Source organism: Chroicocephalus ridibundus, chromosome 17, assembly GCF_963924245.1.
Source record: "Chroicocephalus ridibundus chromosome 17, bChrRid1.1, whole genome shotgun sequence".
In the NCBI taxonomy this organism is placed as follows: domain Eukaryota; kingdom Metazoa; phylum Chordata; class Aves; order Charadriiformes; family Laridae; genus Chroicocephalus; species Chroicocephalus ridibundus.
Genome location: NC_086300.1, coordinates 1,509,843 through 1,564,721, shown reverse-complemented (window position 1 = coordinate 1,564,721; position 54,879 = coordinate 1,509,843). Strand labels below are relative to the sequence as shown.

The 54,879-nt window shown below is 49.9% G+C and overlaps 2 protein-coding genes across 4 annotated transcripts; both read right to left on the bottom strand.

Annotated features, from left to right (window-relative positions):
• Positions 1-3,076: 3,076 nt before the first annotated feature.
• ZNF652 (zinc finger protein 652) lies at positions 3,077-34,122 on the bottom strand. 3 transcript variants are annotated; one of them, XM_063354781.1, is made up of 7 exons: positions 26,900-27,218; positions 16,849-17,011; positions 9,821-10,966; positions 6,299-6,446; positions 5,890-6,005; positions 4,457-4,601; positions 3,077-3,995 (listed from the first exon to the last, which is right to left on the bottom strand). In XM_063354781.1, exons 3-7 carry the CDS (start codon positions 10,727-10,729, stop codon positions 3,481-3,483), a joined length of 1,833 nt encoding a protein of 610 aa, XP_063210851.1. In that variant the 5' UTR covers positions 10,730-10,966; positions 16,849-17,011; positions 26,900-27,218; the 3' UTR covers positions 3,077-3,480. The 3 variants fall into 3 exon arrangements, with proteins under 3 accessions (XP_063210851.1, XP_063210852.1, XP_063210849.1); XM_063354782.1 differs by lacking the exons at positions 16,849-17,011; positions 26,900-27,218 and adding an exon at positions 34,102-34,122; XM_063354779.1 differs by lacking the exon at positions 16,849-17,011.
• Positions 34,123-39,230: 5,108 nt separating this feature from the next.
• PHB1 (prohibitin 1) lies at positions 39,231-44,388 on the bottom strand. The gene is made up of 7 exons (XM_063354784.1): positions 44,327-44,388; positions 43,688-43,813; positions 43,102-43,263; positions 42,515-42,657; positions 41,835-41,951; positions 40,561-40,656; positions 39,231-39,604 (listed from the first exon to the last, which is right to left on the bottom strand). Exons 2-7 carry the CDS (start codon positions 43,773-43,775, stop codon positions 39,392-39,394), a joined length of 819 nt encoding a protein of 272 aa, XP_063210854.1. The 5' UTR covers positions 43,776-43,813; positions 44,327-44,388; the 3' UTR covers positions 39,231-39,391.
• Positions 44,389-54,879: the final 10,491 nt, after the last annotated feature.

Genomic DNA, 54,879 nt, shown 5'->3' with positions numbered 1-54,879 from the left:
ACTGTTGGATAAGAACTAATTTCCCAGTGATAAAAGCCTAAATTCAGCTTAAAGACTCTTTCCGACATCCGTAGTTTAAGATTTGGTTGGGAATACAAGGTGGGCGACGGTAACGTTTGATGCACGCAGCAACCTAAATTAGGCCATCTAAGAAGCATCCGGGCTGTGTAAACAGGAGAGTCAATAATTCAGCCAGGTGTGACAATACAAAACTAATAATCACCACACCTTTATCCTGAAAGATAAGTTAGTCTGAGATAATACACTGAGCAAACAAGCTCACGCAGCTAATGCCTTTAGTAAGGATAAGGCACCGTCCGGTGGACCAGCAGTTTAAAGTTCTCTGGAAAAGATGCTGCCCTTTAGACTGCTCATCTTCGAATGCCAACGTCCCGATTGTGTGTTAATTCTGTTGAATTTCTCTCCTTAAAAATGCAATGTTAAAAATTCAGTAAAACTTTGCCATAGGCTACAGTATGTTTGGGGGAAAAAAAAAAGATACCAAAACCAAAAAAAGAATTTAGTCCCTTTCCAGAAACATTCAAACCAAACCCAAAGTTGGTATAATTGATCTTTGCTCTTCTTGAAGGAAACATTTGAGCAACACAAACCAACCCTTTAACTTACTAACTACAGGAACGCTGATACAAAACATCATGCTCAGTTTGTCGACATAAGCAGTAAACACGCTTGATAACATTCCTTAGTGTTGCGCAAATTCCGTAGAAGGTGTGCACGCCAATGCAAATTCGTTAAGCAGAAGTGAGAAGCCACAGCAAATCTCAACTTTGGATTTCCTGCCTTTTGTAACAGCCAGTTTCCTTTTCTTGCTGAAATACGTACTCTGTAAGGTACCACGTTGCCACGCTTTTAGACCAGTATGTCAGCTTTTGACAGGTTTGTCCCAGATCATGAGGAGAATCTGCTGACATCATGTCACACTATGACACTGTTAAGCGGGTCAGATCGTTTAAATCTTCTCCCACAGAAAGGAAGGTCATAAGTCTCGGAAGGAAAAAATACAAGGTGCATCATTGCTGTGAACTAAATAATAGAAAAAAACTGTCCCAGATTTTAGAATTCTGAATAGCAGCCTAATACTGTAAATTTATTGAGAAGAAAATCATTTTGCAAAACTGGAATACAACTGATTTACCAAGAACTTTTTTAGCATTTAAAAATCATTTAATAACAGGCCTGACCATAAAATAGTGGCACAACAGAAACGTAGGTTGCAAATGTGACGTGGAATGCATAGAACCTCCGGGGCGGACCAGCCACAGTAAATACAACAGTCATAATCATGAGCGTAAATTCACTTTCATAACTGGCTTTCTCTTCTAGAAGGTAAGAGGGTGCATATAAATATTATGGAGAAGACATTTAAAAAACATTGTTTTATTTTTCAGAAATGCTGGAAGGGGTTTCAGCTCAGCCAAAAATGAGAAGGTTTTTTGGGCCGAAATTGCCCTTTCTGGTTCCTAAAGTTTCCTATGCTTGTTATGAAAAAACCAACATTAATGATTAGGTGTTAGAAAACGGTGAAAACCATCAACTAAGGAGCTAATTCTCAACAGACAGAGGACATGGCGTTTCAAAACACAGTGCTTAACAGCATTAACCTCGAGGAAGTAATGCTAAGAAGAATTTCCACCATTTCTGCTATCTTGAAAAAAAAAATTTAATCCCATTAGCCACAAACCCCCAGTTCATTACTGAGCAGAATGGTAAGTCCCACGTCTGCCTACGAGGATCTCTGGATATATAGTCTGGTGGGATTTAATTTCAAAAGCAGCACAGAAAAGCAGGAATTTTAAGGAAAAGAGGACTTACAGTACATTGCCTTGGGCCTCTGTCTTCACTGAAGGTGGCAACAAGATCCTAGATTGCATAATGCTGCTATGTTTAGTTTTAGTTGAAGAGAAATACAAACCTGAAAAAAACAGCTATTCACTGGTTAAAACAGATACATTTGGCATTCCAGCCCGCCATCCCTGCACTAACTTGTCATTTCCCCCTCACTGCCTCCCAGGATTATGGAACAGTGACGTGCCTACAATTCAAAGTCTCCTATCCTACAGCTGTAGAACTCAGATTTGCCAAAAGTATGACTACGACCCCTAGAAATCATCCCATAATTTTATGCACATTACATTTATGGGATAGAGCTTCACACGGTACATACAGTGCTATCAGCATTTTCTTAACAACGCAACTGAAACACCGCCGTCTCATTCAAACTTCTCACTCTTGCGATCGACCAGTCAGAAACACCACACTTACGAGCTCGCTTGATTCCCCTCTCCTAACAACTCCAGGAATTCCAAAAAGCAATCTGAAGAGCAGCATTTGAGATGATCCCCAACTTAAATCATACCACGAGAAGCCATTAAAACCGGCTCTCCTACAGAAAAAGATGCCTGGCTGACGCGAGATGCCCCTCCTCCTCGCGTGACTCTCTGCTCCCCAACTAGCAGGTCCCTACGCGCAAGGGGTTCCCTTTCTCACCCATCTCATACCTCACTCCAACTATTAAGAAAACCCGTGGAGCAGGAATACAGTATCCCAACGGCCTTGTCCAAAATGCTTAAGAGAAACATAAGGTTAAAAAAAAAAAAAAAGCCCTAGTAAAATAAATTACGTAAAATTCTGAAATCAACATCACTTTTGAGGCAACCTTTCCAGAGACCTCTTGGGTTCCTTTCTTCTCTGAAGCACCTTTTAAGTTGTATGGTTGTAAGAATAACTTTAACTATAGAAGCTATATGCATCTTTTAAGAATCACATTTTGATGATTATAAAAATTTATCTATTATACAACATAGGTCCAGCTACACTGAAAAAATTACACCGCTTATTGAAATACATTTCATTTTAGAAACAGACTACTAAATAGGTCTATACAAAAAACTCTAAAATAATTTCTGTAGTAAAATAAAGAGTGTGTTAGGAGAGCTACACAAACAAGAAATTTTTTTGTCTTTCTTTATAATGCTCAAATATACTGTGATAAGTGGCTGGCTCACTCCATAGCCGGCACCAAAAGCTGAAAAGAATTCATTACGATACACAGTGATACAATTAATGCTCTGTATTAATCTCACAGCCTTTCCGATTAGTACAAAGAAAACCAGGCCTATCTCCTCTTTGAGGAGAAGTCCAGGATATAAAAGCAAGCATACCTCATCAGCTGATATGAAATTATAAAATTCCACAAGTCTCAGTATCTGAAATTTATAAAAGTCACCAGTAAAACGCAAGCAAAGTGGGTTCAAGTCCTGTTGGTTCCCAGGTTCAAACGAGCGCTGCTGATCCAAAACAGGGTTTCCTTGTTTGTTAACTGCATCAAGGGAAAAATTAGGACCGTCTGCTGGGGCTAAGAGAAAGACCAAGATCCTCACCAACTAACCCTCTGTACTTCCACGAGGGCACGTTTCCATGTGCATAAAATGGGAAAAGAGCTGGCAGGAAGCAAAGATGTTAGTGGTGCTGTGCTGAACTGTTTTTTTCTGCCAGGTGTCGCAGAAAGTTGTCCTCACTCTGGCCTCTGTGATTTAAAGGCTCACTCTTAAAAAGAGCCGGAGGAGGGGGTAAATGAGGAACCGGGGGGATGGGGAGATGGTGCGGATGGTGAGGATGAGGGTGTAGGTGAAGGTGGGAATACGGGTGGGGAATGGGGCGTGGAGGAAGCGTGCTCACGGGGTTCAGGTTGATAGGTGGAGTTGGGGTGGTGGGTGTGTTCACTACGGCAGGGACTGTGGTGGCAGGAGAAGTCGTGGACAGTGGGATCTGGACAGCAGTTGACACGTTGGCGGGGCTGGTAACACGGAAGCACTTCTCCTTGTGTGCCTTGAGCATGTTGGAGAAGCGAAATCGCTGGCCGCACACATCACATGGGTAGGGCTTCTCCCCTGTGTGAGTTCTGCGATGCCTCTTCATGTTTGGGCGGCTGGTGAAGCTCTTCCCACAGATTTCACAGATAAAGGGCTTCTCTCCTGCCGAACACAGATAGGGCAATCGGTTAGGCACAGAACATCTGCTAATACTTACTTCAGCATACTTATGCAAACAAACTGCATCCTACCGAAGCTGCTGTGACTGCTACCTTCAGCAAACAGAGAGACACCTGTTCCACACAAGTCCTCCGTCTTTATGAAATCCTCTCTCACCTTTGGATTTTGACGCACGAGACAATCTTTTATAAGGCTTTGGCAAGGGGTTCCTTCAGACCAAAGTAACAAGGAAGCAAGCCTAACCTCTTCTTTTCCCCCCACAGTGAATCACAGGGCTACAGACAATTAGATTTAACAGCAAGGTAACGTATTAACCTTTCCTGTCTCATTTTATAGGTTGGATAACAGTTTTGATCCCAAATTCCAAGGAAGGGAACACAGCTAGAAGTCCATGAAAGGTTTTGTCCTGGAGGTACTCGTGCTTTTCTTTCAAAAGTTCTTACCAGTGTGTGTTTTCATGTGCTCATCAAAGTACTGTTTCATGTTGAAGTCTTTGCCACACCACTGGCACATGAACTGCTTGTGCCCAATGTGGATGCTCATGTGGGAACGCAGCTGGTACTTGTACTGAAACCTCTCATCGCAGTTCTGCAACAGAAAAACAGCAACCCACGATATTCAGGCATCGCACAGCAGGAAGCAAGTCCCGGGACAGCACTCACACGTACGATGGGAATACCATCGTATTAAATGGTATAAAATTTTTATTCGTATAAAGAATAGCCGAGTTAATACACACGCAGACCCCCACAGAAACGCAGAATTTACATTATTTAGCAAGCGCAGAGCTTGGTCTGTACTAAAAGGCCTGCTGGCACAGGAGCCTTGGCAAGGAGCGTGGAATAGTCACAACCTTCAGTTGACACAGCTGTTGGCAGAAGCCCGGCAGAGACAGGGTTATGCCAACAGAAAAGTGCTTCTGTTGGCTTAAGGTACCATTTGGAGGGTTTGCAGCTTTGCCAGCGATCTCTGCTGGACTACGGCATGTCTCCACTAGAGGACTCTGCTCACACAGCAAAACCAACGGCAGCTCTCTGCAGCAGGCCTGTTTTTCAGCAAGCCAGTCTATTTTACAGCTATTACTTATTGGCATGAAGCAATTTCCTTCTCTAGGAGTTTTATCCCCAAGACTACCCTGGCTGCACTACCACCATTACTACTACATGTCCAGCTGAGCTGTGCCCCACTTCGTGGATGGAGTGAGCTCTGCACCCCCTCTGCCTCCATCATGTGATACCCACAAGCATCCCCATCAGATGACCGAGACATTATCTGCCCCAGACGTATGACTGGGTAAGTCAGTCTCATGGGGTCTCCTTGCCGGGTGCAGGCATGAAATGACAACCACAAACACACGTGAACGCACAGCGAGATGCTCAACGCGATCCCAACACACACACACACACACACGGTTCAAGAAATAGAAAGAGAGAGCACTCTCTTAGATCTCAAGGAGGTTTGCAGTGAGGACGATAGTTTTTCCCACAAGTGAAAAATCAAGCAGTAATTTGTTTATTTTCACTGTTGCCACTTCTATCTGTTTCAAGTTACTAGGCAGGACAGGGAGGATTAAAGCCATTTGCATCAGGCTTTGCTATGAACACCGAGGGAAAGCTAGGATTCAAATCCTGCCGTAGTGTGTACTCAGAGAAAAAAACTGACAGCCAGCAGTAAAAGCAAACCAAATACATCCCCGTTTGAACTGCTTCTAGGTGCACTCCTGCTGTGCTCTTACATGTAGAAGAATTTCCCCCAGATTTTTATGAAACTACATCTCATTTACAAGTCAGTCAATTCAGCTTCCACCTACTGACAGCGTGACTGGTTTCATACTTTATGCTCCCATATCTGAACGCATTAACAGTTGCTGCCTCACCTCACATCTGAAAGGCTTCTCTCCAGAATGCTGTAGGGAATGTACTTTGAGAGACATACTGCGTTTGAATGATTTTCCACAGGTTTCACATGTAAATGGCATGTCCTTCGTGTGTGCTGCAACACAACAGTACATTAGAGAGGGTCATTCAAATGCAAACAGTTCTTTAACCAATTTTTTCCTCCAACTCTAAGCACAAAAATTATTACTGAACAGCTTATGCACCTATGCACAAACACACGTATTTTGCTTGCTGCCCAGGACTACAGACTTGAACTTTTTGCTGAGGATAAAGCTCAGCCAACTGAACTTGCCTTATTATTTTTCTCTTGAAAACAGCAATTAGAGTTAAGCATCACAAAGACACATTATGAGGCAGAACCAACAGAAGCGTCGATCAATAACTCACCAACCATATGTTTCCGCACGTGGGCCATGGTGTAGAACTTTTTTTCGCAAATCTCACAAGAGAATTTCTTTTCTGCATATCCGTGGACAATCTTGATATGTTCATGGAGGGACCAGAGCTTCTTGAATGATTTATTACAGGAAACGCACTGAATGAATGGGATAAATAGAAGGAAGTTTAAATTAGAAAGATACAGCGTTTCAAGTTTGTGAGTTAAGCTGCGTATCTTCCTTTTGCACGACAAAAAGAAGCCCAAAACAAGTCAAAATGCTATATACTGTCTCAGACTGCACTTCAGCTTACATTTACTGTTTCACAGATGAAACAATTACACTAAGAGAAGCCAGATCAAGCAGGATTAGAGAGGATGTTAACACACTGCATTCTGGTGCCACCTGAAGAGCACCGCAGCCACTGCACTAACATAATTCCGGACCACAGCAGCATTTATAGGTGGATGCAGCCCTCAAGGAGCTAAGGCAGAGAAGACAACTGCACAGGCACTGATGCTGCCGGCGTGGGAAGAATCCAAACCCGAGAGAGGTGGAGACAGCCAACACCACCACGTCCAGCCCTGGCTTTCACAGGAGCACTGTGACCCCTCAACACTGCAGGTCTGACAGCCCATGAACTGGTCAAAGTGGTCTCATCCTTCTCGATGGACACAGGAGACACCTTCCATCTTGCAGCTCTTGACCCTGTGGAGAGTCTGGTACACGGCTCATACAGCAAAGCAGGTTGTCACCTCCCTCTTTCGTGTTCTGACTCTTCGATTATTCATTGCAGTAGGTCTGAAATGACCGTATCCAAACAGTATTTTACTCTCTTCCCACAACTACTGTGGATCCTCCAGAAAGTCAGCGGTGAGCTGGATCCACAGGCTTTCACGCATCTCTTTTTTCCTCCCCCAATAGTCGGTTCTTGCTAAAGACTTGATAAAAAAAAAAATCCTTGCACAATTTTGAAAATTCCAGAATAATCTTAGTTGTGAAGCTTGACAGCAGACACAGATGTGAGGATACCAAGTCATTTTCAGCTTTGAAGTGACAAGGAAGGAATCGTGTCTTGTTATTTTTTGTTAGCTGTTGGGGTGTTTGGTGTATCTTTGGTTTTATGCCTATCAATTCTGCCAATCCTTCCCTCGACGTAAGAAGGGCTGTATGCTCTTCACTGCAGAACTAGCAAATACTTAAATTGTTTCTTTTCTGTCCAGGCAAGTTATGCTGCTTCCACAGTGCTTGCATCTCTGCAGGCTTGGGAACTCTGGTACATGCTCGCCACGTGGACTCCAAGGAGAGCCTCTGCCTCTGAAAGTACCTACTTGGAGGCATGTCAGGAACAAACTGTGGTCTTTGGGGTGAAAAAAACCAAACCTAGAGAATAAAGCAATGCTAAGAAACCAACAAAAATCCTTTGATTGAGGGTTAAGCAAGCCCTTGAAGCAGTCAGTCTACAGTTTAATTGATGAGCAGCAGCAAGTAATTAAGTCACTAATACTGAGAGCTACTACACAGACAGTCTAAGAGGACAACAGACATTCTGTGAAAGCGCTAATTTTGAAAGGATGAAAACCAGAAGTTACCTGGAAAAACAGATATATTCCATCACTTAGATGAAAAATACAGAGAGGAGCCAGCCACGTTTATCAGTTCAATTACCACTTACATAATGAAACCATTTTTTTTCCTAGACAAAGCTCCATATCCCTCTTGACATATTAAACCCTACATTAATGTAAAACTTTCATATCCCCTTACTCCTTTTGCCAAGTGTAATAAAAACAAATTAGCAGGCAGCTGTGAAACACATTCCAAATGTTGGGACAGACAAAAATTATTGTTGAATATATGCTTATACTGAGAACTTGAAGAGGACTAGCAGCGCTCCTGGCACTAGAAATATTTGGGAAAGTTTCTGGACCTGATTCTTCTGGTACTGGATATAAGACACCATTTCTACAACTTATTCTTTTCCTATAACTTTTCGACATAGGAATGTAAACCCTCAGAAGTATAGGGGTGCATGGATTACAGGATGCAATACCACACACGAATTATTCATGAATCCCTATTTAAAGTCAAAAGATTTTATGCTGTGAATGAGCCACCTGGATGATAGGGCATTCCTTAAATTTACATTTAAACGTTCTCTGCCAAGCTAAATCTTTGAAGGTTTTATTTCAAAAACTGCAAGGAGATACTGAAATGTTTATGCATTTTACTAACTACGCTCAAGGCTCATTATCTTATATTTTACTCCTTCCTTCAGTCTTCCTCCTATGAGCTGAAACATAAGGAAAAATAGCATAGCGTTATATAGAGCTGCAGTTGAGTCTTACAGCACAGAGAAATTGCAATAAATAATTCAACTGTCTCCCACACAGTGGGAACCGAATACCAATTCAGTTGAGCATTTAAGCAAACAAACAAACAAAAAAATCTTAAATCTTTCTGGTAAAACTCATCGGACAAGGCAAAAAACTCGTTGCCCTACAAACTCTCAACATTTCGGCTCTGCAGAGACTGAACTCCAGCTGCTTCACGCTGGCAGTGGGATTATTTCAGAAGTAGGTGGCAACGCTGTGCCTAGTTTAACAAGGCAAAAAAGCACGTTCAAATCGCCAGATAAACCAACAGTGCCCCCAGTTCCATGAGAACATAAATGCCTATGAGCAAAGTACAAACCACAGATGAATCAGAAACTCTGAAACTCTTTCCACAACTTAAAACTTCAAAATGGTTTTATTACAACACAGGCTTCCATTGTTGTATAAAATTAAAAGCTGCAAATCTTCTGGTGAGAAAGGCCAGAGATCGTTATATTATCAGTGAGATTTACGGAGCTCCGTTTTGCACTGGGAAAAGGGCAGGCTCGGGAACAGATTTACGTGAATTCATACACTTCCATATGCATACATGAACACTACTGGAAATTACTTGTATAAAATTATCGCGGTAGGATTTTAAAAAAGTTACATTTTAACACAAGTTCAGATCCTGACTTCACTAGTTTCTTTCTCACCTGCTTGCCTCTCCGGTATTTTACAAATTTCTGATTCCAGGATCAGCAACGTGCCGTAATTCCGTTCTCCCTTGAAACCTTACCTGGACATACTCTGTGACTGAGTTTCAGGACACTGAAACACTTTGGACTTTAAAGCTAGCAATAGCTGCAGGTGCTCAGCACCTGAAGGAGAAGGGTTTATCCTGTCAAGTACTTCACTGCAAATGTGCTTGTTTTCAGGCCAGTTACTCTTGCGTCTGACATTTGTTAAAGTAGCTTTGCGTTTTCCCCAGCTCGTAGTTAAACACCAGAGTAACTCTGCTAAAGCAGATGTCAGTTGTACACTCTGTTCCCTGCAATTTACTTCTTTTGGAAGACACCAAAGTGTTGATACGTAGAGACAAGGTCTGGGTCAGGACCTGGTCTGCGCAAAAGATTTCCCCCTCTGAAGTGTCCACTAGCTGTATCCAGGGCACGACAGAAGGTATGGAAATCTGGCAAGCAGGTGAGCAAACCTACCTGGATATTTTTTTCACAGTCTGTTTGCTGGTGAAGGGACAGCTCACTTTCTAGAACAAATTTCTTCCCACATTTGTCGCAGATCTGCATGCGCCTGTGAGTGACGTTCATGTGCTTCTCCAGGTACCAGCGTGTGTTAAACACCCTGGGGCACTTCTCACAGGTTAAAGTCTCCTTCTCTTCACACTTTGATTTCTGCACAGGTGCCTTGGGCTCCTTTGCAGCTTTCTTCTTACGCTTGGGGGGCTCCACACTCTTTCTACGACCCCTTGTAGTTCTGGGTGGTGGGGAAGTTGTGGCTGCTGCAGCAGATGCAGCTCTCCTTGTTCTCCTTTGTGCAACACTAACTTTTTCCACTCTTTTCTCTTTTTTCTTCTGCCTCTCATTTTCCTCATAATCATTACTGTCTTCAGTGGCCTCTTCCCCACTGTCACCCTCCTCTTCCTCACTGCTGGTCTTAAGAACAGCAGTCTCTTTGGACTGGGAGGGGACACCCTTCTCCCCTTTTGACACATTTAATGTTTGGTTGTTAAGGTTTACCTCTACTATAATCTGCTCCCTTTTGTAAGTCACTTCATCTTCCTCCTCTTCTTCCTCCTCAGAGTCGTCAGAGTTTTCTCTATCTTCTTTCACAGCCCGGACCTCTCCTACCGATCTGTTCTCCCTGAAATATGGCTGCTCCTCTCTTTCATGGAGATGTGGTTTACTCATTTTGCTGTCCACCAACACAGAGTAAGGACTTCCTGACTCTCTCTTGTATACTTTGGTGGACAGATCAAGTTCCTGGCTGGCACCATGATAGAACGTAGGTGGCACTTGACCACGGCGACTGTCCTCTTGCGCCATCCCTGCTACATGCGCGGCACAGTTTTCAACCAACTGTTGGCAAGAATTGGCTGTTTGACTCATTTGGGGGGCCCTGATTCATTGAGCACCTTTAATCCCAGAAAAACAAGTAAGCAGCTTTAAATCAGGATGGACTCTCAAGACCGACGCCTGTTCCATCTACACAGAGTGAACAAAATGATTCTCTGCTGGTGTTTAGCACTGACGTGTAGGTCACAGAATTCTGGTATTATGGCAAGAGCAGAGCAGTAGTAATTATTCTTCTGGAGAAAGTTGCCAACGAACCGTTGAACATTTTATCTATAAAAAACAACAGAAAAAACAAAGTCAATTAAAAAAAAACCCCACACTAAGATCGTCAGCAAATTGTTTTGAGTTTGTACAACTGGAGTAAAGCGCGGGGTATATTATCTATGAGCTGTATCTGCTGGGGGTGGAGTGTCCTATAGCACTGTCTCAAGCAGAACTGACAGTTAGGTACAAATACACACACCTTTTGTGGGGATCAGAACTGGTACCAGACTCCTGAGATACGGAAAATCAAGGCAATGAATATTCTCCGCCTGCCAAAGATCACTGCCACCTGCCTCAGCGCTTGGCCAAGATGCTGATCTGCGTTTCTCCTGGATTCTCGGGAGCACTGATGGTCCCAAAACTCTGCTCTACTCCCATACGCCTCTCCATCAAACCAGGGACGTACCTACATGGAAATACCTCTTCTCCTTCTGTATCTCCCAAAGGGATCCCATCCTTACCCAGAATGAGGGCCTATTATACCAAACAACATTCCATTAACGTAGATATGCATGAAGAATTTCAATGGAGACATTTTCAACTTGCAGCATTAAATCAGATTAAGAACACTGTGTCCCCTGCTTGTTTCCACCTCACAGATCGCTCATACAGCCTCTTGATTTAAGGCACTTATTCTTTTGTCTCATTCTCCCTTCCCCCAGCTACTTATTCCTCAATACAGTAGCCAAACAATATTACATTTGCCCACCTAAATTTCACTTGCAGTTATCCAAGTTGGAATTTGACCAGGACACTGTTACTTCCTCTTGCAAAAAGACACCACGTGATCCCTAATGAATACAAGTAATCATGCTCTCGCATCTGTTTTTCACCGGACAATTACATTTTGGTAGCAGCGTATTGCAACATCAAGCCAAGATTTTTGACTGTGCAGATCAAATCAGAACTACATTGGAACTCCTGGCCAAGCAGCCTGTGACTAGAGGGTGCAGAAGAGGAGAATTAAGGACAGCGCCTCAGAGACATCCCATGACTTGAGAACAAAGAAGGTCCCTAACAAAAATGGATGGATCAAGCAGCTAAACATGAAGAAAACCAGATCCCCACTACTGCAATTGGAAAATTTTCTTGAGGCTGTAAGCTTGGGCTAAGTCCAGCAGACAGGTATAAAACACTTGGAATTCACAGAATCATATGGCCGTTTTTATTAGTAGTATTCTTGGAGCAACAATAAAAAACAACCAACCTAAAGCAGTATTACAGACACGGATTTTTATGATAATTTCCTTCCACATCGTACCGAGTTAAAATACTCTTCACACTACTAATGCAGTAACTTCCATCCAAACATCTTTTAATACAATTTATATATTATAGTTTTTATTTTGCTCTTCCACCAGAAATTTCCCCCTTTGAAGTGAATTTAATTGAACAGGAGATGAACCTAGCAATGGTCTCGGTGGTGTGAATAATAAAGACGACTGAACTCTGTCCTACAATCTTTGTGAAGTGACACGCTGGGGAAAGAGACGGACCAATACCCAGTCATCCGATTACTAGCACAGATTCTTGAGCAGTTCCCCAATATTTCCAAATGCCCTCAAAAAGTGCCCTGAAGACGCCCGACAGAGCGACCTGCAGCCAGACTCGCAGCACGGCAACAGCGGGGTCTATTCCTCGCTCCATCCCCAGCAGGGTCTTGGGTTCCAGCTTCCCAGCTCCACAGTCCAGGCAGGAAGACCAGCGCCAAGACCCAGCTGGGCGGGGAAATGCGTGGAGATGGGCTGTTAACATTGGCTTGTGATCACAAGTAATATTCAGATGGAAAAGGTGGTAAATAATAAAATAAACCGGTTGCGACTTCAAGCCAAAATTAACAACCCTATACCCAGGAAGGCCCTTAGAAAGCAGCGAGCATGATGAAATCCACCGTTTAGCTTTCCCTTTAACAAAATTTAATGAATTATTCAGAAGCTCAGAAAATCACGATGTCATGTAGAAAATGATACCCGATTATTTCCTCAGCATATTAAGCTACTCTCAAGTTGCAGGAGTGAATCAGGAAGGCTATCAGAATGCTGCTGCTACGTAGTCAGAAAAAGCAAAAAACTTGTCATGAAAAGGAAGCTTTACCTCCACCCACCCTCTATTTACTGCACGTCAAAATATTCTCTTTCCATATCCCGCGTCATTTCACCTCTGCTCATTTAAGGGATATTCTGTATAATAAACCCCTTTGTATGAACACAGTACCACTTCAAATGAAAAACAACAAAGGGGCTTATTCTGAGTTATCAAAGCTATTTGGTCTTAAAACCACTTCACTCTGCAGAATCAGTAACCTACTTTCACTTTGAATACGCCGCCTGCTACCCTCAAGGGACCCGCAACTTTCGAACAACGCTACTTAACAGTCCAACCGCTGGTAAAGCAAAGCCCTCCTTATACACTCAATACCAGCAACGCACCACTACGCTGCTGACGGTTCTGAGGGATGGTAGTTTAAATACTGCCCAAAATAATTTCAGAGAAAGAGTTTTTTCCTTCAGTTTCTAATCCCAAAGGTAAGAAAGCAGCATTTGGTTTTATTTTTGCCTTTTTTTTTTTTAAAAAGACGAATCTGCTTTTTTCAAACCTGGTGAACTGCTTGGGCTCACAGAGTCCATTTCAGCCATGCTACAGAAGGGAGCGATACAGGTTCTGATTAAAACGCAAAAAGGATACACGTCTCAAAGCAATTTTTGAAGAAGCTTATCGAGATGTAAACCTCCGGAATAACTGTATTACGAGCATAGAATGAACATATGAAGTTCATGCAACACTTAGTAATGACCAAAGATCATACAAAAAGGGTTTGCAAGCCTAAGACTATTAAAGGCTCCAACCCAGAAAAAAAGTACAAACAACTTGCAGACAAATGTGTAGGTGGAGGAAGCATGTGTATCTGGGAGCAACACTTCATACGATGCTTTCGCTACTTCTAAAGAAAAACCGCATTTCTTCACATTATCTGTACTAAAAATAGAACAATTTATAGCAGAGCGCGCTAGCACAATTACCTGCCCCAGCTCGGGCTCAACAGACGCCTTGAAATCAGCACAGACCAAGCGCAATATACTCTGAGGTTAATGACTTTAAATTACATGTCCTTAGTTTGCCCTCAGAGAGGGACCAGCTTGACAGTCTGGCTATCTCATATTTTTGTCTAACCTGTGCCAAGGACGTACGATTTGAATTCTGGCAAGCATCCACCAGAAGCAGACACTGTGTAAGAAGAAAAAAAAAAAGAAAATGCACTGCTGCTTCCAGCTTTTGTAATAAGTGAAGTGGTTGCACAGTCATTTCTGCGTATCGAGGCTCCCCGCAAGCCTCTGACCCTGCCTGGCCCACAGCTGTGTGCCAGCTCCACAGATGGACACTCCACTGCTCATTCTTCCTACCCACATGTTTCTGGCGGCTCCCAGAAAAAGACACAAGAGGCGCTTTGGGGCACTGCACAACCAGCGATGACCCCGCCGCTCCTCATCAATGTGGCCTAATTTTTTTTTATTTTATTTATTTTTAACCAATTTAATTGCTGCCCACGGAATGTTATCAAAATTAGCTCTGAAAATTGACAGACGCTGGTATAATTCGCCTTGCTGTAGGTTGGCAAGTCTAGGAGTATTGCAAGCACAAGGGCGATTTGTCCACAGGCACAAAGACAGCACTGTATCAATCTATTACTTAATCAACATCTGGAAGTTCCCCCACTCTTCCCGGATAGCCATAAGGACCAGAAAATGCCTTTAAGAAAATACCCATGCCTCAATTCACAAATCAGTGGCATTTGCTTGTGTAAGTTTTTTACACACACCAGAAGGAAAAAGAGGAAGAAGGGTAAGAGCTTGGGGCTTTCCTGCAGCTCACCTACTTCTTGCATGAAAAGCAAATACTATAAAAAAAAAAAAAGAGAGAAAAAATAGTCAATGTAGAACATGACAAATGCATTAACTTCTTAGCCATCCATTATTTTCTTTCTTTGTTATAATACAGCCTTTTCAAGACAGGTACAGAACATAACTTTTTGGTTTTATGAGCCACTTGTACTAGATTTCACTTCCAACTCGGTACACTACAAAGTGCTCGCAATCTTAATACAGCTCCCAAGACAAAAATGCTTTCGCACCCAACACGTGGGGGAACCTGCGCCACAGCACCGAAATACCACACACCTTATACAAGCATCACAAATAATTTGCACGCTTCCCTTACAGCACAAGACTTGTAACTTCACATGAGACAACCCCCAGAACTTCTTCTCCCCCTCTTCGGTTCAAGAGCAGACAGATTTCAGCAGCTTTTTAATGGATACAATCAAGGGGCATTGCGGGGAACGAACAGATTTTCCACTCTGCCTTTAGGTATACAGACCACTACACATAAAAGCAAGTTCAATGAGAAAGTCTGAGCACCTTGAAAGTTGAAATTTTCTTTTCCATAAAACAAGACTTCTCTCAGACTGCAGTTAGAAAAAGTTAAGAAAAAAAAGTTTAACTGTGTTAAAGACAATGCCATTTTGCATATGCATTAACAACCTGAAGTTTTTAAGGATCCTGGATGCCTTTCAGTTTGAAGCTACAGCTCCATTAAGTCCTGGGGCAACCAGATTTGCACGCAGTTTACAGGTGATGAAACAACCATGTGCATAAATAAATAATTTACATTATTTAAGATAACACACCAATTTCAAACTAGTCAAGAAGCTGTTGAAGAAATTACAGTTGGAACAGGACTAAGGCGGTGCTTGCAGGTGGGGGGGATTAATTAAATACAGCTCCAACATTATGCCAAACCTGGGACACGTTACAGCCTGGCCACCACCCGAATTTCTAACCAAAACTGGAGCGCCGGCTTCCCTGCTTCCCTTCTACTCATCAGGTAGAAGTTTCTAGTATGGCTAAATCCTATGTGAATTCAGAATGCAAGTGTAGGTCAACCCTTTCAAAAGAGCAGCATCATTTAAAGTTAAATGCTTTCACCTTACTAGTCACATTATTTGGATACAGAAGCATTAGAACTATGATAAACTGGCACGTGTTTATTTTAAAGCGCTGATAAGAGAACGCATCGTTCTGGTATGTATAAATGTAGAGGTAAATAAGAGTGTGATTTTTGCCTTTGCTTCTGTTGATATTAATCAGTGTTATCCATTAATCAATTTCAAGTTAGCATTTTATCAGCAGGCAGGACAGAAATACAAGAAAATGCATCAGAAAAATATAATTTTCATTGCACAGATACCCCTTAGCTTTAAGTATACTGCCCAACTCAAAGTTCTTCTTTATTTTCCTAAAAATAACAAAACATTAATGCTTTCTCACTACAACTCCGCTCCTTAGGTAATGTGAATTCTGAAAACCGTATTAGCAAGAAGTAACTAGAGATTGAAACGTGAAAATACAAAGTGCTTGAGTAAAATGGTCCAGTCACCTACAGTTCAATACAGTAGCAATATTTCAGAGCACATGAAAAAAGAAGTTTCAATATCCTTGCACAGTTTGAAGAACAGGTGCATGAAACAGCACAGGCACAGGCACAGCGACTCCCAGTCAGTGGGAACACACATCTGGTACAAGTTACATCATGTCAGCGCAGAGCAATCAGGGCTATAACACAAGAGGGAATTATTTATATCCTCGTACAATCACTCCTTTCTTGTGCATCTCAGCTGCTTTATATGCAAAAGCACTGAAAATATGTTCTTAAGTGCTAAGTTTTATCTCAAGACAGAGCCACAGTCAGCACATCCTCACAGTTTTTGCATTTCTTTGGGTAAGTACTCAAGCCTGCCTCTGCCCATGTAAATGCAAAAGAAAAAGACTGACTGCTACTAACGATCCATTCCCTCATCTGCCAGAGCACAAGGGACAGCTCGTAACACCCACCTCAGAGATGGTATCTGCAATAGGTCCACGCTCAGCAGAGCTACAAAGGCAAGGAGGGAAGGGTAATCCTATCGCCTGCACCAGCGGGACACGCACTTTGGGAATACGGTGTAACACGGCCAGAGGATATTCAGAAACGGCTTTCACAATTCCTGGGACTCTTCTGTGAAAAACAGAGAAAATCATAACTCTCTTCTTTTCACTGCAAGCTCTCAATTCACTTGAAACAGATTTTCCCATCAACTCATATAAAAGATCAGACATAAAATGGTGTGCGGCACTGTGCCTTGTATTTTGGTGAAATTAAAGCTACGCAACATATTTGGGCATCTCTGTCTCAAATGGATTAGTCTTGGTACAACTAAGCAAACCGACACGCACATCATAAAAACCCAACAAGGCTGGCAGCAACGGAGAGTATTGCAGGCAGCCTTGGCAGGGAAACAAAAGACCAGAGAGTGAATAAATACTGCCCAATTCGCCAAGGAAAGCTCCGGGCAGAAGTACGTATGGCGGGGTAGTATACGAAAGCCTGAAGATGCAGTACAGCATCCAGACTGTCCTATCTTCCAGTTATTTTTTTCGACCATTCCTAAAATAATCTATGATAGGTATCTTGCTAACTCAGCAGGCAACATATTTTCACTGTATGGAACCTGGCTATTTGCCTGTAAGTATTTAACAGTCTAATGGAAAATGAAGCAGACCATACTTCCAATTCCAGAAAGACGCCTTTATATAATATCCTGCAGCTAAAACGTAAAAACTATGATAAAAAAAAATCTCCAGGCTTTTTTCCATTTCTTAAGATGAATTATTTGGCTGTATCTAGAAATCTGGTTTGAGGGACAAAGGCTTTCAAACCAGTGATTTCCAGAACTGTGAAGCTGGAATTTTTTCAAGCATTATCTCCACAGAAAGTAGTTTTAAGAGGTTGCCATTTCAGAATTCAGCAGCATTATAATCCCTCAGCTTTTGCAATAAGCTGAAGGGTTTCTATTGGCTATGAACTAGTTTTAGATATGCCAGCCATAAACCTCAACATTTTTCTTTTACTAGGCAAAACCACCTTGAAAGAAGTTCTAGTACACCACGACATACACTCAAATTAGAAGTCTAAGCCCTTCCTACTACCTTAAACATATAAAAATTAAACACCTGTGACTGAATTAGGAATTCAAATCTATTGTTGTGTCTCATCTGTATCATTCAGTGCAAACAAACAGAAAGCAAGATTAAAACAAAACCAGGTAGTCGCCACTTAACAGTAGTCATTCACAAGTATACACCTACCTTTCCCATTTATTATTTTTCTGTAATTGTTTGATAACTTGAAGACACACAGATGAGGCAAAAAAGCTTTGTATGACCACAGTAAGGAATTATCTGCCCCTTCAAACTGTATACTCATCAAAAGATGTGCCCGAAGTTCAAAACTGCCCACTGCTATGATACTGAAGGGCAATTGCTGCCCTCATTAGCCTGTTCTTTGTTCCAAATCACTTTTTATTGCCCGGTTTTCCTCTTGTTCAGCAGCTAGATTCCCTTTTGCTTTAAAAACTCTTGCTTTCATCATTATCTGCTCACATATCTTGAAGACTAGTAAAAACTTCACTAAGATTTTAAACCATCGATTTATATTCAGATGCCAGTGATGACACTTCTTATAAAACATCATTAACCTATTCTCAGATTGCAAACGATTGCACTAACAATATAGGCTACACACAAAGCCATATGAACACAAAAAGGAAATCTAGCATCAAGATCTGTACTTCCGTTTCCCAAAGTTAGCATTTTTCCTCCCAGAAAGGAGGAGTGGAGAAAAACCCACTAGATGCGTATCTGTGTCTTTGAATATGTAGATGGCAATCAGTTGAGAGAGCTCAAAAACAAATGTAAATGGTCTGTTCACAAGGTGAAGCTGACAGGTATAGCTCCCACCTGGACACGTATTCTGGAAGAAAGGTGTTTTTCCTCATTTTCTTTTCTTTTTTTTTGCAAGAAATAATAAACTTTTATATCCAGAATAGGCTTACGTCCTCTCCTAGCAAGCCTTACAGGAGACCTTTGCAATATGCAGGACGGAGGTAAAAATTTTGTGTATTTTACAGAAGGGTTCAGTTTAACTGAACTCACAGACAGGTTCAGTTGTTGATCAGCCTGTACATCACAGCTCGGAATGTGCTCCTGTACTATTTATTTTTTACGCTGTTATAACGGAACATTTAAAATAATCTCATCTGAGCTGAGTGTGTGCTGTTACACACACACACACTTTACAGAGTCCCTCAGTCACAGCTTAATGGAGTTTTTGAAAAACATTTTGATTTGTTTTCAGTCTATCAGTTTATCTCAAAAAAACCTGCTAAATATTTTGGAACTTTGCTGAGAGTGGTATGTAGCAGAAAAAATAAGGCTTAAATAGTGAAATCTTCTTTGGCCTCGTGGAAGTGTGAATTTGATCTCTCTAAAATAAAGTCTGTTCTTCTCACATCATTGGAATGTGCTTACGGATAGGTTCAACATCCTCTCCGTTTCTCATTTAGAGCTCTTTACGCACTAGATAATTTTGACTATGAAACCAGCAACGAGTTTGTAAAAAACCTCCATAGCAACAAGAAAGCTTGCACCAGCTGTGCCATGTCCCCCGCGCAGCGGCAGATGCACTCACGAGGAGCGGGACTCACCGCGCTCTCGTACCGGTCAATGCTGTGCTGATGGAGAGTTCGCACAAGGAGCTTTCCCTTCTCTTAGTATCTCCTCCTCTCAGCCTGCCCACACACACCTGCATTCGTCTGTACAGTTTCAGTTTTATAACTTCGAGCAGCATTTTAACTACTGAATCACCAAACGCTACTCGGATCAAGCCCAGCTAACCTTCAGTTAATACAAAGACAATATGTGTGTTCATGCAAGCACAAATCACCAGCAGAAGTTTAAGAAATCTGGTGTTGACAAAGTCTAAATGTGCCAATACCAAAACTATACCATTGTAAGCATTTTCTTGTTGCACAATGTCACAACGCTCCTGTAAACCCTGAACAACCATTCGCTATGCTGATCTTCCACTATCAATTACTGTCTTGTTTTGAGCTACTGAATCTTCTGAACCATTACACACAGAGTTTGTTTTAGACGCACAACATAAACTCTTGGAAAAACAGACCGTCTCGCTTTTATAATATTTACATGATTTAACAAAGCACATTTAACAACACACAAATTTATCAGCTTTCAAAAAACGCTAACCAAGTAATAATACTTCAACAGAACTCCTATTTGCGCATATTTTATATCTGCAAGTAGAAACTACCTTCAGTGCGCTCCCTCCCGTTACCAGAGTTAGCCCTGGAGATACGAAGCTGTTCAGCCAGTCTGTGTGCGATCAGAACAGCCCCTGTACCACGGCGGCAGTTCATCTCAACCTTCACACGTTTCACAGGTACAGTTCTCAAGCATAAATACTCTTCCCACTGATACAGTGGGTTTTATTCCCAGTTTTTCCTCTAATTCATTATGCAGCTATGGACATCTTATCTCCGCTTTGTATTTAAATTTCCTTCTGGGCAAAGTGAGGACAATCATCAACTAAGGCTCCTACTTGTTCATTTTAATCTGATCTAAGTCTGCGTGGCTGCCAAAGGAGGCAGTACGCTCTCCCTATTTATATGCCAACGCTGGCATTCTTATGGTTGCATGGCGAGATGCCTTGGGAAATCAGTCTGCCTGGAAAATAACCATTCCTTGGGATAAACATCCAGCTCGATCAGTTCTCTGAACCAGCTCACTGTGCAACTTCGTGAATACTACCATCCATTGTAAGATTTTGCTTCCTGAAATACTCAATTTGTTCTACAGGTGCAATCTGGCTTTAACCATCCATAAAACACCAAAGAAAGAGAATCAGAAGCACAACAACAACTTTCCAGAAAACATCTGAGGATTATGTTTAAGAATTGAGGTTGAAAAAATCATGTATTTTCAAGAGCCTGTAGCAAACAGGAATTTTTCTCAAATGACTTCAGCCTTTGAGTAGCTCATGCTTTCATTTAAAAATAAGAAGTTCTTAAAGATAATGAAAATATTCTTAGATATGAGAGCACTCTCCTTCCTGACACGTTATAATCTAAACCCACAGATTTATCCTAACAGCAGCAGGATCAGAGTTACAGGCTTCAAGTTAAATTCACATCTTGGCAAAGGTCTGAACGAACTATCACAGAAACCACCTCGGGACCTACCCAGTGACGCACAAATTCCAAATCGCAGCAATGAGATGCTGTCTATACAGCAGCCAGCAAGTTTCACGGTGAGAGAGAGAACACTTGAAAAAAAACCCAAACCCTTTCTTTTCCCTCTTGGCAAAAAGGAACAACGCTTACTCAGCTCCCTAAGCAAGACAGGGAGTAGCATCTCAGTACGAATCTCAGTCAGATTGGGGTTATTCATGTGAAGGGAGGGTGAGAAGGGAAGACGAGTGTCCACTGACAGCAGGGATAATAGAAGTCGGTTGTGCACAGGAGAGATTATGTTAAATGATTTTATAGCACCATAAGTGGGCTAGGTAATTTATCAAAGATAAGTAGAAGGCGGGATCCTTCATCAAGAAATCTGCAGGTTAGAGGAAAAGCTATGAAAATCTAAAAGAGAAAAAACTGACTGGTTTAGGAAATAAGTTTAAAAAAGGCAGTAGAAAACAGTGTAATAAAGAAAGAGTAGGGTGAGGGGACATCAAACAGGAAAACAGAAGAATTGGAATGAGTTTAGAAAGGTACAAGTGAAAGAAGAAAGGTGCAACAAGGTACGTGTTAAAACATAACTGCCTGGCAAAAAGTTGCAATTAAATTCAGAACATAATTTTTCTCAGACCTTTAAACTGCAGTCAGCATGGCATTTCACTCTGACTAACAGATTTTGTCCTGCAGCTAGTAAGTGTGAAATGAATGATTCAAGACACGCACTTTACAATAAAGCAAACTAGAGATTCTCAGCAGCCATTTTTACTATTACATGACATGGGCGATGAAGATTTATTAGGAAATGTTTCTGTCCCTGCTAAAGACTTCTGATTTCACATCTGTATACCACAACTTGTATTTTCATAATGTCGAGCTGACTGTCACCATGCATTAAACACCTATCCCAACACGAGTCCCTCATACAGTGACATGCAGTTAAAACGTGGGAAATTAAGCACAGCGCATGTCCCTCGAGAGGGCACTTAGAGAATTTACTACAGCGAGAAAGCACACAAAATATACTGAGGGATGGCAATGCACCTGACCCCATCATTTATGTGAGACCTCAAATTTGCTGGCCTGAAAGAGAAAAAAACATGGGAAGTTACTGGAATTAAGGATAGAGCTCCCAGCATTGTACAAACCAGAGTAATTTGTTAGGAAGGACAGAACCAGAAAACCTACAGAAGTATGAGCAGGAAGGAAAGAGAGAGAGAGCTCCTTCTTTAAAACATATGTAGCAAAAAATATCTGCATCAATCAGAAAACATAAATATGCCTCTTCAGCAAACGTCCAAAAATATTACAGTGACACAGCTAGTTGACACAACTTGCTACGTGCTATGATACTGGACACTACCAGCAATCAGGCTTTTCCTTGGAAATAATCTGCCTTCTACCATTAAAATTCACAGTTGTCACTGTATGTAATTCGTCTTCAGACAGCACTATTAAGACACGTTCCATAATTCCCTTTTCATCACATAAGCACTAAAAACGCTTAAATAAGCGTGACCTGCAAGCAACTGTGTAGTTCAGAACAGATTTTTACTGTCTTCCATGAGACTAGTCAGCCATAGGAAAAGCAAAGTTCTAGCAAGCTTTCTGCACCTGCAAGATTCAGCTATGCTCCAACTCAAATATTTGCAACTTTTTGTGTACAACATTCCCATAAAAGAAGGTATGTGGCTCAATGGATGCTTGTCTGTAAATTTTCAACTATAAAACTTTCTGCTTGTAAAAAAAAGAAAAGCTCTACCACCTTATCCTACCAGGCCATCTGTCTTCACAGTGGTGCCACAAATATTTCTCCAAAATTCCAGCTGAAAAACTTTCTGTTCACTTGTATTTAGTACCTGGGACAGAATGAAATGGGCTTAACAGGTTTTGTCACAAATGTTGATATGGATCCTAATTCCAGTAACTTATCTTCAAGCAGGGCCACTCTAACAGACTTGTGATTCATATTACATTCCTAAAATCACTTTTCCAGGGAAAGAATCAAGTTTCAAAACTTAAAAATACACAAACGAGAGGGCAACACAGCATAAAGTGCAGGTAATTGCTTAGCATAGCTAAATGTTTCTCTTTAGTGAAAACTACTACTCTGAAACCTCCTCAGGGAAGGGTGTCTGAAAGTGTCAAGGAAACTAATGCAAGCTGCTCGTCTTAATGAGTTTAAGCTGCTGGCACCAGAGCTACCGCCACAGTTTCACTCCCTATGCAATTGTTTTTCAGGAGGGAGGAGCAACCTAAAAATCACCAATTTAACATCACTTGGAAAATTAAGCATTTGTGAAGGTAATTCGGAAATTAGATATTAGAAGTTATAATGAATGTTTCAGCTGAACTAGGAAAGTCTGTTATGAGAGCTACACGAATTCTATTTAAGAGTTATGAGCAAACCCCATCCACTTTCCAAAATACTGAAAATGAAGACCCTGCAAAGACCCAAGATGGTATGTAATTTTACTCACACTCATTTATAAGGGTGTTTAAACAGAGTTTGCAACTTCAAGGACAAATCTTACTTTTATTAAAATGTTCTGAAAGGCATCAATTTTGTCACTTGTAGACGAAACAACCTTTTATGTTAACAGAGGTTATTTAGACTTTTGATACATGTAAGCCTAGTATTTACAGTGTAAACAGCTGGAAGTTAGGCATCTAGATCCACAGAAAGAACAGGTTAAAAACTACACATTCTTACTGGAAAAGAGTCTGAAATAATTCAACCATGCTTCCTCAGCTTGAGAAAGCACAAGACGTTACAGGGTGATGTCAACTGTAGACACTATCTGCTCACTGACTGCATTAATATTTAAAGCGTATAACTTCATGATAATAAAGTGACCTCCACATAAAAATCCACGTTTTTTCTAACTATTTCGTGGGGAAAACCCCAAACTTTGGTATCCTAGGATTCTGAAAAGACAAATAGCACATATTTAGCAAAATGTAAACTAATATTGTTTTAAAAAACAAAATTATGTTCTTTAAAATTTACTTCATCTTCCATTTAGAAGCCAAGATCTGGATCTTGTAGGGAGAGAGCTGAATACATTAAGAGATGAGCTGTTCTGTGCTGTAGGAATTTAACCAAGAGAACGGTTATAAAATATTTTAATACAATAATAATCTATAGAATCAGGTTGTTAGAGAACATATCAATCTTCTCAATTGGTTGGTACTTCCTTCCAATTATGTCTCTCTTTTTCAGGCGGTTAGAAAGTAATTTATTCTTTGATAAGGGATATTATAGTGTGCCACAGAGAAATAGGTCACTGATGACATGTAGTTTTGTAATCACATTAAACACACCTGTGCCTATCTCAAATACGCTATTGGTACACCACTCTTCCATTAGGCACCGATACGGCACACGATATCAAGACTGGAAGATGGGATCTTGTTTACTGGAAATATCTATTTAACGCAGTTGTGTGAATTCAAAGGACTCTTCCCAAGTCGTTCTGACATGGACACATCCAGCTCTAGGTGGCACGCCACCAGACAAAGTCTGTTTGATCTATAAGCAATTTCTTGTACATATAAACTTTCCATCTTTATATGAAAATCCACCTCTCGGTATGAAATTTCCATTCTATGATTCTGGCAGTAAGAATAAAACCAGAACACCCCAATATCTTGCAACACAACCTGACAAACTGCTTTTATAATTTAACTCCCATACGTACCAAACCATTCATATAAAACTGCTGAAGAATTCCCCCTCCAGAAAACATCAGTTAAAGGCTTCCTGTATCAGTATCAGATGAGAAGAAATAGTAATATTACCAAGTAAGTTCCTTAAGACGAACGAACAATAGCCTATAATGCCAAAGTCTCTTTTGATCATGTAAACATTTGAAAGGTTTTTTTACAAATATTACAAATGCTAAGCCACAGAGCATTTACTGGTCTTCCCAAATACACTGATTTTGATTACTGCAAAGAATTGCTGATGTAGCTATAAATACTAGTCACCAAACACTAGACAAAATTATAAATAAAATCTCAAGTCTCTGACATCCTATTAAATGCAGTTGCTTAGTTGGAAAAAAAAAGACATCATGATTTTGCACTTCTCTTTCAAACACACACTCTCTGAAAAAGCTTTCCAAATTTCTACCCCTCAACTACACACATTCACACTGAGTTTACTCTATATCTCAACTTTATTATCAACATCTAAATTTAAAGTGTTGGCTGCCTGGGGCAGGGATGGGATTCTTCATCCATTCAGCACAAGAACCATAGTGCAAGTGCTTGATTAACCTCTACAAACCAGAAAAAAATGCATCTTGCATGCAGGTAGAGAGATAAAGGGGTTTCAAATAGGTACCCAGGAGAACACTAGACCCATGTAAAGGATGTAAGTTATCTGTCACCATAAAATATTAGGTCCTTTTTATATGAGATTTTCCTACTCCACAGCCTTTTTAAGCACACCAGTGTCCATAGTCCTGTAATACACATTTTGTTAATACACAGCAGACACCTCAAGAGAAAGAGCACCCAACTTCCACCGGCGAACAATCAAGCCGCAGTCAATCAGCACGGTGGCAAATCAAGGTGCACCAGACCATCCTTCACAAATCAATGCTCACGCGTTACATCTCCTTTATTCAGCGCACACACACATACCCCACCATCACTCTCCTGATTCACCGCGCATACACCACTGTCAACAAAGCATGTGCCAGTTGCCATTCCCAGAACAATACAGCTCAGGTCATCCCCTGAAAAGATAAAAATGCACATTCCTCACATCCTTTATGTCTACAGTACTTCCCTCGCTTTGACTTAAATCACTTCTACTGCACAAGATGCCAAAACTCAGTTGTGATAAAAGATACTTACACAATGCTATTAAGACCAAAGAGATACACTATCTCGAAGCATATCTTTTCATTCTAACAATACCTGTACCAAGACATCCACACGACCGAAAGTTGCACAGAAGGCAGTTAAAAATCAAAACAACCAAAACCCCAGGGCACACAGGGCGCAACATCTGTCCTGAGAGCAAAGGGAAGGGGAAGATATCCAAGCAAAAGACTGAGGAAGAGAGAAAACATCTGATTTTTTTTCCCCCCCTTTCACACACCTAGACCCAGAACCAGCTACTGGAGAAGGTAACACCTCATTTCCTCACCTACCCACTGACAACTCCAGTCCCAGAAGGGAGTGTGTTTAAGAACCGCGTCCCTTCCTAACGATCGCGGACCCTGCATGGTGGTGGCTGCACAATTACCGGGTGACAAGGAGGAAGGCGGGGGCTGCCAGCGGTCCCCACACCTCCATGCCCCCACTCCGCGGGAGGGGGCTGGGAAGCAAAGGCAGAAAGCGGCGAGCGCCGTGGAAAGGCGCTCCAGCACAGCCAAACGAACAAGGATTTATTTATTTCCCCCCCCAACTCGCTGCGCGCAGCTCACCTTCCCTCCCCTGCCCCATGCAGGTGGCACAGCCCCTTCCCCGCGGGGTGCAGCGGCCGGGCAGAGCCCTCGGCCCCCCGGCAGCATTCCTCCCCCGCCCGCCCCCCTCCTCCCGCCGAGGGGCTCCGCAGGCTGCACCCCCTCCGCCCGGGGGGTGTCCTGCCCGCACCCCGCTCCCCCGAGGGACTGCGGGCCTGGCACGGCGCTCCCCGCCCCCCCCCCGCCCCGCTCCCTTCCAGGCCGGGAGGCGGCTCTACCCCGCTCCCTCCGTCACCCACCCCCGGGCCGGGCCTAGCGCTGCTCGGCGGCTGCGGCCAGGCCCGAGGAGAAGGGAAGGGGGATCCCCCAGCCGAGCGGGCGGCCCGCACTCACCCAGGCCGATCCCCTCAGGGCCGCCCCCGCCGCCTTCCATGCCGGGCGGCGAGGGGAGGGGGGCACCAGGCGAGGCGGCGGAGGGCGGGTGGAGGCGAGGCGGGAGGGCGGAGGGCAGGGCGGCCGGGGCCCTCCCTCTCTCCCTCCGCTCGGCCCCCTCAGCCGCCGCCGCGGCGCTCGAGTAGCCGCTGCCTCGGGCTCGGGGCTCAGGCCCAGGCCCCGCCGCCGCCGCCGGCGGACGCGGCTCGCGCTCCCCTCGGCCGCCGCCGCCGCAGCGCTACGTGGCCGCCGCCGCCAGTCTCGCGACTCCGCCGCGCGCACGCGCGGGCGCGCGTGCGTGCGGCGGGCGCGCGCCGAGGAGGTGGTTGCCGCGCTGAGATGGGGGGGGGAGCGGAGGGAGCGCGCGCGTGTGCGCGAGCGGGGGAGCGCGCGCGGGGCGGGCGCGGGGGGGGGGGAGAGGGGGGACACCCATAGGCTGAGGGGAGCGGCGCGCGGCGCATGCGCACTCGGGGTGTCGCCTCCCCCCCGCCCTTCACCTCAGGCTGCGGAGGGGCGCGCGGAGCGCAGGTGAGGCGCGCGGAGGGGGGGGGGGGCAGCGCATGCGCCGGCGCCCCGCGGGGCTCAGGTGAGGCGGCGCGCGCGGGGCGGCGGGAAGGCGGCAGGGGGGGAGGGCGCCGGCTCCCCTCAGCGGGACCGACCGTTACTCCGCTGAGGTAATTAGAGAGGCCGCCCTAATTGCAGTCAGCTGAGCCGGGCATGCTGTGGCGAGCGCTCCGCCGCGCTGCGGCTAACCTCGGCCCACGCCTCGCCGTGCTCCGCGGGCACCGCCGCCGCGCCGGTGAGGGCCCTTGGTCGCAGCCCGGCAGCCGGCGGAATGATGGCCGTAATGGGGAACCGGGGCGGTGTCAGGCCTCGGGGCCCCGCTCCTCACGGATAAAGGGGGATAACGCTTCACAGGGCGGCTGCGGCCTCGGGATGGGCGGCGCTTTGAAAGGGCACTGTGCCGTGTAGGGACAGAGCTGCTCCTCAGGAGCCAGGTAAGAGCTTAAGAAAGGCCTCGTCAGTGAGGCCCTATCTGATTTACAGTAGCCAGAGAAGTCGGTCGCTTCTGTCATTATGCCAAGCCCCAGCTCCCACTTGTTCAAACTTTCCTCTCCCCTTAAAATACTAATAACTACTTAACTCTGGCCTGTGGTTTCTTGATTACACCCACCTGCAGGGCCCAGGCTGATGTATGAGGGAGATGTGACAAGAAGTAAGTATTTGTTGCTGGTAGAGCTCTCTGTTGGTGGCACGTATAGGGCTCATAAAAGCAGGCAGGGAGGGTCGGGGCTGCTGTTTTCCAGGCTGGCACAGCATTTCGCAGTGGTACCACCCCTCCCAGGAAGCTGCGAAGCCTACTCCACAGCCCTGAAAACCACTGCTGAGTGCTGTGTAGGAGGGAAGAGCACTGCTGTGGTTTAGGTTTGGCGGCGGTAAAAGAATTAGCGAGAGTAGCAGGAAAAGGGGGAAGGGCTCCAGCTGTTTTGGTAGTGTTAGCTGCTTCCCAGGGACTTCAGGAATCTCTTGTGCCCTGTAGCTCTGGCTCCCTCTTGCCTGCTCTCAGACTTGTGTTCCTGCTGTAGCCCCCTCTTTTAAATCCTTTTGTCCGCAGTCCTTTCTCTACCTGTGGTTTGTTTCCTCATCTGTTTTGCTTGCTGAAAATTTCCCCCCCCCCGCCCCCGACAGTGTAGGGCACTTGATTTGAGGTTCTGCAAAAAATCTGTACACCCTCACTCCCCTGAAATGTAATATTATGTACCAGTGTATTTGACCTGTTCTTGATTATTGAATAATAACCCAGGTTTAAACTCCCTGTGCAGAGCAGGGATTGGAGCTTTCAGAGTCAGTTCACAATCAAATAAAAGGGGCAGGGTAGGCTGGTGAAGCCCCATGGTGGGCATTAGAACAACATTGCCAGTTTTCTTCCTTGCCCCAGCAAGCCCTGCTGCGGGGGCATGGGAAAGGGGCACAGCACAGTGCACTTTGCTCTGACCAGCCCCATGGGAGCTGTTATTAGCTGGCCCAGTTCAGAGCAGGCCCCAGGCTGTTCTGATCTCTGCTGGGACCTGTGTATAGCCGGAGAAGGAAGGCGTAGCCAGGGGAGACCCTGAGCTTTGAGAGCATGGGCACTGTTCCATCTTAGCCCAATGCCCTCACGCAATGCAGCTTCTTGAGAAAAATACAGTGACGATGTCAGGGGATGTGGTGCTGCTGTTGGTTAACTGTATGCACGTGAAGGATGCCATGTAGTAGAATTTCCTGCCTTGAAAAGGGCAGGAAGAAAAATGCAGGGGACCTCTTTCTTGGAATGTGAACAAACAAGACAGCAATGAGTGACAGAGCCCCTCTTCCAAATGTGGGATTTCAGTAGAGGGATGGGGGAAATCAGTGGGCACTCTTATCCTAAGGAGCACAGTTGAGGAGTAAAGCCATCAACTATTTCAACACCCACAAAGGCAAAGCCACTGCTGGTGTCCATCCATGGGACAAGAGTGGGCCAGGGCCTTAATGATATCTCTCTCTCTCCAGTATGTGAGGAGAGCATTTGGTCTCCCAGGCTGTTCCCTCTTCTCTGATGCAGTCTGTGGCTTTCTAACCTGGCTTCCTTACCCTGAGCCTGCAGCATGAGGTTCCCTCTTGTTGAAATAGCTACTGGAAGATTGCAGGGGCCATTCCTAATAAAGGTGTTCTGCATCCTCAGCTTTAAATGGTGTCAGTGAGGTTGATTTCAGTCCCCCCAAGTAAGAGTTATGCAGAGATTAAAAGGAAGCATTAAATCCCTCTTGCTCAATGGACACCATGACTCTGTAGTTTTTTAAAAAAAATAAAAAATCAGGGACCAAGTGCAAATATCCTTGGACTCTGAAGGGCTTCTGACACGATGAAACCAAAGCACTTGTCCTTGTGGCCTTGCCATGTCCCATCAACAGTGGCCTAGGGAAGAGATGGTGCAGAGCAGAGTGCCTCTTCCTAGCCTCACTGTGTGGTTTGGCTCCTGAATGCCCAGGGCACCCTGCAGTTGCACATTTTCTTCCCTGGGTGCTTGGCTAATGGAGGGTGACAGCTCCTCATGCTGCTCCCAAGGAGGGATCCAGCTGAGAGGCTGACTGTGGCACTCAGCCCTGTTCCCACAAGGAAGCCTGTTTCAGCTATTTACATCCCTCTCTTTGATCTAGCTTTTGACATGAAAAGACATGTCAGCCAGGTAAAGGGAAACAAACAAAATGTGGCAACAGCCCCACATCTCTTCTTGCATATGATCCGCTCCCTAGCACACACCTGCTTCGCAGCCACAGATCCTTATCAGCCCTCTGATTTCCTTGCTGTCATCTCTGCTTTCCCTTCACACTGATGTACAACTTCTAGATGCAACTTTTCTGCATCTCGTTCCCTGCTCAGTAAGATGCTGTGGCTCCTGCGCCTGCTCTCTCTGGCATTTCCCTTCTCTCTGTAGTGTAACCAGTGGGGCTATAACATAGTATAACCCTCACATGTCCTTCTCGTTGCATGTGGTGCCAGGGACAGGTGATACAGATCTTCATTTCCTCCCTAAACTGCTGCAATGTTTCAGCAAGCAGCTGTCTGCAGCTCTCTCCAGAACTAGCAGCAGTACAGCAGTAGGTGACATTGTCCCTTCCTGGAAACCAGATTTTTTTTCTGCTAAGCAGCTTAGGACATTTCAGGGTGAAAAATACAATAAAACTATGAGAATTTGCTGGGCCAGGGGTCTCGGACACAGCAGAACACAGTGTTGCCCACCTGTGTTTTTTCTAGAGGACCAGGTGTTCTAGACTTGCTGAGAAAGCAAACTTAACAAGTAAGAGTATTGTTGAGATGCAGCAAGCTTTGTGGTGGGGATAACTACTAGTACCAGCTGCAGAATAGTGTGGGAAGGAGAAAAATCAAGCAGAGGTGAACTCCTACTTTCATCAGCAGTTAATTTTCCTGTGGCATGGGCAGGCTTTTTGGGTTTGCAAAGTTAGGTGTTCCTGGACAATCCCCAAGCCATCTGCTCTGGTGACTTCATATGGCTTTCAGGCAGCAAACCAGGTCTGAAATCCTCTAGTAAGGGAGATGTCTGCCTACGGACTCACATGACCTGTGAGATGGGGCCCAATTTACAAGATTTCTCGGCTTTACCTGGGCAGCGATGGCTCTCTGCTTCATCCAGACTCCTGCTGTGATGATTTCTTGGGAAACTCAGCAGCCAGGGAACCAGCCCTTCTAGCCCTTTCTTCCCACAGCCAACAGGGAGATGGGCTGCCTTCCTGCTAGCCTCCCTGTCTCCTACTGCAGTGAGAGGTGACTCTTGGTGGCTTCTTGGTGCTGGTGACAGGGCTGGCACTAAGCAGGGAACAGCACTAGCCTTTCTCCGCACGTTAGTCTTTTGCTGAGGCTGCCATATCATCACAGCTCTGTTTGGGAACAGCCTGAACTGGGCATGACTTGACACTTATGTGGGCACAGTTGCAATTGGGACTTTGTCCTTCCCCAGGGAGAAAGGCCCTTGAAGCTAGGTGCTGCTCAAGGACCAGCCCCACTAGGAAAACAAACCAAGGGGGAGAAGAGAAACTGAGGCATGGACAGGGTGCTGACACTTTGCCGACCCAGTCTGCAACCCAACCAGTTGACTCTCAGATTAATGCTTTATTTTTTAGGTATCCTGCTATGTCCTGCAAGATTCAGGATCCTCTCAAGCAACGGGAAAGGAAGCAAAAGGAAAACAAAGGGTTTTTCCTGCTAGTTCTTGTCACAGGAAACCCTGCACTGTCTGAGGGAACCACCACCACTGAGTGCAGAGGCGCTGGGCTTTGAGACTGTATCAGAGCGAAGTAGAAGTTCAAGCAGAGGAAATTCCGGTTCCCATTCTCCCTTCTCCTTTACTAGTTCAGTGTAAGGCCACAATTAAAGATTAACTGCCTCCAAATAATATAGCAGAGCTAACACCCACCAACATCATCTTGTGCCTGAGATTAGACCTTCAGAGCAGCAGGGTACAGGCGCAGTTGATATGCAATAAACACCTGAGAAGCAGAACTCCAGACTGGTACACCTACTCGTGTGCCACAGCTTTAACTTTGCCCTTCTCAGAAGACACACTCAGCCCTCCCTGACAAGTATTTTAACACAGCAAGCACCTGGGTGCTGAGGGGCAGCTCTTCAGGGATGCAGGATGGCCATCTGATTTCAGCATGGTTTTGCAGGGCCTTGTGTCTGGGCAGGGCAGTGGTAACAGCCTTGAATAATACAGAAAAGCCTGGCAGATTTATGTGTGGGTTATTAACTTTCTTTGGGGTACTGGGGGCAGGGTGGTAGCATGACTGTATTGTCAGAGCCATCAGCCTCTGCATAAAAATCACGCCACAAAAAAAAATAAAAATAAAAAAAATCCTCTTCGGGGAGCCTTGGTTTTGTGCTTTTTTTCCCCTTTTTTTCCTTAATTTTAATTTTAAATAAAGTAAAACACAGATCATGAGATATGGCAGTTGGACAAGAGCAGGGTGAGGGAAACTCAACTTAGAGAATTGGGCTTTTATTCTTTGTGGTCTGTTTGATCAGCTTTGGTGTTACGCTGTAATCTCAGGTGGTCTCCCCGTCAGACTGCCTGCATGAGGGAAGTTCTAAAGTTTGTGCTGGGGCAGTTGTTAAATGGAAACATCACCATAGCAGGCTGTTAGAGACATTTCTGTGCCTGCATTAAAGAGCACCTCTGCTCAGGTCAGCATCAACCCCTACCGAAGCAGTGCAAGTAGGGTCCATATACCTCGGCTGGTGAAGAACAAACTGGTTTAACTAGAGTCCTTTCCATTCACACCCAATCTTCCAGCCTAGCTTTTTGTGTAGAAACATCCCTCTGGGTTTGAAAAACACCCATGAAAAGCCTGTGCTTGGGGGGAAGATGCTGTGACAGAGGAAACAGCTGTATTTACCAGCTTTGCAGAAAGGGCACTGCAAGACTTATCCCCATGAAAGTCATGTTTGAATTAATGTCTCTGGGATAGACTCACCTTGTTCAGGCTTAACCCCTGCTTCCTTCCTGTTCTTGCCTCTCGAATATTTTTAACCTACTGCTTCAGAGGCATCCTGCACGCACTCTTTCCTAGCCTCCTCCTGCCCTTCCTGCCCCTACCAGCATGGGGGACATGAACATATGTTGCAACTGGCATCTTCCACTGACTTCACTCCATTGACTGCACTGCCATCCTGCAGCTCAGTTTGGGACACAATTTCCTGTGCTTGTGCACAGCTTTGACTTGTCAGAGATCAAGGATAACTTACTGCAGGCTTCTGACTCGGTCCAGATCAGCACTGTGTGCAGATCCACTGGGGGGAACCCCAAATGCTGTTTTTACAGCAGCAGTTGAGCTCAGCCTCCTGTGGGAGCTTCCCAGCCTCTCTAGTTCCTCTCCTTTCTGAGGCTGTGCTCAGCAAGAACTGGATGCCTGCTCCACCAGGTCCTTTCCCCATAGATTTGGGATTTTATTGCTTTCTATGGGTGCGGAAAGTAAACCAAGCATGGCTGTAGGTGAGCATGTGGTTAAAAGAAGTATCCACCATATTTTTCTAAAGACATCAAGTGCTTCTCTTTCTCTGGAAGTTTGTTCTGCATCCCCTAGATAGAGTACACTATGTCCCCCATCACTCACCCTGATACCTTTCTACCTGTGACAGTCCTCCCCTGCTTTACCAAGTAGAAAACCAAATCACAAAAGTCGAGCCATCCCTAAGCAAACCTGCCCTACCTCTGAGAGTTACACCAGTGTAAGTGAGGACTTGCTGGGCCGAAGTCAGCTCAGTTCTGCTGATGGAAACCAGGCATACGAGGAACATCTCAGCCCCCAGCACTGAATAGTGCCAGGCAAGGAATAATTAAACCAAATTTGGCCCTAAGAATTGCTCTCCGTCTCCCATCCGAGCTGAGCTCCAGTCTGGCTTAGGACATTATTTCCTACCCACTTCCACAAGTGCTTTCTCCCCCCGCAGCCCCCACCACATCCTCTGTGTTTCAGGACAGAGGCATTTTCTGCTAGATCCACTTGGATATAAACAGCACAAAGGAAGCAATAAGGAAACTCCTCCCTATCCCTTGCTCTAACCACTTCAGACGTGCTGCCAGCTTGCTGCAGGGTACAAATTATCAGACTCGGGAGCTCCCTTACCTGGAGAGGCTTCAGCTCCGGTGCATCAGCGACTGTCGGGGAGCAGATGCCCACTTCAGTTCAACAGCCACACTGCAAATTACAGCTGCCCCAGTGCGCCTGTCCATGTGGGTGCTTTTGGTCTCCTCTTCACAAGTCAGGTAGGCTGGTTATCTATTAAATAAGGGAGAGAGCGCACGCGAGAGAGAGGGTGAACACACAGAGGAAATCAGGCAGTTTCCTGTTTGTTTATCACGAACAAAAGCTTGTTTGGCTGGTCTGAATGTTGCTACCGGGCTGGCCCAGCTGCTGCGGGTGGTGCAGAGCTGAGCTCTTCCACTAGCATGAAAGGAAGGAGAAGCAAGGCAAAGTCTCCCAGGAAGAAAACCAAACCCAAACCTCTCGGGAGGTTTGCAGCCAAAGAGCAGTAGGCAGGGAGATTTCACCTTGGCTTGTAGGGCTCTGATGTGTGAAGGTGGCAACCAACCAGCCACTGCTCTTTGGTCTCAAGTGGGAGACGCATTCTGGCAGCAGAGGGCTGCAGTCTCCTTCATACAGGGCCCTTTAGTCATCCCAGCAAGTCTTATATTGCCCATTTCCAGCAGGCCTTTGCCCAAAACCTGGTACTATAGTTTAGTTTTTGGGCTGTCTTCAGTGAAATACAAGTGATGAATCTGTGCTGCCATTACTCCAATTGCTCTGGGGCCACAAAACTACAGGGCTTCAGGTTAAAAAAAAAAAAACTACCAAGCTCTTACCGACACTGGGCCCTCCCGTATGAACACATCATACTTGTGGGCTGGACCCAAGGACTCAATGCTGTTCTCTAATGTCAAGCTAAAGCAGCTTGCACCTCTGAAGTCATACCTAGACATTTCTGTTGTTCCTGTCCCAGTAATAAACTAGGGGTGGCCCTTGGTGGGTGGGAAAGGAGTAGCGCTCAAAAGGCTGCAAGGAGGCAGGCTGCAAAGCCAAGCCACGCTGGGAGCAGGGTTAGAAAGGGAGACAGGCATTTGCACCTTCCAGAGTGCTACCTCAGGTGAGAGGAGTTAAAACCTGTTGCTGGAGATCTTCAGCAGACCGCAGTGGGCATCAGGTTTACCAGGCACAGGGACTGAACTCCATGCCCGCCCACTCGCCCAAGTTGTACTGCCCATCTCACAGGTCTCATGCCAGGTTGTGCTGTTCCTTCCTCGCCCGGAGACTGTGCTGTTGCGTTTGCCCTCGTCCGCGCCCACTCCTCACCTCCTCTGCCCAGGGCAGGGTGACCCCCCCGCTCACCTGTCCCCACGGGAGGCTGAGGGACACCCTTCGGTCCCCGCTCTGCTCCCCGTGCCCAGCGCGGCGTTGCTGCTGCCCTCTGGTGGGAGAGCAGCCCAGCTGCCGGCCTCAGCCGGCATTCGTCTCGCCTCTGGAGAAGGTGACCGCTTCGCAAGCGTCCCTCCTGGCTAAGGCGGTCTGTCACGGTTAGCAGCAAAGCTACAGCCTCCATCGCTCACCCACGAAACACCCCCGGCCCCAGGACTTTGGTGCTAAGCGTAACAGTTTGTTGGAAAACGGGAAGATACAGGAGTACCTAGTGTGATGCTGGTGTGAGTCAGCTCGGGGGAGGGAGAACCTGACACAAGGGCATTTAATTCCGACTAGTGAACACCCAGGGAGAAGGCTGGGGCAGAGCCTTTCTCTGAGTAAATTTTTGGGCCGTTTTAGCTGCGTTGCCATCTCCAGCCCAGTAACACATCCAACCTTGCTGGGGAAGCACTGGCTTTATGCAATCATGTTGTCTTTCCTCCAGAGAAAACCGATTTCAAACTAACTTGATGGGGGATTAAAAGTTGTCAGGTATACTGAATTCAAAGTGTTTTGTGCAAATAGGTGGCAAAAATGAAAAAACTGAGCACAGAAAGCAGAAAGCATTCCCCTCCCCCAAGCAGAAGTTTTAGCATGGCTACAATCCTTACAAAGTGGCACAAAGTCCACGCAATAGAGAATTGGTATAACTGCCCAATGCGGGAAATTCTTCCATCAATCAGGCTTGTGCCATTCATTTCCGACAGCGGGAATCCAGGCATAACAGCCGGCCCACGGGCTTTTCTGTTCACAGAAACGAACCTGAAGTTTCTCCATCTCCCTTCAAGTGTCATCATCCAGCTGCCTCCCACCCCTGGTCACGGCTTACCTTGGGCTGCAGCGTCCCACCCGCGAGACCTGGCACATGGTGGTCATGCAGTACTCTGCCCCAGCCCGTCGTTGCTCCTCCAGGCAAGGTCACCAGACAGCCCTTCTCTTGCTCTCTCTAAGGATGAGGTGAAGGAGGGAGATCTGCTGTTTCTGGAGCATCTCCAGCACCTTCGTACGCATGAGAGTTGCAAAGAGCCCTTGCAATAGCCCTGCCCTGCAGCTGGGAGCCGGCAGAGCAGCAGGTGACAGTCTCGGGACGCCAGGCTGGTGGAGCGCTTTACGCAGGCTCTCTGGGAGGGCAGACCCAGGCCCGCGCAACAAACCTCCGCTCTCTGCCCTCAGTACAAAGCCACATGCCTTGACCCTCTCTCTTGTTTCTCCAACCTCAGCTTGTGCTCCACTTTCACCAGCAAGTTTTTGTTACTAGATTATTAAGAGCAACAAGGTTAGAAATGCCAAACAGAGAGGGTGGGGACGTCTTGTTTGTTTGAGCAGCGGGGGCGGCCTGCCTTCGTGTTACCCAAGCCCTTTCTGTTGCCCTGACGAGTAAAGCACAGAGCGAGCGCTCACACCCTGCTAACACCTCCCGAACGCTGCCAGGGAAGGGCCGGCGTCCCGGGCAGAGTTCATCCTTCAACTCCCTTTAGTCCAGCCTCGGCCAGGAATGCCAGGCAGGCCAGTCCTTGACTACACGATCTCGACTTCTTGTTTTGTTTTTACATCAAGGAGTCTGCCAGCACCCGAGAGGTTTGGCAGAGGATGCCAGGCAGTGCGCACTCACTGCTGCGCAGCTCTCAGAGCGGCGCTCATCCAGCAAGCAGCTGGCTGTTTCCTCACCCAGTATCCCTGTGCAGCCCACTCAAAACCATGTCTTGATTTTTAGGGTCATTGCTCCCACCTGGAGCCAGAGAGCTCGACCGTCTGCATGGCCTACAAGGCCGAAGAGCCGCTATAAACACAATATAAACAGGGGGTTCAGCTAGCACACACCAAGACAGCTACGGGTTCAAGAGCAGCTTTGAAGTCTGATGAGTTCATGGCAGGTTTAGGCATTAAGCGAGGCAGAGCGAGGGTAAAGGAGCAGTTAACAGCCAGGGAACATTTGTAAAAAGAATTACACCCAAAAGCAAAGGAAATGGTGATTAATCAGACCCAGGGGCCACCGTTAGAGCCTCAGACACCTCCTCCAGAGAGGGTAACAGCAAAAGCAGCAGGAAACACTCCACACTCCACTGAAAATGCAGAACTGGAGGGAGAAGTAATGCAGAGCCACAGAAGCTGAGGAGGGATTTCAGACACGCTGTTTTGAGCCCAACACCTGGTGCATGAAACTAACGGAGAGAAGCGCGGGAAACACTAAGGGGGTTTTAAAAGGAGCCTTGGGAGAAAAGTGGAAGCTTCCTTACAAGTGTCTGAAGCAGTAAACCAGAAGAATAAAGAACAAGAGCACTGGAGGGGGAAGAGGTCTGGAAGTTATTTAGGAGTTATGGACCCGACCGCTCAGCTGCTTAAAATATTTTGCAAGCTCAGGCACCTCATCACTGCAAGAGCGTACCCTGCCCAGCAGAAAGAGCAGGCAAGTCTTTCCATTTCGCCAGAGGTGAGGGCAACAATCCAAAGTGGCTGTACGATGACGAAATGAGCCCACCGTTCACAGAAGCTTTCCCGAGGGCTCAACATCCTCAGGGTAGCGATGACGCCCGCCTGAGACAGCATTGCTCAGGGATAACAGACATTGTACGAGCACCCGATTTGCAGGATGGGGGTAGTGGTGTGCCAGGCTAGTACCACGCCTTCTGACAGCCGCTGACAGGTCTGAAGTTTGCTGTAGGCTGTACCTGGTACAATACACCCCCGTTTTCTTTCCAACAGCATCGTGTTGCATCAAAAGAGCACCCTGGAGAATGTATGTACATGCAGTAAATGACAGCCTGAACCGTGCATGGAAAGCAATTAAAAGCCTTCACAATGACCTCAAGATACTCTCAGCCTTACCTTGTTGCAGGAATTCAGCCCAAGAATCATATTTCAAGGTTTTAGGTTGTCAGGAACGAGCCCTATTTGCCTGTGCTAAGTGACTTTTATCTAAATAATCTAGCACAAGCATGAGATGTCTTGCTCCGCTGACCAACCTTCATTCTTCTGAGATAATAAAAAGAACAAAACAACATCCCACAATACTACACTTGGGACCGTGACATTTATTGAAGGCTGGTTACACAATCTCACTCATCACATCCTCCTCACGATTCAGTTTCCCTAAATAAAAAGAGCATTGATGTAACACAGAATTCTGCCCACCTCTGACTGCCTGAGCCACGGAGCACCGAGTCATCCCCCCTTTGTCCCAGGTGCCATCTGGAATAGGCCAGCTGCCACTTCTACTGACCTTGGTGAAAGAAGGGCAGGCAGCAGCAAACAGATCAGTGTGCGGCAGCAGGGGGAGAAGTGGAGATGCCCCATGTACATGAGAAGTATTTCCTGCAGAGGAAGTATCTTCTCTTCTCCATGCCTGAAATCCATCTACTACATAAAGTCAATCTCTGCTATTCTCACCCCCAGCCACAATCCACTGGATCTGTGCCTCCAGCTATCAGTGCTATGGCTCAGCCAGGCATGGCAGAGCCACTGTCCTAAGAGCTGAGATGTCCTCTTTCTCCCAGCTGACACCTGAAGAGACTGGCTTGACTGAAGACTGAGCCCCGAGTGTTCCTGTTCCGTCGTCCAGGACCTGCAAGTCTGTAACGACCCTGGCTCAGCCAGCCTAAAGGCACTGAAGCATCGCTGTGACACCGGATTGATACAGCACTCTTGTGGTCAGGGAGTCACCTGGGCTACCTGTTTGCCAGGAGTGAACAGATGAAAACTCTGCTCCTGTTGCTCAAACTGCCTGGAAAGGGGCAATTCTCAAACCTAGCTTAATGGTCAGTGGGGCCACTCCTCTGACCGTACATGGGAAGAATGCAGGCTTCTTGTCAAGAGCGTTCAGTTTTATTTGATTAAGATTTCAAAATGGGTTGAATTTTAATTTCCTCTGCTTTTACCAATGAGGAAATTGCAAAGATTCTTTTGGAAAGGGCTGATCTGGTAGGTAGAGGTGATGAGGCTAGCTATGTTCGCAGAGCCAGGTTCACTGCGGCAGCTGGAGGAGCACAGACTGTCCAGAGGGCAGATAGGTGATGTTGCGGGACCGTGAGAGCTGGTACGCAATGTCTTCAGCTGCCTCCAGCTTGCGCAGCTCAATTAAGCCATCGCCTGCAGTGGCCAGCGAGTTGGCAATCAGCTCGGCTGCTTTTGAGTCTCCCTCAGCAGAGATGACAGCGGCTTTCTTCTGCTGCTCAGCCTGAAAGTACATGGGTGAGAAGGGGAATAAGCAACAGAAAAGAAGCACAAAAGAGAGGGAGGATGCTAGTGTCACATTTAAAACAGAAATTCCCACTTCACCACCCTACTGTTCTTTTCCCCAGCAGGAGAGCTAAGATAGAAGGCTGTATTCTGTTAGACTGTTTTTCTGCCTACCGTGGAAAACAGGTTAAAAAATCATCTTGAAATTGCCTTATCAGTCTTAACCTCATGAAACATTACCCCACCACAGCGCACTCCTGGTGGAAAACTGCCTATGAAAGATTCAAGAACTTCAGTGGAGTTAAAACCAGGTCAGATAAACACTTCTGTTTAAATCATCATGGCTGATTACATGCATCTTACTGTTTACTTAATTTTGGGTGTAGTTGCAGGTTCTTAGAATCTCAACAGGCACGTTCTCACTGTACCAGGGTACTTTAACACAAAATTGTTTCTGTGGATGCTCCCCGAGATCCCGGGTTGATCTCAGATTATGGGGTCTTGCACGATGCAGCCAGTAACACTCCTAGGACACAGGCCCCTGTGCCCGTGGTATCAAACACCATGGAAAGCTTCGGCCACCCCCTCAAAATTCACAAACAGCAGGATCACTTGGGTTGCAAATCTCAACCCTGAGCCCTGCTTCTAACTGACGCTTTCTCCTGAGCGCTGTTTCCTCCCTCCTTCTCCACACAGACATTTCTGTTCAGCACTCCAATAAGACTGTGACACAGTGCTGGAAGGAAGAAAAAAGACCCACAAACCCAACCTTAGGCTTTATCTGTCCAATGATCATATGCCAGAGCTGAGAACCATGTCAGCATTATGACACTAAGTGACTTTGTCATACAACCTGCCCAGTCTCCTGGACAGGCAAGTGAGATCTTCGCTGCAAGCTGGAGTGGGAAGGAAATACCAGGAACCATTTCCAAGTTTCTCAGAAGGACAAGGTACCTTTTCCACAATGAATCTGGCTCTCTCTGCTTCTTGCTGGGCTACTTGCTTCATTTCCACCGCCTCCGTGAACTCCTTGCCAAAGGTCAGATGGGTCTGCAGAGCAGAAATCAAGCAAAGTTCACAACGCTGAGTTTACAGCGGCACCACTGTGACCCACGCAGCTCCCGGTGGGGGGAGGCAGCCTGGCTGCATCAGGGAAACTGGAGTGGAAATAGAAAGCCAGTATCCCTAAAAGAACAGAAACTGGGACAAGCAGGCCTCCCCATCCAGTTCTGAAGTCCTAAGGGAGATGTCACAAGTGCAGCTCCAGTCCAGCAGACCAGTAACACCAGTACCTTCAGAGAGACACCACGCGCTCCTGCCACCGCCGCTTGCTCGAGCACTCGGCAGAGGGAGCCCGCTCACCCAGCGCTCCCCTCCCAGGCAGGGGAGCCCGCTGTCGGCCAAGCCACCCTACACCTTTCATGCCCCATTATGCACTGGTGTGCTCAGCCCCGCTGCTTGCGGCTGCAGGCTCCTGGCATGGCACAGGGAAAGGTGAATTTCTTTCAGGAGGGCGCTCAGTGGAAAGCACCAGATACAAAGAGTCACAATCTCAGGTTTTGCAGAAACAAAGTCTCCTTCCCGCAAAGGCTTCCTATATGTTCAAAGCCAAATGAAACGGCTCGTGTTCCTTTCCTTTAAGCAGGCTTTGGAGGGAACCCCAGAAGAGAGAGGGAGAGGGGCACGTACAAGCCAGATTACAACAGATTTAATTTACAAAGCTTATAGGGACATAGGAGAGGGAGGAGGGGAGAGCTTGAACAGTCTCAGAAGACGACAGAGTCAGGAGAAAACCTAATACTTGGAGAAAAAAGGATGCTATCAAGAGTATTTTCACTACCTCCTCATGCCTAGCACTTTCTCCCTGTTTGTCAGGGTGCTCGTGGAACAGAGGGCTTCCCTAAAGCAATGTGCAGCCTGATCCACCATCCACAGAAGCATTTGCTCTTCATTTTAACTATAAAAGCCCTGCAACAGTGGAGTCTGTCAACACGTCAGTGCAGCTGAGCCTTCAAGGGCTTGCTCAAGGTCACCCAAGGCCAGCGACAAAGCCAGAAGTACTGACTTGAGCTGCAGTCACCACATCACATGCCCCTGCAGACAGACAAACACAGTCCACACACCCAAACTTCCAGCCCACTCTTCGGCCTTCTGTCTCTGAGTCTCTTCTCCACTGCCCTTACCGGAGCACACTCCAAAGACAGAAACCAAAAAGGGAGAACTCTTACCAAGGACACGTCATCCAGAATGAGCCCGAAGGTCGCTGCTCTCTCCGTGAGGTCTTCGCTCACTTGCCTCGAGACCAGCTCTCTCTGAGTGATCAGTTCTCCAGCATCAAAGCGAGCCTGGAATTGGGATGGACACCAGTGAGGAGACAGCTCCGAGAAGTGATGGATTCTCCATGCTCTGCCTGTCTTTGCACCCACGAGCCCCAGTGTTAACCCAGTTCTCCCAAAGCCAGCACACACCGAGCTGCCCAGGCATGTGAAGCAGGAGAAAGACTGAATGAATGACTGCGAATTTAAGTATAAGTTGGAGAGGAGGTTGTGCAGGTGAGCACTTAACACAAAAACTTGACTACAGCTAGTTAACGATTATTTGTCAGTCCCCAGGGGATGCTTCCAAAGCCAGAGATCTTCAGGAAGCTGATACAGGAGAAGTGAAAATCCCAGTCTCCTGACTTGCAACTCCCATCCTGAAGAGCAGAGTGACCCAGACACAAACAATTAGTGTAGCTACAGTTAACTTTTTATTTTTATTTTACTTTTATGGCCCGTAAGAGCCTGGGGGCGAAAAGAGAAGCCTTAGTCTGGAGCACGACATATTCCACACTCCAGCAGGTCCTCACTGCTAAAAGGAGGAAAGAAAGAGGACGGGCAGAGCCCAGCAGCTTTCACGCTGTCCTTACCACAACAGACTTGAGGATTTCGGTTGTGATTGAGGGCAGGACACGCTCATCGTAGTCCTCTCCAATACTGGTGAAAATCCGCGGTAACTGGGCAGTCACTGGTCTAAACAGGATACGCAACGTGATGTTCACGTTCTGTAGATCTGTGTGAAGAAAGTCACAAGTTTAGTGGCAAACCACAGGCACAGGAGACATCCTGAAGCTGTCCTCCCCAGGGCAACTAAAGGAGAAATAATAAACATTCAGACTTCTTTTTCCCAGCAAAGAAGAGTTATTTTTACTGCTCCTTTCACCATGGGATCCAAATCCTCCTGACAGATAAGATTTAAACTTCAGTTTGTTTGTGATGTGGGGAGTTACTTGCCCTACTGTAAAGGCAGAGACTTTATGTGGAAAGGGACGACTTACAGGACTGAAGGAAGGGTCCCCCTCTCTGTTCTGTAACTAAAAAACACAGGTGAAACCATTCCTGACTCTGTTCCAAGCTGGACTCAGGAGACATGGGATCTCCACATCCAAAAGGAAAAAAAAAAAAAAAATCATCAAAGCACCCGGTTCTCGTAGGGCTGCTGGGTCCGAACACTCACCTTTACTGCCAGTGATCACAGGAATGTTCCGGGGGCGAGAGCGGCAGTCGAAAATGATGGGCTTCTGTACCCAGGGGATGAGGAAGTGGGTACCTTCTCCTACCACTGTGTCCTGGACCCCGCGGAATCGGTCAAAGATGACGGCTCTGTGGCCCGCATCAACTAGAGAAGAAAACAGCAGGTCAAGCGCAATTCCCCAGTTGCTGCCCATTGCACTTGTACACCACCGAAACCTCCTCCACGGAACGCTCCATCGAGGACAGTTAAAGCCTTTTACTACAGGAGACCAGTGAAATTAATTAGATCATTTGGGGCAATGAGGCCAAGAGGGGACGCAGCCATGACTCCCCGTCCCCCAGTCTGCCCACAAGGGCAGCAACTACTCGACAGTTTCCTAGAGAAAGGGCCCCGCAAACCCTCTTGCTTGTGCAACACACAAGGTATAAAGCAGCCCGGCAAGGCTTCGTGTCTGTTCTCCCCCGATTCCATGAGCAATAAAAGCACAGAACAGCCAAGATACAGACAAAAATAATAATAAAAAAAAAGATACAAAGTGAACTGGAAGCGCTCGGCTTCTCCCACTCACCATTGTAAAGAGCAGAATTGACAACTCCACCTGCCACAGCCAACCCCAGGCCGAGCTTCCCAAGGCTTTCAAACACCTTCGCAGCCATTTCACACGTCCGGTTCCAGCCCCTTTAAAAAGCCCCTCCTGCGAACCCCCCCCAGCTGGTTAAAACCCTACGAAGCCGGAAGGCGGGGGGCTCCCGTGAGTGGGCGCCCAGGGAGCCGAGGACGAACCCCCCTCCAGAACACCCAGCCCGCAGCGGGGCCATCCCCAGCCGCTCCCCCTCCCCGCCGGCCGCCGCCTCGGCCCCGCCGGCCCCCTCCACCCGCCGCCTCTCCTCCCGGGGCCCGGCGCCGGAGGCGGGCAGCACCCCCCGCAGGCCCAGGCCGCTGCCCCGACCCCCGCCCCGGATCACAGCCCGCTCCAGCCTCCCGGCGCTACCCCCGCTCCAAGGCCCTCCGCACCCGCCCCGGCCGCCGCCCGCAGCCAGGCCTCCCCCTCCCCGCTCCCTTCCAGGCCTATCGCCCCCAGGACAGGCGCCCCGTGGGCCGAGGCCCCGCTCCCGCCCGCAGGCCTCGGCTCGGCCCCCGCCGCGCCCTCCGGCCCCCGAGACCCACCGCGCCCCCGGCCCCGCTCCCCTCCCGCGGCGCCCCTGACCTCCACATGAATCCGCGGCCGCCCGCCCCAGCGCGCCTGCGCGCCGCCCCAAGACGCCCGCCTCCCATTGGCCGCGCGCCCTCCCGCGGCATTCTGGGATATGTAGTTCTGCCTGTCCGTTCCCGCGGCCCGGCGGCGCCAGACTCCCGGCGAGCCCCGCGGCGGCCGGCTAGTTGAGCAAGGCCGCTTCCCATTGGCTGAGGCTTCTCCGCCGCGCGCAGGGCCTCTTGGGAGCTGTAGTCCTGGCGGCGGGGAGCCACGTGGGGGCTGCCCCGGGCCGGTGCGGGGCTCTGCGGGGCCCGAGGTGCGGCCTGGAGGCCCGGGGAGGGTGAGCCGTCGCGTGCCCACCCCGGCTTGTCACGGCAGGAAACGGGCCTGGCGGCGGCCTTTCCCGGTACCGCCTGGGCAGGGGGCGGCGGGCCCGGGGGGGCGCCGCGGGGACAGCGGAGCGGCGGGTCAGCGGGTCAGGGAGAGGCGGTGGCGGTGCCAAGGAGGGACCCGCCGGCGTCCGGCCACATCCCCCGCCTGCCCGCGACACCGTCCCCGGGGCGGGCAGACACCCGCCGGGCGCTCTGTCCCCTCGGGCGTGAGAAACCAGACAGCCCTCGGGGCAGCCCCCCGCGCTGCCGACAAAGGCCCCTTTTTCCCCCGCCAGCAGCCCCCACGCTGCCCGGCCACCCCCCGAGCAGGAGGGGCCGGTGCCGCTAGAGGGAAGCAGCACTCTCCCAGCGGCTCCAGGAATCCCGATTAAATGGGAAAGAAGAGAGAGGGAACAACAGAAATAAACCCTCTGCCCCGGGAGGCTCCGGAGGAGCCGCCTTCCCCCGAGGCAGCCCCGACCCGTCCCCCCCCCGGCGGGTTTTCCCTCTGATGTGACACCGCTGGGCACAGGGGACCTCATTACCCCCCGGGCCACGTCCTCCCCAGGAGCATCCCGGGGTGGAAATGGTGCTGAACCCCCTCCTTTAGGGCCCAGCAGGTCCCAGGAGCGATCAGGGAGCACCGCGTCCCCTCTGCGAGCTCAGAGGGTCCCTTTCTCACCAGCTCTGCTCTGGGTGGGGAAACTGAGGCACGGAGCTGCTCCACAACCAGCGATGGAGGCTCCCGGCTGCCCGTGCTGCCCTTTGAGTGGGGTGACAATCGGGGGCCCAACAAGCGAGGGCACGTCCCAGCCGACGTCCCCAGCTCTTGTCTGTGTGCGCCTCCAACCCCGTGTGTGCAGCTCCTGCCTGGGAAGGTCACCCCCTCCCGCGTCCCCCATGGCATCCCCGGGTCCCCCAGGTCCCCAGCACAGCTGTGCAGACAGATGTGCTGTGGAAGCCCCATCCTGTGTCTGGCAACACTCCTTCCAAGGCCACAAAAGGTCTTTTGTGCCTCAGCAGCGCTGGGAGGCGGACGCCAAAAAGGAACAGGATGAGGTGAAGGTGTTCGATGGCAGCCAGACCTGCCGGGCCCCCCCTGAAGCCCAGCTGAAATTGGGGGTGCCCCAGGGAGCCACGGACAAGCCCTAAAAGTTACCCAGGCAGGACATGGCCCTCACTGCGGTCGCTGTTCCCAAAACCCCTGGGCACCACAAACTGATCTGGGGGGCAGATCCTGCCCACCCCCCCACTGCAGCAGGCGGGAAGCGTAAAGCTGAATTTTGGGTGCTCCTGCGCCTGCTCTTGGCCACGTGGGTCCCTCCAGGGACAAACCCCAGGAGCATCCGCCACCATCCCTGCGTGCCAGGATCAGCCCCCGCGGCCCAGCATCGTCCCCGTGCACCCCCCACCAGCCGCTGGGCTTTCCCCCAGGGATGACTTTGTCCTGGGAGGCTTCTATCTGCTTGCATCTAATCCAATAACAACATCCTAATTGGTGACAAAGCCGCGGCTATAAACACCAAGAGATTTATTCCCTTTTGACGTGAGATTCATGCAGGGCACAATTCAACCATTAAACTCAGGATTTATGGAGATGGGAGGGCTGGGGTTTTGCACCCCCTGCCCGGCATCGTCCCGCGATTTGCATTTCATAACGGGTGCGTTTGCTGCTGGGTTTGTGCAGCCCCTTCCCTTTCCCTCGCTGTGTAAAACGAGCGTTTCCCATTCATGGAAAAAGGCTCGTGGCAATGGAGATTTTTGGTCCAGGTCCCAGGTTTTAGGGTGGGAGGTCCAGGAGCCGCCGGGTCGGAGCCGGTGACACCCGCATGGCAAAAATGGAGGAAAATGGGCCCTTTGTGCGGGGAATATCTCTGGCGGGTGATTCAGCTGGGGCTGACGCCGGTGGTACGGGCTGACACGCTGCTTGGTGGCACGGGGGGGACCCAACATGTCTCCCCACCCCCCACCAGGACCGTCCCTGCCTTTGGGGGATGGGGGTCATGGCACAAAGCCTTGGTGGCTGGTGACCCATCGGGTTCGGGATGAGCAGCCCCAAAACAGCCAGGAGCATCCCAGGCCCTGGGGAGTGAGGCGAAGGTGGCCGTGGAGGCACTCCCCGAAACAGCGCCGGGCCGGGACCCCCCTATGGGCGACGGCAGCGAGCTGAGCCCCCTGCTTGAGTCTTTTAAGCAGGCGGCTGCCGTCCGCCACGTTTCGGGGAGACATTCCTCCACGGGGCAAAGAAACGGCGGCTTCAAGAAGCGGCTCATTGTCCTCAGGCGGCGCGGCCGGGGCCGGACAGCCTGGCCCAGCTCCTGCCACGGGAACAAAAAGTCTCCTCTTCTCCAGCCCTCCACAACCGGGCGTCCCCGGCCGCCGCTGCCCCCAAAAAATTTATGGCATGAAGTTTGCAAACTGTGGAGAATCCGAGCGCTCGGTGGCTGGTGACCCCAGGGACGCGGGGCCGTGAAGGCCGGTGTGGATCTGCGGGGACGCAGCAGCAGAGCCACCCGAGAGGAGAATGGCAGAAATGAGACTTTTCCAACCTAAACGGTGGGTTTGGGTCACACACGGTGGGATGCTGCCGCCCCATTCCCAGACCCCTGGCCCCCCACGGGGGTCCCAGCCTGAGCCCCGGCAGCTCCAGCCCCGGGCCGGCAAGTAACCCAGTTAGTCTCAATAAGCATTTAAATCAAATTAGTTAAACTACATTAAACCCCTGCGAGGACACGGTTCAGAGTGGAAACGGCCTTAATGTGATTTCAGCTGACTTCCCTGCTGCGATTTGCAAGTCAGAGAAATCGAATTAAGGCTGTTTTCGTTCTGAACTCTGTCCACACAGGCCCGTAATGCAGTTTAATTAATCTGCTTTAAAATTGAGCCTGTCTTTCATTTGGGCAACTTCACCTGACTCACCCTGGAGAAGCAAAAAGCCCCTCGGGCCGGGCTGGGACCCCAGGGCTCAGCCGTAGGTTTGAGGATGGAAAATCCTGCCGGGCTTCGAGAAAACCGGGGTTATCCCTGGTCCCATCAGGGAATAATTTGGGATCGGGCTCCACCCGGCAGCGAGCTGCGGCTGCCCCCGCCGGGGTCCCCAGCGCCCCATGGGCCGGAGCACCCCAGCCCCCTGCCAGCCGGGGTCCCGGCAGCGCCGCGGGCGCCGCCACCAGGGTTTCTCGGCGCTCCTCGATGGTTATCGTCGCTTAACAACGTTTCCTCCCGGGTGGAGGCGAGCAGCCAGCTGAAACCGGCTGCATTAAGCCCCGCGCGGCTCCCGGGAAGGCTGTAATGGCTGGTAATTGCCGGCCAGCAGCTCCGAGGGGGCTGGGGCCGGGCCAGGGGAGACCGCGGCCCCCCAAAACCCACCGCCCCTTTATCATCCCCGCATCCTCCAGCTGTCCCCCACCCTCACCCCCTTCCTCAGGCTTCCATCAAATTTGTGAAGTAAACGGGCTCCTCCGGGGCTCCGGCATCAAAACACGACCCTGGGGGGCTCTGGAGGTGTGTGGGGTACCGCGTACGCTGCAAGGGGGGGGTGTCTCTCCCCTCCTCCCAACCCCCGTTTCCTCTGCAAAGGTAAAATGGCATCTCCATAAAGGAGCTCCAATTAAAAGGGAGTTAATGACTTAATGAATCATAACAAAATCTGCTTGCATTAGCACGTGAACCACTGACCCTCTCTGGTTGCGGCTACCAGCTTTTTAATTGCATACCTTTTTATTTCCTTCCCAGCAAATTGGCTGCTCGTTAAGTGTGTTGGGGGGGGGGGCAGGTAAAGCCCAGTCTGGAGGGGGTGAGCCCCCTGCCCCCATCCCGCACCACCACTCACCGCAATCCCGAGCCCAGCGCGCCAGAAGCCGCGCCGTCGGCCCCCGCTCATTTCCCCTGGTGAGGAGGATTTGCAGTGCCGCAGAAAATTAAGACTTAAATCAAATTAAGATTTTTGGGGTGTTAGGACTTGTACAACCCCCTCAAAGGAAGTTTGGGTGCTGCCGCCAGCCCCCACCCACCCACCTCACAGCCCCCCCAGAGCAGCCCGGAGACGGGGCTGGACTCCGCTCCTCATTAACTGCTCATTAATTCCCCATCCCGTGATGGGAGCAGCTCCAGGATGGGCTTTTCCCCTCCCCACAGCCCAGCTGTGCTCACCCAGGGGCGCGTATCCCGAGCCACAGGAGCATCCTCTGACGAGCGCTTTCTCACCCCTCCAGCCTTGTGGGGCGGGGGGATGGAGAAAGGGCGTCCCGCAGACACTAGAATAGCGCTCAGCCCACCCTGGGCTCTGTCTGACATCCCCCCCTCCCCTTTCTGCCATGGCCATCCCTTCCCTTGCTCCTTCACGGCCCCCCCAGCACCCCCCGGAGTCTGGGGAGCCCCGGGACCCCCCTGAGGCTGGCGGGAGCCGCTGTGCCCGGGGGGACACAACCTTTCTGTGCCACTGTCACGACCTGCCGGAAGGGCAGGAACAGTCCCCGGCTCATCTGTAGGGAAAAAAAAAAAGAGCAAAGTTGACAGTTTTGGGGGCGACACGGCCAGGATTGGGTGGGGGTCTGTGGGTCCCCGCTGCCGGGTGCCCACGGGGAGGAAAGACCCTCCTGGTGGCTTTTGCGCGGCTCAGAGCGAGGTGTCGGGGGGGGCCTGGGGGCGTGCGGTTGGTGCATCCCGGTGGTCCCTGACCGAGATGGCCGTGTCCCACCACCCCCATCGCTGTCCCCCACCGAAATCCTGCGGGGGGACGGGCTGGGCTCGGTGCGGGACAAATCCCGGCCTCTCCCGCTGCAGCCCATCGCCCCGGGGACAAAAGCACTTCAGTCTCGCCCGGCCGCCAGCAGCTGCCCCCACGGCCGTGCCCCACGGCCCCGCGCCCCTTCCGCCCCCGGGGGGGCCGCGATGGCCCCCATCCCGCCGGGGACAGCCGGGCTGAGCATCCCGGAGCTGCTGCCCGGGCGGCTGTTTCCAGGGGAACTGCGAGGGGGTCAGGGGGAGGTCTGGGATGTTTTAGTCTTCCTGTAATGTCTTTAATTGCTCATTTATTTAGTGCAATTAGTCCCAGGTGCTCGCTCTTGTCTGCGTGACCCCGGCGGATGCCTCTCCAGCCCGGCCTGGCCGTTCCGAGCCGCCGGATCGATCGCTCCCGGCGCGGGATGCCGAACCCCCGCCACCGCTGGGCCCGGCTGCGGCGACGCCTGAGCCCCGGCACGGCCCTCGCCCGGCACCTCGTCCCTGGCACCATCCCCGCATCCCTGCCGGGGGCAGCTCATCCCCCCGTGTCCGTGCAGGAGGGATGGGGTGCGGGGATGCTCCGCTCGGTGGTGTAGCTCCCCCCCCCCCCCCCCGGAGAAGCGGTACCAGCCAGAGCATCCTCAGCCCGGCCAACACCGTGCCGACCCCCGGGGCCGGGCCGCGCTGCGGCACCGCGGTGAGCCAGCACCCGACGGGCGATGCCGGGTGTGGGAGCCATCTCTGGAGCAGCTCCCTGGAAAAAAAGCCCCCCCCCCCCCCCCGCCGCCCCGCCATCTCCGAGGAGGCAGGAACGCTGCCGGCTGCCGGGGAGGAAACAATCCGGCGCTTTGTGGAAGCTGCCGTGAAAAGAAACCACCCCAAAACGCCGGCGAGGTCAGGCAGCCCCAGGCTGCCTTTTGTCCCGCAGGCAGAGTGCTGGGGGGGGGACACAAACCGCGGGGCCCCTTCGCTGTGAGTCAGGGCAGGAATCACCACTGCCGGCAGCGAGAGCCGACGGGGGGGTGGCAGGCGTCGGGGGTGGGGGTACCCAGCCCCCGCTCTTTGCCCCACGGCACAACTTGCCCCGCTGCTGTCTTAGCGGCCCGCGGGGGGGGTCGGCAGCCGCCGCAGCCCCCAGCCGAGCGCCCCGTCGCCTCCAGCCCTTCCCTTTAACTCCTCCGGCTCTAAAAGGCCGGGGGCGTTCTCTGCCAAATGCATCTCCATCGCTCCCCAGGTATCACTTCCCCCATGGCTCTCTCCCAGCGTTTTCATTCCCTGGCACCGTTAACAACCGGGAGCTCTTCGAGATTAAGCCTTTTTGCTGCCTATTTCTCCATCCACCCAAATTTCAATGCACTTTAATTGTCTGCCAATTGATTCCCTAAATTCCCCGCTGACACACGTAATGTTTAATCGGCGGATACTGGGAAAGAGGCAGCTCGGGGGCCGTGCGGGTCCGTCCTTACTCCGCTGCGCCCGCACGGATGGCGGAGCGCGGGGGGAAGATGCTGAGAGCGACGGGGCTCTGTGAGCCGGGGGGGACGGGGGTGCGCGGGGGCAGCCCCCGGGCTCAGCCCCGCACTCGGGCTCAGCCCCGCACTCGGGCTCCCAGACCCGGCAGCAAAGTTCACATCGACCGAAAGCTGCTACTGAAACATCCCCGAAGCCGGGAGGGGAGAGATCCCGCCCTGCGGGGAATCTGCTGAGCTCGGATGGACCTGGGGGGCTCCGGGAAAGGCATCACACACCCCCCCTCCAGTTCCCACCTTCCCCCGATGCTCTCATCCATGGGATAACTCCTTGCTGTTCCCGAATCCGGCCATCCACGGCGGGGCCACATCCTGCCCCGTCCCCCGCCCTTGCAGAGCTACGAAGCTGCCCCAGGCGAGGTGGGGGGTGCCCCCAGTCCCGTCTCCCCCCCCCCCCCCCCGGCATCCCTGCCCCACGCCATGCGGGGAAGCCTGGGCAGCAGCGAGCAGAAATAATGAGTCCGACCACGAAACGCAGATGAAAAAACACTTCAGCTAATGGCTGCCCACGGAGGAGGCTTTGAAGTTTATTGAAGCCAGACCTTCGGGGGCTGCGCGGGTCCTGGGGAGGGCGCGGGGGGGGCTCAGCCCCGGGGAAAGCCGGGATTCATCCGCTCCTCCGGAGACAGCGGCTGGACGTCGCATCCCTGCTGGGGTCAGCCCTTGTCACCCCGGACCAGGGGGAGGTCGTGGCAGTGGGGACAGGCTGGGGTGGACCCAGCTGCGTCCTGGGGGAGACCTTCCCCCCAGAGAGGTGACACACGGCCCCCCCCCCCATCGCTGCCGAGGAGGGATCCCATCCCAGCCCTGGGGGGTGCTCCTGGCGGGGGGGGGACCCCAGCTGGGGACACTGCTGTGTGACATCCAGCAGAGGCGTTTTCGGGGGGCAGCTCCCCCAGGCCCCTGCCCGGGGGGGGACGCTGGTCCCGGCTGGGGTTTCTTGCCGGACTCTGCTCCGGCTCCGCATTAGGGATGGAGCTCGTTTTCCAAACCGCTGCTAATCGAGCGATGGGGCAGGCTGGTGGCAGCGCTACCGAGAGGGGCTGGGGGCGGCTCGGGGGGGCGCGGAGCCCTCACCTTGCAAAGCCAAATCCGCGGGGCCAGGCAGCCGCCCCCAGCGCCGGCCGCTGCTCTGCAGGGGAAGAAGCAAAAGAGAAAATCTCGTTTTCCTGCGGGGATGAAGGATGAGCCGTCCATGAAGGTGCTGCAGCAGGAGGGGGAGCAGAAACCCCCATCCCAAGGAATCTGCAGGAAGCCGGGACATGGACGCAGCCTCCCCTCGGCTCTTCCCCACCTCCCCCGCAGCGAAGGGGAAATCCTTAAATCATTTAATTCAATTAAGCCTTGTGGTCGCTGCCAGTGAAACAGAGGGATCGCAAGGACCTCTGCCCTCCCCTCTCCCAAAGCCGATCCTTCATTAAAGCGTTTCCCCAGGTCTGGCAGGAGGGAGCTGGGGGGGGATGTGGAACGCCCAGAAAGGTGGGTCGAGGGGGGCAGATCCTGCCCGACGGATCAGGTGCTATTAGGGGTTATTAGTGTCCCTACATCACCTGGGACGTGTAGCGCGATGGAGCCGACCCAGCCACAAGCAGCCCCCGGGGGGGGACTTTGTCCCCCATCTCCCCCCCCCGGCTCGTCCCCAGCCCGTCGCTCGCGGGGACGTGGCTTGGGAGCAGCGGGGTTTCATGGACGCTACCGGGACTGGGACATCCACCCTCCACGCGTGGGGTCTGGAGCGAGGAGAGACCGAATCCGAGCCTTCCCTGCTCCAACCGCCTCCGGGAGCAGCCGCTCCGGGAGCGGATCCACCGGGAACGCCGCCGGCCGCCGGAGCGGAGCGACGCTCCCCGCCGCGCTGTGCGGCCAGCGGCGAGGTTTAAACGAAAGCCGCTAAGTAAATAATAAAAGCCAAAAAAGACTGGAGGGAATTTTTGCCCTAATAGGAACTGCCCCCCCGCCCTCCGTCCGCCTGCCCCCCCAGCTCCACCCAGACCTCCCCGCGGGGGGGTGTTTCCCCGGGCGGTGTCTCGGGAGCCTGCGCTGCGCCAGACTCGCTCCCCGGGGGCTTTGGACGGCGGTTTTATGAGGGCTAATAAACAAAAACCAACCAACCAAAAAACCATTGCCCTCTCCTCGGAGCGTTGCTCTTCAAAACGCCACTTGCCAGCGCCTTGGGGGGAGTGGGGCTGGGGGGCTTTGGGGGGCTCTCACTGCCGGGGGTTGGCAGCATCTCCCCCGGCCACATCGTGGGTCCGTCTCGGCCACGGAGCGTTATGGGGGTTTATAGACACACATAACCCCCCCAGACACGACCCTCCTCGCTGCCGCCAGCTCTGTCTTCCCCCAGACGTCGGGGTGGGGTCCCTGCTGCCCCCCCATCCCTCCCCACTGCCCCTCTGCTGCGGTGACAGGGACCCCAGAGCTTGGTGACAGCAGCAGCGGCTCCTCTCCCACCCGCTTCACCTCCAGCCGGAGGGGACGGTTGGGATGAATCGGAGCTCCCAGGGCCCGGCGATGCTCAGCCCCCACCCCGAGGGCTGGCCAAGTTGGGGGGGGGGAAACAAATTTCACCCAAGCTGTCACCCCCGCCTGGCCCCAGAGGGGACCCCGCACCCTCCTTTTATGACTCTTCCTGGGGAAAGCATCCCTGCTGCGGGGAGCTCTTTCCCGAAGACCAGGGAGCGAAGTTGCTGCTTTTCCCCAGACCCCCCTCCAGGCGTGAAAATCTTTGGGAACTCAGAGCAGATTGCCCACCCCCCCCGCACAGCTCCCCGGGGACCAGGGGCCAACCGCCGTGACGGGGCCCTTCCCCGCTGCACGCACGACCGATCCCTCCCGGCTGCCCCCGCTTTCCGCCTGGGAACACCTTCATGCCAGTCTTTCCCAAGGTTTCCCATTTTACTGCACCCCCCCGGCTGCATTCCCTGGGTCCTGCGGAGAAAGCGGGACCTCGGAGCTGCGCTTGCAAACCTGGGAGGGGGTGAAGGTGGGTCCCCCCCTTGGCATCGCCGGAGGGAAGGGACAGTCGTGTCCCCAGCAAGGACGGCAGCCGGAGGAGACACCCAGGGAAGGATTTTCCCGGAGGGGAACGTGCCTGAGCTGCTTTCTGCCCCCCAGACGCAGTTACAGCAGGAGCAATTCGCCGCTCAAAGCGCTTTGGGGCCGAGGGTTTCCGTGCGGAGCAAGCAAAGCTCTCCCCAGCCCTCGGTGCAGACGGAATTGCACAGATTCCTTTTTTTTTTTTTAATTAAATGCAATTGTAGGGGTAAAAAGCATGCACGATGGTTTGTTTTAATTTTAAAATCCTTTGGAGGTGCTGGCAATGGGATTTCTAGGAGGGCGTGAGCAGGGCTGGGTGCAGCCCCCCCATCCGAACCCCGCTCCCGAGGGCTCCCGGCTCCTCCGCCGGGATAAACGGAGCCCGCAGAAGCTGTGTCAGGGGCTGCACAGGCACCATGGGGTGACAACCGGCGGCGCAGAGCCCCAGAGATGAAGCTGCAGAGGAGCAGACAGACTAACGGCCGGACCGCCAGCTCCCCCCCTGCACCCTTCGGCCTCGGCACCGTTTCCCTGCCCTGCGTGTCCCAGGGAAACCTCTCGCGAGCAGGGGACGCAGGGAAGGAACCCACGGCCCAGCGGCTGCCTTCGGCCCGGGGCAACCTGCAGAAAGTGCCGCTCAAATCTTCCCGGGAGCCGGCTGAACAGCAGCGGCAAATGGCAAACCAACCAAGGGGGAGGAGGGCAGACAACCAGAGCCGGGAACAGCCGCCGCGTTTGGGGCGAGTGGTTCATGCGGAATAATCCAGCCGAGCGCTCGGGCCGCAGAGACGCAGCCTGACACAGCGGATCACGTCCCCATCCCCAGCAAAGGCCTCCAGCCAAAACCGACCGAAAGCTCCGAATTTGTGGGTTCAGGGAGAGGGCAGTGTTTTTTTGTTTG

Excerpts from the sequence above, each read along its gene's own strand:
- ZNF652 (XM_063354782.1), bottom strand. The coding sequence starts at position 10,729 with ATGAGTCAAACAGCCAATTCTTGCCAACAGTTGGTTGAAAACTGTGCC. Across the intron at positions 6,447-9,820 it reads ACTGTGAAAAAAATATCCAG|TGCGTTTCCTGTAATAAATC; the intron begins GTAGGTTTGCTC and ends CCATTCATTCAG. Across the intron at positions 4,602-5,889 it reads AGAAGCCTTTCAGATGTGAG|AACTGCGATGAGAGGTTTCA; the intron begins GTGAGGCAGCAA and ends TTTCTGTTGCAG.
- PHB1 (XM_063354784.1), bottom strand. The coding sequence starts at position 43,775 with ATGGCTGCGAAGGTGTTTGAAAGCCTTGGGAAGCTCGGCCTGGGGTTG. Across the intron at positions 42,658-43,101 it reads TGTGATCACTGGCAGTAAAG|ATCTACAGAACGTGAACATC; the intron begins GTGAGTGTTCGG and ends TTCTTCACACAG. Across the intron at positions 39,605-40,560 it reads CCAGATTCATTGTGGAAAAG|GCTGAGCAGCAGAAGAAAGC; the intron begins GTACCTTGTCCT and ends ATGTACTTTCAG.